This window comes from Bos indicus, chromosome 9, assembly GCF_029378745.1.
Source record: "Bos indicus isolate NIAB-ARS_2022 breed Sahiwal x Tharparkar chromosome 9, NIAB-ARS_B.indTharparkar_mat_pri_1.0, whole genome shotgun sequence".
Taxonomy (NCBI): Eukaryota; Metazoa; Chordata; class Mammalia; order Artiodactyla; family Bovidae; genus Bos; species Bos indicus.
The window spans coordinates 42,298,525-42,370,613 of NC_091768.1; the positions used below are offsets into that span (position 1 = coordinate 42,298,525).

The following is a 72,089-nucleotide window of genomic DNA, read 5'->3' on the forward strand; positions in this document are numbered from 1 at the left end:
AACATTGGAGTGTGCTGCCATTTCCCTCTCCAATGCATGAAAGTGAAAAGTGAAAGTGAAGTCGCTCAGTCGTGTCCGACCCTTAGCGACCCCATGGACTGCAGCCTTCCAGGCTCCTCTGTCCATGGGATTTTCCAGGCAAGAGTACTGGAGTAGGGTGCCATTGCCTTCTCCATCTATATGAGTTAGGATTCTCCAAAGGAATGGAACCAATAGGAGATACAATATAGATATGTAGATACAGATATACATGGGGAGGGAGGGGTATTTATTATGAGGAATTACCTCACATGATTTTGGAGGCTGAGAGTTTCTAAGATCTGCAGTGGGAAAGCAGGAGATCTAGAACTGATATATAGGTATAGTCTGAGTCTGAAGGCCTAAGAACCAGGAGAGCCAATGGTATAAGTTTCAGTTTAAAAGCTGACAGACTCAAGACCCAAAAAGTGCTAATGTTTCAGTTCAAGTCCAAAGACAGGGAAAAAAGTCAATGTCTTGGCTCAAAGCAGTCAGGTAGGATGAGTTCCCTCTTACTCAACCTTTTTATTCTATTTAGGTCTCTGCTTGATTGGATAAGGTTACTCACATTAGGCAGAGCAATCTGCTTTACTCAGGGTACTCATTCAAATGTTGGCTTACCTCAATACATCCTCACAGACCACCCTGAATAATTTGACTAAATGCTGAACACCCAATGGCCCAGTTAAGCTGACACATAAAATTAACCATCACAAATCCACCCCTTGTAAATTTGGCACCCATGTGCCTCTCCTTAAAACAAGTTTAATATCTAAATAAAGACAATAATGTCATAATTCTACCTATGATGATACAACTATCCTGTATATGGACAGAAACATACTAACCACATCTGCAGAAGAGAAGGTAATATCCTGGAATGGTGTTTATTCTGTTCTTTGATTTCACATAACTTAAACTGTATGATGTAAAATTAATAATACTTAAATTCTATGATATAAAACCAAATATTTTATATGATAAAGGAATAAGAGAGGGAAGAAAACAAAGATATTTAAGATACATAAACACATACTTGTAACAAAATAAGGAAGAATACTCATGACAATTACATCCTCATTTCTATAACTAGCTTTTTGATCATAGCTGGTATTTATAACTGCCTACTTCCACTGCCAATTCTGTATTCCTTTTGTCTTCAGCAAGCACTTCAGCTGATTATGGTTCTTTACCTGGTGGAGTGACCCAAATCTTTATTCCTGAAGGGCCTGGGGTATTAGTAGTCCTGAATGGATTGGGTTGTTTTAGTTTTCCACTGGCCTTAATCACAGGGTATGGTGATACTAAGGGACCTCCTGTATTTCAGACATACTCTTCCTTACCTTCATGTGAAGCAATAGTGCAGTTTTCCCCTGGTAGTCAGGATCAATCACCCCAGTCAACACAGAAATTTCCTTCTGTGCTTACTGATTAAGATGCATGCGGAGCCTAATTTGGCCAGGCAGCAGCCTTAACTTCCAGTTAAATGGAATTATTGTGCTGTCGCCTGTTGTGTCGCCTGGTGGAAACATTCCACCTTTTGGAACTAACACCTCTAGGCTAGCAAAGCACAGAGTTTCGTGGACAGGAAGGAAAAATTTTGCTAGTAAGTCACTACTGCACAGGTTTAGTTGCCCTGTAGCATGTGGAATCTTCCGAGACAAAGGATCTACCTGTGTCTTTTGCATTTGCAGGCAGACTGTTTACCACTGAACCCCAGGGAAGTCCCCCCATCACCCTTTTTTAAAGACACATAAAGACATAGAGAACAGGAGGGAAGAAAACAAAGTAAGAATCCTGGAAGCTGGAAAGCAGATGGACTAATGACAACTGACAGCAGAACCAGGAAAACTGAATCCTAAGCCTGCAGTAGGGGAGAAAAAGCAAGAATATTACATTTTAGAACTCTCAAACAACCCAAGAAATGGGGGACCTCAGGTACCTCTGAAAATGTAGGTGGAGGAGCTAAAAAGATGATTACCTGAAAGTTTGTTTACAATGCTGCTGTTGTTCAGTTGCTAAGTTGTGTCCAACTGTTTGTGACCCCATGCACTATATGTAGTACACCAGGCTCCTCTGTCCTTCACTATCTCCCGAAGTTTGCTCAAATTCATGTCCACTGAGTCAGTGATGCTATCTAATTATCTCATCCTCTGCTGCCCCTTTCTCTTTTTGCCTTCCATCTTTCCTAGGATCAGGTGTTTTCCAATGAGTCAGCTCTTTGCATCAGGTGGCCAAAGGACTGGAGCTTCACTTCGGCATCAGTCTTTCCAATGAATATTCAGGGTTGATTTCCTTTAGGATTGACTGGTTTGATCTTCCTGCTATCCAAGGGACTCTCAAGAGTCTTCTCCAGTACAGAATTTGAAAGCATCAATTCTTTGGTGCTCAGTCTTCGTTATTGTAACACTCACCTCTGGACAAGACTACTGGAAAAACCACAGCTTTGACTATTTGGACCTTTGTCAGCAAAGTGATGTCTCTGCTTTTTAATACGCTGTCTAGATTTGTTATGGTTTTCCTTCCAAGGAGTGAGTCTTTTTTTTAAATTTCATGGCTGCAGTCACTGGTCCACAGTGATCTTGGAGCCTAGGAAAATAAAATCTGTCATTGTTTCCACTTTTCCCTCATCTATTTTCTATGAAGTGATGGGACCAGATGCCATGAACTTAGTTTTTTGACCTTTGAGTTTCAAGCCAGCTTTTTCACTCTCCTCTTTCACCTTTATCAAGAGGCTCTTTAATTCCTCTTCACTTTCCACCATTAGAGTGGTACCATTTGCATATCTGAGGTTGTTGATATTTCTCCTGGCAATCTTGATTCCAGCTTGGGATTCATCCAGCCTAGCATTTCACATGATGTACTCTGCATAGAAGTTAAATAAGCAGGATGACAACATACAGCCTTGATGTACTGCTTTCCCAATTTTGAACCAATCTATTGTTCCATACCCGGTTTTAACTGTTGCTTCTTGACCTGCATATAAGTTTGTCAGGAGACAGGTAAGGTGGTCTGGTATTTCCATCTCTTCAGGAATTTTCCAGTTTGTTGTTATCCACACAGTCAAAGGTTTTAGCATTGTCAGTGAAGCAGAAATAGATGTTTTTCTGGAACTCCCTTGCTTTCTTCATGATCCAAAATAGGTTGGCAATTTGATCTCTGGTTCCTCTGCCTCTTTAAAATCCAGCTTGAATGTCTGGAAGTTTTTGGTTCACATACTGCTAAAGCTTAGCTTGAAGGATTTTGAGCATAACCCTGCTAGCACGTGAAATGAGTGCAAATGTATGGTAGTCTGAACATTCTTTGGCATTGCCTTTTTTGGGAATGAAATAAAAATTAACTGTTTCCAGTCCTATGGCCATAGCTGAGTTTTCCAAATTTGCTGACATATTGAGTGCAGCACTTTAACGGGATCATCTTTTAGAATTTTAAATAGCTCAGCTGGAATTCCATCACCTCTACTAGCTTTGTTTATAGTAATGCTTCCTAAGGCCCACTTGACCTCACACTTCAGTTGTCTGGCTCTAGCTGAGTGACCACACCATCGTGACTATCCCAGTCATTATGACCTTTTTTGTATAGTTCTGTATATTCTTGCCACCTCTTCTTAATCTCCTCTGCTTCTGTTAGGTCCTTACTTATGAACCTTTTTTGTGCACCTCCTTGCATGAAATGTTCCCTTGATATCTCCAGTTTTCTTGAAGAGATCTCTAGTCTTTCCCGTTATATTGTTTTCCTCTATTTCTTTGAACTGTTCAAAGAAGGGCTTCTCTTCTTGCTATTTTCTGGAACTTTGCATTCAGTTGGGATACCTTTCCTTTCTCCCTTGCCTTTCTCTTCTCTTCTTTCCACCCTCCCTACAACTCTGTCTCACCCTGATTTCAGCAGAATACCCCTGAAGTTCTGATCTCTGGAAAAAGTGAAACAGAGGAAGGCACAAGAAGCACAAGCATATTTGAGGGAAGGAGAATTTTGCTAAAAATAGGGTAATTAAATAAAGGTTTACTAACAGAATGCAAAGGCTGACAATCTTTTTCCACTGTTGGAATCTCAGAATACTGGCAGCCAGATAGTATATTGGCAGAGTCTTTTTGAATAGTATGATCTGCCCAAGATAAAAGATCTAAAATATTTATGTTTTCGGTTCTTTGTTTTGGGTGACCATTTGCACATTACGTTTAGTAGCATTCCTGGTCTCTACACACTAGAGACCAGCAGCATTTCTACCACTGTTGTGCAACTAAAAATGTCTCTAGACATTGCCAATTTCCCCAGTAGAGGAAGATAAACTGCCACTGGAGCTGTGATGACTGAGTGGTTAAGATGTTAGACTCAAAATCCAATGGGGTATCCCCATGCAGGTTCAAATCCTGCTCACAGCATCTCTGTTCATATAGTGATAGCCACAGTTACACAGCTCTATCCATGAACTTTCATTTAGCTTTGTAGTGCCTTTCTCTTACATATAAGCAGAGAGAGCCAGAGTTCACCAGAAATCCAAAGAAAAATGAAGAAACTAGCAGCTTGGAGGAAATAGGCTACGAGAAAGAAGAAAACTTTAAAAAGCGCATATAGCATCTACAAAAAAAGAACTACTGGAAATTAAAAATGTAGTAGCATAAATTAACGGAGAAGGCAATGGCACCCCACTCCAGTACTCTTGCCTGGAAAACCCCATGGATGGAGGAGCCTGGTAGGCTGCAGTCCATGGGATTGCTGAGGGTCGGACAAGACTGAGCGACTTCACTTTCACTTTTCACATTCATGCATTGGAGAAGGAAATGGCAACCCACTCTAGTGTTCTTGCCTGGAGAATCCCAGGGACGGGGGAGCCTTGTGGGCTGCCGTCTATGGGGTCACACAGAGTCGGACATGATTGAAGTGACTTAGCAGCAGCAGCATAAATTAAAAACTTAGTAGAAGCACTGGAAAACAAAGTTAATGAAATCTCTGGAAATAGGGTAAAAAGACACAGAAATTAAAAAATAGGAGAGGACATAGAAGATAAGAAAATGTAAGTAAAAGCCTAAGGGGACTATATTAGGAAGCAGCTTAAGTTGCTACAACAAAGAGACTCCAAAATTTAGTGGCTTAAATAGCAGTTTATTTCTCTGTAGCCTAGGGTAGGTAGATGTCTCTGCTTTATGAATCAGCTGGCTCTGTCATACTAAACATGTTGCATCCATATCCATCCTTATATCCAGGCCTGCTGTTTCAGTTAACATTCTCTAACCAGCAGGAAGGAGGTCAATGAAAGTCACAAATTAAATATATAACTCGTAATGTACATGTATCACTTTTGTTCACATCTAGTTATGAGATAGGCTGGGGGAATGTAGTTCTGCCTCTGCAGTCAGGAGAGAGTTATTAAGAGGAAGAAGAGAATGGATATTGAAGGAAGTTGAGCAATTTCCATGATAAGGTCTAACATCCAAACAAAAGGACATCCAAAGAGACAGAACCAAAGAAAATAGCAGGGAGGAAATCAGCAAAAAAATATGTATTAAAGTGACCAGGTTTTGCTGGGATAACAAACAATCCTTAAATCTTAGTAGCTTATAAAAAAGGTTTATTTCTTGTTTAAGTTGCATGTCCATCACAAGTCAGTCAGCTAGGGTTTCTGTTCCATGCTTTCTTACTTAGATCAACAGAATTTTCCATCATTTAGGAAAGTGTTAGTCATTGTGATGGCAGGTGGGTGGGGCCCCTGGTAAATCATATACTCATCTCTAAAGCTTCCACTTGTCATTCTTGCTCTCACTTTAATGGCTAAATTCAGTCAAATAGCTAACCTAACTTCAGGTCAGGGCAAACTTCAAGGGCACAGCAAAGTTCAATCTTATGTGCACAGGGAAAAAACTGAAAATATTTAGTGAAGGATATTAATGACTACCACAGTTCACGTAAATAACTGGTTGACTCTCCTTGCAGGCAAAACACACTCATTCCCCCCACAAGGGAAACAACTCAAGAGGCCCATCTTGTCATTGTATAAAGCTCAAAGTCTAGACTCTTTGTTTGAGTCTAGACTCATTTCTTTGGGTGATAATGTGGTAGTCTCTAAAGGAGGTTTAAATGTGGCTCTTCTGTGTCCAGGGATGTATGAACTAAAAAGCTAACTTATCTTCCTTCATCTACCAATACATGGTGGTGGAATAGGACAAGTATAAATTTAGAAAGAGGAAGGATGGAGAAACATAGCAGACAGTAGGCCACTGCAAAAAATGTAATAAAATAGTAGTTTCCAAACTATTTTTTCCTCTAGTAGAACATTTTTTAAAAATGTTATGTGGAATTCAGATGTATAAAGTAGATCAAAGTAAAATGCTCTGCTTGGAGATTGGAATGCTGCCTGACCTTCACTTATCCTCAACGTAGGGCTACTCTTGAGGAAGCATCATGAAACCTTTGAGGTCATGAAACATAGTGGAAATGAAGTCATCAAAGGATAGCCAGGATTTTTTAGGGCAAAGAGGAAGAAAAAATATCAAGGGAAAGGGAGATTATGCACAATAGACTGCAACTTCCAGATAACCCAGTGGAATGATCTGGGAAGGTGCAACTGGGAAAAGGTGCAACCAATGGGAAACTGGGTCAGGTGAGGGGATGTATAAGGTGGTATGTTCTCTCCTTTCATCATACTGGTTTAAGCAATGCTCCAGCATAAACTCAACCTTTATGCTACTCTATGCTTTCACCTGAACAGCTGACCATTGCTGAAGAGAACATATAATTAAGCCAACTGTTCAGACCTTAAAATTGTGTCCACACATCTCAAATTGGCATTCAATATTGCCTGGTAATTTTGTCACACTTACTTAATATGTTCACTTTCTCACTATCTAAAGCAATTATTTCACCTTCTTTTTAAGCCTTGAGCTTTTGATACTCCACCGTCTCCAAACAAAATCATCTTTCAATAAATATTTATTGAACATCTATTAACTGTCAAGCATTCTTCTAAGTACTAGAGAGAGAGTAGTGGAACAACAAAAATCCTGTGGATCAAGGAGCCCACCCAAGTGCTCTATGATGACTTAGTGGGGAGGGATGGGGGTGGGAGGGAGGCTCAAGAGGGAGGGAATATATATATATATACACACACACACATGCACACACATACATACATGCATACATATTTATGGCTTTCCAGGTGGCTCAGTGGGAAGAATCTACCTGCAGTGCAGGAGACTCAGGAGATGCAGGCTCAACTCCTGGGTCAGGAAGATCCCCTGGAGGAAGGCATGGCAATGCACTTCAGTATTCTTGCCTGGATAATCCCATGGACAGAGGAGCTTTGCAGGCTACGCTCATAGGTACAGCTGTACTACAGCTCAGCACATGGCTGATTTGCACTGTTGTACAGCAGAAACCAACCCAATTTTGTAAAGTAATTATTCTCCAATTAAAAAAATTGCAATGAAAGGAGATAGGAAATAAACAAATATATAGGATTTTTGTATAGTATTAAGTGCTATGGAAAAGAATAAAGCCAGTTGGGGAAAGAGCATGCTATTGGGAGTGGCAGATCATGTAGATTTTTCTGGGACACAGTAACGACTTTGCCTTTAACACTGAATGAAATGTGTAGCCACTGGTGGGATCAAAGTATAAAGGATGACATAACCCAACATAAACTTTCAAAGGATCACTTTGCCTGTTATGGTGAGAGGAGACCATAAGGAAGAAAGAGTGTTAGCAGGGAGACTGGTTATTTGAATATCTTCTTGGTTTATATCTTTAGTTCCTCGCCCCCGGCACTTCCCCCCATTCCACATGTTTTGAAGGAAAGAACTGTCAAAATACAATTTTCAAAAACAGAAAAACATCTCTCATGCAAATATAGAATAATGTGTCAAACCTTTATTAGCTCATTAATGTTTCTTAAAATGAATAAAGCCAATAATAAAAAGAAGGAATATTAGAATTATGTTGCCAGGTTAGATGCACAACATGCTAATGTCCCTCGGAGTAATCATATCATAATCTTTGGGATTATCTTTTCTAGCAGAGAGAAATCTACACATTAATGTGTAACTTAAGTGTCTGAGCTTTAATTAAATAGTAAAGAGTCAAAGATAGGTTCATTCTCCTAGACTTGAAAATTAAGTAATCCTTGCTTGGGCCTGTTGAACAGTGCCCCAGCATACTGACTATTTTGCTTTACTTCCAAATTTTGGGTAAATTTTCTTTAAAAATTTCCATGAAAACAATTTTTTGAAACGTCTCAGATAGTTTTGATTCACATTTTTAACTTACTAGAGGAAACTGGGATGGTGCTAAAGTCAATTTCTCTTCTTCTCTGGGTTTCTTGCCTTTTTTATTTGGTCTCTGTCCTTCGCCATTGCACTAATGTAGGTGAAAGATGCAAAGGGCCTATATTTAGGGCATAGCATTGCTTCAGTCTTTAGGTTTACACTCAGAACCAAGACCTTTTCTTGATATTATTCTGATATTCAAGTGCTACTATGTATATAATCTATGAAAATAATCTTCTTCAACAATCATTAATTAATCAGTGTCTCAATCTCTGATTGACTTATTTTATTCCCAGGGACTCAACTACCACAATGATTCCCAATTCTAAATCTCTAAACCTGGCCACTCTACTATACACCAGATCTGTTATTTAAAATGCTCCCCGGGTATTTCTAAGGGCTTCCCCAAAGGCTCAGTAGTAGGTAAAGAATCCACCTGCAATGCAGGAGACACAGGAGATACAGGTTCAATCCCTGGGTCAGGAAGATCTCCTGGAGAAGGAAATGACAACCCAGTCAAGTATTCTTGCCTGAAAATCCCATGGACTGAGGAGCCTGGCAGGCTACAGTCCAAAGGGTTACAAAGAGTCAGACACAACTAAGTCGCTAAGCACACACGCACACTGGGTATCTCTATCAGAGGCATCCTGAGCTGGCAATTCCAGTTGATTTCATTGTTTCTATTCCAGTCCAAATGTATTCCACTTGTCCAATATTTCTATTCCATTCCTGTCCACAGTACCACCATTTGCCCAATTAACTAAATTTGTAACCTGAGAGTCATCACTGTTTCACATGCCATATCTATCTACATAACCATCAATTCTTGTTCTTCTCTATCATAACTATCTCTTTAATCTAACCCCTCTTCTTTTCCACTTCCACCTCAACCTCCTTTAGGTCTTTACTGTAGTTACTTTATGCTTTAGACTTGGTACTGCAAAAAAAAAAAAAAAAAAATCCACTTCTGTGAGTGTTCTTTTCATAAAATGCCTATATGATTGTCTTGATTAAATCTTTTAAAGGTTCCCCATTGCCTACAAGGATAAAACTTGAGCTTTTTAGCAAGTAGGCAGATTGCTTTTAGCACTATCCTCATAATCTTCATCAGTAACCCTAATAAACATGAGTTCTAAATAAAAATAGTGTGCTTGCCATGCAAATACAACTTTAAGACAAATTCTCCAATTTTTCCTTCTGTCTAGATGGCTGCCACTCGCTCCTCCAACAGAGACATTCTAGAGCTGCCACTGGGTGAATTCCTACTCATTCTATAAAGCCCCACTCAAAAACTGCCTCCTCTTTGAAAAGGTTTCTGACTCTTCTCCAGATCCCTAGGCACAGTTAGTTCAGTACTTAATGCTCCTAAAACATCTCCACATTACCTCCTTTAATATTTAACTTTACTATACACAATTTGGTTTTATGTTCTATTTTTTGAGAGCACAGTAGTGTTCTAGTGATCTTTGTTTATTCTAGCACCTACCACAATAAACTACTTTTTTTGTTTTGCTTTATTGTCTGTGTCACATATTCTAAGATATGTGAGATAAAAGCAAAATTAATTTAATTCTTAAACTTGCAGGAAGGAATTTCATTTGCATTTATTTATTTATTTTTAAGACAAAGATTCTGTATTTAAATCAGCAAACTCAAGATTCTTCAAGCCCCAGCCCATGGAGAGCAGCGTTCCCTCCCAGGCCCCCTCATCCTCACCCCTTAGCCACAGAAAGGAATGGAAAATGAGAAGCCTGGGGGCCTCTGCCAGGGCAGGCTGCCTCCAAAGGGTGGTGAGTGCAGTCCATCTGGGGCTGGGGTAGTGGCTGCCACAGGCCCCTCCCTATAAATTAATTCCCTGCAGCCACAGCTGTGGGCAAGGCATACTTGGAGGAGAAGGCCATCAGGCAGCATCCTTGATTTCCAGCTAAGGAATGGATTAGGGCATAGGGCTCAGAGGGAAGAGGCCAGAGAAAAGAGAAGAGGTATGGTGTGGAGAGGGGGTGAGACCCCCCCCCCCAATTTTGGTCCCAGGGAAAAAGAGGCCAGTTGGTCCAGTTTTGTGGGTTTGGAGAAGGGAATGTATTAGTCAGCACAAAGGGGAGGCCACCATCGGGCACCCCTGGAGGAGACAAACCAGGCCCCCACCCTGGCAGAAGGGAGTGTGAGAGCTCCCAGGGGCTCTCAGGAAATGTCAGTGCTAAAAAACAAACTAACATATATATTAACCATTCATGGAAGGCAGGGGCAGGGCTGCAGAGCAGATCAGAGGATCTGGCATGGCATCACATAGTCAGTCAAGCCTGCCTGAGAAGCCCCGTGGTTGGTCCCCATCTGTAAGCCAATCAAATTCTTGCCCTCCTGCAGTTGGTTGTCCGGGAAGTACCGAGGGTTCTCCTTGGATTTCTTGGTAAACCAGTTAGGATCCCCAGAGAAGAGCCCATCGTCCCATGCTACCACTAGCCTGCCCAGATTCATCAGTGTCCGCTGCACACAGGCCATATTCTTTCCTTCCCAGAGGTCCACAGTCTGGGAGATGTCATTGGTGTTGATGCCGTAGCGCTCGGCTGCTTGCAGGAACTGGGAGATCTGCCCCATCTGCTTGAAGGCTGTGGTGGAGGCCTGGATCTTCTTCACTGGGGCCTGCCCCTCGGGGTACAGTCCATTAATGAGCTCACACAGCACCGTGCCATCCTTGAGCCAGTTCTGGAAGTTCGTGCACCCAGGCTGAGGCCGGCTCACATGCTTGCGGCACTGGGTGGTGATCCACTGGATCAGGATTTGCTCCAGGTCTGCATCGTATTGTTTATCAATCTTCTGCTGTACCTCCTGGCTCAGGCCATACGCAGGTCCCCTGTTGGCCATTCTGAAGGGTGGCAGCAGTGGTTGGAGGGGAGGTTCACGTGGGTTGGAGAGTTGCGCACTGGAGGCGGGGGCTGCAGCTCGAGTCTGAATTTATTTTCTTTTTAATATTTATTTTTGGCTGTGCTGGATCTTAGTTGTGGTGCACTGGCTCTTTGTTGTGGCATGTGAGCTTCTCTCTAGTTGTAGCACTTGGGCTCAGTAGTTGTGGGACGTGGACTTACTTACCCTGTGGCATTTGAGATCTTAGTTCCTCGACCAGGGGTTGAACCCACATCCCCTGCATTGGAAAGTGGATTTTTGACCACTGGATCACCAGGTAAGTCCCTTGGGTTTATTTCAAATCTATGGTTATTAATCTTTTGGATCACAGACCCCTATTCAAAAAAAACTATGATGAAAGTTGTAACATTCTACTCGGAAAGATATACACACATGGTAGGATTCACAAATGCCCTGAACCCACTGATACCCGACAAATTAAGAAACTATCTTTTCATTTTTATTAATTTTTTGAGTAAGAATATTTACATGGAACAAAAATTTTAAAGTAATAAACTTTACAATGAATAGCCTGTTCTAGCCTCTTCCCAAAATATTCAATTCAATTCCTATTCTATCAAAGTGACCACATTTTATGTATTCTTCTGGAGACAGTCTCTGTATATGAATACAGGAGCATTAAAAATTCTTTTTTCTGACATTTTTTTTCCATTTATATTGGCAATTATTCCACATTGGGTACCTAAGGTTTCAAATGCACAGAATTTTATTGCATTGCTGTACCCTAATTTTTTTACAATGTATTTTTAGATTTTGAAACAATTTCAAGCTTACAAAAATGTTGGAAGCACAGTACAAATCATTTCTTTCCAGAACCAACTGAAAGTAAGTTGCTGAATCAAAATGACATTGAGATATCACCTCACACCAGTCAGAATGGCTATCATAAAAAAAATCTACAAATGACAAATACTGGAGAGGGTGTAGAGAAAAGAGAATTCTCCTACACTGTTGGTGGGAATTTAAATTGGCACAGCCATTATGAAAAACAGTCTGGAAGTTCCTTATAAAAACTGAAAACAGAGCTACTATATGATCCAGCAATCTCACTCCTGGGCATATATCTGGAAAAGATGAAAAACTCTAATTTGAAAAGGTATACTCATCCCAGTGTTCACAGCAGCACTAATTACAATAGTGACTACTTACAACAGCCAAAGACATGGAAGCAACCTAAGTGTCCATTGACAGATGAATGGCTAAAGAAGATGTATACAATGGAATTCTACTCAGCCATAAAAAGAATGAAATATTGCCATCTGCAGCAATATGGATAGACCTAGAGAACATCATACTATGTGAAGTAAGTCAGAGAGAAGAAGACAAATATTATATGATATCACTTATATGTGAAATCTAAAAAATAATACAAATGAATGTATATACAAAGCATAAACAGATTCACAGGCATAGAAAACAAACTTATGGTTACCAATGCATAGAAAACAAACTTATGGTTACCAATGGGGAAAGGGAGGGGGGAGAGGGATAAATTAGAAGTATGGGATTAACAGATACACACTACTTTATATAAAATAGGTAAGCAACAAGGATTTACTATATAACACAGGAACAATATTTAATAGTTTATAATAACCTATAATGGAAAATAATCTGAAAATATAAATATATGACTGAATCACTTTGTTGTATATTTGAAACTAACACAGTATTTAAAATCAGCTATAACCTCAAAAAAAAAGTAAGTTGCTGACTTGATGTTCTATCACCCCTGAATGCTTTTCTGTGTATTTTATACAAACAAAAACATTTTCTTGCATAATCACAACTATCAAAATCAGGAAATTAACATTGTACATTACTACCATCTAATTTTCAGATCGCATTCAAATTTCACTAGTTGTCCAGACAATGTCTTTTATGTCAGGTGCAATTCCTCAATCTTTTCTTGACTCATAACACTAGAGATTACAGGCTAGATATTTTGCAGAATGGACCTTAACTTGATTCATATGGTATTTTCTCATGATTAGAATAAGTTTATGCATCTTTGGTAGGAGTATAATAGAACTGGTGCTATGTTCTGCTAACTGCATTCTATCAGGTGGCATTACAGTTTCTATTTGTTCCATTATGATGATGTTCATGTTGATCATTTGATTAATGTGGAAACTGACAGACTTCTCCACTGTAAAGTTACTCATATTTTCCCATTTATAATTAATATGTGTTAAGCAGGTGATTTTGAAAATATGTAAATACTTTAATCCCCATGAAACATTCACCTTATTCATTTATTTAAATATATCACTATAGGCTCATGGTTTCCTGTTTTATTCAATGGTTTACGACCCATTAACCATCATTATTTTGATCCTCAAATTGTCCCAGATATGGCCAGTGGGAAGCCTAAACTGGTTTCCATGTGTTCTTTTTTAAAAAAGTATTTATTTATTTGGTTGTGTTGGGTATTAGTTGTGGCACGTGGGGTTTTTGCTTTCGTACATGGATTCTCTCTAGTTGTAGCATGCAGGCTTGGTTGCCCTATGGCATGTGGGATCTTAGTTCCCTGACCAGGGATGGAACCCATGTCTCCTATATTGTAAGTCAGATCCTTAGCCACTGGACCACGAGGGGAGTCCTCTGTGTGTTCTTGACATGTTCCCATCATTCTTCCAGCACTTCCTTACTTTCTAGTACAAAAAGATGATCCAGGCTAAACTTATGCTCTTCCTGCCCCAGTGGTAGAATCAGCTATTTCTGTAAGAATTCTTGATTCCTTTTTGTAGAGAATGACATTTAGAAGCCACAATCTATTTCTATATCTCTATGAATTGCAACCACTGATATTGCTAATTCTATTCCAACACTGGAGAAGGAAATGGCAACCCATTCTAGTATTCTTGCTCGGAGAATCCCATGGGCCGTGGAGCCTCATGTGGAGTCCATGGGGTTGCAAAGAGTCAGACACGACTAAGCTACTGACCCATTCCAACAGTACAGAGTTCATTCTCCCTTCCTATTTGTTTTCTCCCTTTTCCTGTTTGTAACTCCCTTCTTGGACAATAAGAAACCAGACTCCCATTATCCTTAATATATTTACCTATTTGATCAATCCTTCTGAGGGTAAGCAAAATCCCAGTCACTGCTGTACCTTCCCTTACATGGAAGCCTTTCTTACCCAACTCAGGATCCAATACCCTGCATCAGGATTCCCCCACCCTCACCATGTCTTCCTCTTCTTACCTGTGCTCCAATATCCCTCTCTGGATTTCTGACATCCCCACCAGACAAACCATTGATGTCTACTTTACTCTACTTGATCTAATGGCTTTAGGATGACATTGTTCCAGGAATGGAAGTTTGAGATTGAATGGTTTGTCCAGGATTTTCCAGGGGTTTGCGTTGAATGCAGGTTTGTGCTGCATTCCCAGGAACCCCCTCAGCGCTAAGGAAGCCTGGACATTAGCCACCCCAGGAAAATAAGCTGTCCTAATGTTCTCAAAGGTCATCATATAACTTTTAGGTCTTTCTATATATTAGAATTACCACTCAAGAGCTCTTTAGGAATCCTTGTGAATAAATTATTAAACCTCCATGGAAAGAAATATAGCACAATCAACAACATTGTAAATGCACATACTCTCTGGCCCAGCAAGTCTACTGCTAGAAATTTATCTTAAATGTATATCAACCTTGTATAGATATGATTACCTGCAATATTGTTTTTATTAGTAAAAGGATAAATTAAAGGGGCATTAAAAAAATTATAGACCCTTTCCCATTAGGAACACAGAACAATAATCAGATTGGCTAAAAAGTTTAACAACTCTCAGAAACAGAAAATAACACCATAAAATGAAGGAGCTCCGCAATTCTCAAGGCAAAAACAAAAGCAGGATGACACAAAACAGCCAGGAAATAATTTTTCTACCACATTTATTAGATACTTGTCAGAAAACCGTTTCCTAGGTCATTAGCTAAATTCTTTACGCAGCCCAGTAGTGGTATCCGGACACTTTTCAGAGTGTCCCCAAAGATTGCCTCGGGCTTGCCAGAAACTGGAGAGGAACTTGAGCGGTTTGGTCAGGATTTTCCAACTTTTTGTACTGGATACAGGTTTGTGCTGCACCCCAGGGACCCCTTCAGTCGCAAGGAAACATGGACAGTAGCCATCCCAGGACCAGGCTACATAGTGAGAAAACGTAGACGGGCGCTGTCCAACATGGCACCGCTCGCCAGACAGGGCTATTCACATTCAAATTCAGTACGGTTAAAAATTCAGTTCCCGGGTCGCGGTCGCTACAGTACGAGTGCTCAACAGTCACAAGCAGGCTAGTGGCTACCGTATTAGCGCAGATGTAGAATCTTTCCATCACCTCGGGAAGTCTATCGGACAGAGCTGACACAGTTTAGAGTTAAAAACAAGAACAAGTTTGTAAGCCACTAGGCTCCACAATCAAAAACAACCAAGAGACGTTATTACTCTTTCCAAATATCTTGAGGGGAAAAATTATACTAAGAAACACCCAATTAAAAGAAACCTGCAAAGGCACCTGCCAGCAGGCTCCGTCAGCAACTCACTCGTTAATTCCCACGGCGGAGGCCGTCCGTCTTTCTGTGGTACATAATTCCTCAGACTTGTAGAACTCAGCAAACTCCCAAGACGGTGGGCAACTGAGGGCAAGACTCCTAAAATTTAACTGTTCAAAGCGGCCGACGCCTGTATTCACAGCGCGGGCGAGCCTCGGCTCGGTGTTCCACAGCTGGACGCCGCCCGGGTCTCGCGCGACCCTCAGTCAGGCGCTTGTCACCGGCTGGGAGCGCGACGCCGCCCGTGTGTGCGCGCTCCCGCACGCGCGCCAGCCTGCGGCGCGAGCGGCTCTCGGCGGCCAATGGGGCGGGGAGCCGCGCGCCGGGGGCGGGGCCGTGACGCGCGCACCTCGTGACCGTGGTAGCGGCCTGCGCCTGAGGAAGCCGGAAGCGGCTGCTATCCGCAGCCCCGACTGGAAGTGATCAGGAGGCAGTTTGCGCCTTGGGGGTTGTGGAACCCCGCGATGGACCCGAACCGGACCATCGAGCGGCGGAGGTCATCATTGCTGCTGCTGCGGCTGCTGTTGGTGGTGCTGCTGTGGTCGGGACTGGCTCTGGGCACCTTCTCCGTGGGCAGCAGCCCCCACAGGGTCCTCCACGACCTCCTGTCGGAGGAGCAGTTGCTGGAGGTGGAAGACTTGTCCCTGGCTCTGCTGCAGGGCGGAAGGATGGGGCCACTGTCACTCCCCCCAGATTTGCCGGATCTGGATCCAGAGTGCCGGGAGCTGCTGCTGGACTTCGCCAACAGCAGTGCTGAGCTGACCGGGTGTCTAGTGCGCGGCGCCCGACCGGTGCGCCTCTGTCAGACCTGCTACCCACTCTTCCAACAGGTCGCCAACAAGATGGACAACATCAGCCGAGCCGTGGGGGTGGGTAGAAGAGCACATCCGGGACCTCTGGTGTGGATTGTTGGGAAGTGAGGAGGATGTAATGATAGTTAACTCGGGGTGGGGCGGGGGTGGGGAGGGGCTCCTCAGTTTCCCCATCTGTGAGAAAACGAGGTTGGATTGGGGCAGTGGAGTTAGGGGCATCAGAAAAGTGGGTGGTGGTATAGGGAGGGCTTGAGGTTTGGATTTTTGCCTCCATGGCTGCTGTTGGGCCTCTTTCGGTACATACTTGCAGATAGGTATAACTAGTTTTCTTGGGGCTTCTGCACCCCAACCCTGCCTTTTCTTCCTTTCCTTCACCCCTTTGCCCCAACTCTGCCACAGCTTCTTCCTTTCCCCACTTGCAGTTCCCAGGAAGGACTCTTTCCTGAAACCCCAGCTGAAGTGGAGAAACTGCAGTGTGGTGGTGATGAGAAACTTGAACTTTGTAGCCAAACCGTTTCAGATTCACCACTTTCTAGAAGTTTGACCTCAGATTAATTATCTTGGAGTCTTAGTTTCCTCCTCTGTAAAATGGAGGAAAACTGCTGCCAGAGGTGACTGTTAAAATAATAAAAAAAGAGATAATGTATGAAAGGCCATTTTAGTCATTAATACAGTCTGGAGACATTTGGCTAGGACACCATTTCTTCTCTCTTATTAGAGGTGTACTCTGAGCAGGTTATATTCTCTGGGCCTGTTTTCTCATGTGTAAGATGGAGATAAAACGAACTCTTAGAAAACAGGCACAGGGACTTCCCTGGTGGTCCAGTGGCTAAGCCTTAAAGCTTCCAATGCAGAGGTCCCAAGTTTGATCACTGCTTAGGAAATAGGATCCCACATGCTGCAATTAAAAGATCCTGCATGCTACAACTAAGACCCGGCACAGCCTAGTAAGGAAATAAATATTTTATAAAAGAAAAAAAAACTGGCACATAGCAATAGTTTTCAGTAAATGGGAACTAAAATTTTACAAAATAGTAAAGCTGCTCTCGTGTCTTGGTACTCAGAGCTCTTCTGGTCATGTGGTACACGCTATGAGGCACTTAATTAAAAGAAAGACACAGAGACATGTCCCTGTTCCTAAGTACCTTATAGGGCTTGGCTTAGGAAAGGATTAGTGTCAAGGCTGGTGGGAGTCATGAGGTATGGGCTGGATATCCCTTTTAAAGGAACAACATGAGGAATGACATTGGGATTATGGAATGGAAAGTTCCTCTTGTACTGAGAAAAAAAGTCTCATGAAAATGTGATTGGAATTATTTCATAAATCATGGTTGAGTTGACAGAATTTAGACGTATTTAGACATTGCATCCCCTACTTTGTCAGCCTGATATTACTTGACATAAGTATGCATTTTTATATAAATAGGGAATTTATTTGCATTAAATAAATTCTGTGCTCAATCTTTCTGTAAAGAGTAAGTTTTCAAGGAAGTTTAGGCTTACATGCAATATTTTCGTGCATCCTTCTATTGGGTATGCTGCTGCTAAGTCGCTTCAGTCGTGTCCGACTCTGTGTAACCCCATGGACGGCAGCCCACCAGGCTCCCCTGTCCCTGGGATTCTCCAGGCAAGAACACTGCAGTGGGTTGCCATTTCGTTCTCCAATGCATGAAAGTGAAAAGTGAAAGTGAAGTTGCTCAGTCGTGTCTGACTCTTAGCGACCCCATGGACTATAGCCTACCAGGCTCTTCCATCCAAGGGATTTTCCAGGCAAGAGTACTGGAGTGGGGTGCCATTGCCTTCTCTATAGCCAGGGATATATATGTGTGTGTGTGTATACCCCATTATTTTAAAGCACCCAAGACTTGTCCCTTGCTGTCATACTATAGCAGGTATGTACGGCATCATAACTGATTTAAGCAGTAAGTGAGTTAGTTGTTCTGTGGTCAGAATGACTGAATTGTGTTGCACCGCTTGGCTCTTGAGGCAGCAAATACTTTTCTCATTTGTGTAGTTTCTGTGGAATTAAGATGAAGTTAAAAAATTACCCCAAACTCTGGTGGTACAGTGCTATGGGCTTCTGTGGGCCAATTAAGGGCCAATTTGTGTATGGATTTCCACATGAGTTCCCCACTGCCCATGGCAATGTAAGGGTGGCATGAACTGTGTCCTCTGCTTTGTGTCTCACATTCTACCAGTGACCTGCATACCTGGCTTGCCTCACTGTTGTGTGAAAGGATCAGAGGAGAGATAACAAGAGGCAGAAAGACCCTTTCCCCAATTTATATTTCCTCTCCCAACTCATCCACCCCTTTCCTCAGTAGAGCTGGATGCCATAGCTCAAAAGCATGATTTCTGAACTTCTGGGGGTATTTCATGGGTTTAATAGGCTTTTTCAGATAGGTGTGGGAATTGAGCCATTATGTGTAGTAATGAACATATGGAAAAATATGTATGAATTTCTTAGGAGTGAATTTAAATTATCAGTTGTCCTTTGTGTGTGTGCAGCAGGGAGTTGTTTGTGGAGAGTAATGTATTTTCTTTGACTCAAGTCTTTGATTTAAATCAGTTTAATTAGCAAGCACATGCTATTCTTAAATATTGAACAGGTAAAAGGGTACTGAAGGAAAAGGAGGGGATAGTCCAGGCTTCAAACTTAAAATTATCAGTGTAGTTAGGGAAATAAAATTAATCTATATTGAGAAAAATTTAAAAAGGAAAAAAAATCCATGTGAATGTTACAAATTGTACAATAGGATTTTAGAACAAAAGAGTGAAGATGCTGAATTAAAGGAGGGAAGAGAGCAAGAGGGGGGGTGCTTATTAGAGAAAACCTACAAGCAGAATTTTATCAAGACATTCTTTCTCAACTCTTTAGTGTGAATCCATGTCCATGGATTGACTGAGAGAGGAGGAGAGTGTAAAGAGAAAAAGAATTGATGGTAGAAATTAGCATGCTATTTCTGTGGTGCAGCAAACTGATTGATTTATCTGTAATAGTTATCTGAAAAGAATTCTATTTTCTAGTCACTTTCTCTTGGAATTAATGGGTCAAGGACTCCATATAGTTTTATTATCTCAAGATAAAGAATACAGTGATTTGTGAAACCTGAATAATGGAATTAATGGATTCCTTCTTACTTGAATCATACTTTCTTCTTTTAGTTTAAACTGATAGGAATATAGTTTCATTGAGCTGTTCACCATCATCAGAGTGGTTGCCAAGATGCTTTGCCTCTCCTCCCCCTATTCTGAATTGCTAATCTCTATCTTATTCTACTTGGTTCATTTAAAATTTATATAGGCAGATAGATAGACATATGTTTGCGTGCTAAGTCACTTCAGTTGTATCCGACTCTTTGCGACCCTATAGACTATAGTCTGTCAGGCTCCTCTGTCCATGGGGTTCTCCAGGCAAGAATACTGGAGTGGGTTGTCATTTCCTCTTCGAGGGAATCTACTTGACCCAGGGATCAAACCCACATCTCCTGTGTCAACTGCATTGGCAGGCAGGTTCTTTACCACTAGTGCCACCTGGGAAGCCCAGATAGACATATAGATATGTGTATATATTTATGAAGGTACTAGTAATTGAGGATATGTATCTGGAAGTGTTCAACATAATTTTAGTGTAGATTTACAAATTCTTAGGAATAGAAGGAGGAGATTGGAACACAACATGACATAATATGTCTGTCTTTCATTAGAGATTAGAATGCACTGTTTCTTTGTGGTTTAGTTGCTAAGTCATGTCTGACTGTTGGGACCCCATAGACTGTGGCCCACCAGGCTCCTCTGTCCATGGGATTTCCCAGGGAAGATTACTGGAGTGGGTTGCCATTTCCTTCTCCAGCACTGGTTCTTATTCATTCAGAAAAATTCTTCAATACTTATGATGTGCAGGGTAGTTGTACTTACTAGGGATGTATCTGTGAATGAGAAGAGCTTATAGTCTGATAGAGGAAACAGACATTAAACATCATTGTAAGTATTTAGTTCAAGTGTGATGTAAGTGTTGCAAAGAAAAAAATCCCAAATGCCACCAAAGCATGTAACAAGAGTGCTGATCAGGACTCAGGCTGGGAATAGATAGAAGTGGTGAATAGTTAAAGACACCTAAAATTTGAGAGGGTGGGAGAATGGGGAGAATATATACATTGTAAAGAAGTAGCAGGTGTGAAGACTCCAAGAGTCTGGTGTGTTTAAGGACTAGAAAGAACTCAAAGCACTGTGAGCCAGGAGGAGACTAGTTATTTGAGTCTGAGAAAGTGGGCAGGTGCCATGTCATGAGTCCCATGCAGTGAAAGTGGCTGGGTTTAATCCAGAAGGATGATCTGTCTATTTCATAGAGTTTTTACAAGGATTTAATGAGCTATACATTTAGGGCATTTAGAACCACTAGGTATTCAAAAGTACATCATCATCATTGGGGTTATTCATCATTTCCCTTCCATTCTCATGGTTGCCACCATCTTCTCATCCTGGATACTCCCTGAATACCACATAGTCATTCCTTCTTTCACCCCTTGATCATTTTATTTACTCCATTTAAAACCTTTTCCCCTTTCTTCCCTTTTCCCTGGGCTTCCCAGGTGCCACTAGTGGTAAAGAACCCGCCTGCCAGTGCAGGAACATAAGAGATGCGGGTTCGATTCCTGGGTTGGGAAGATCCCCAGGGAAGGGCATGGCAACCCACTCCAGTATTCTTGCCTGGAGAGTCCCACAGACAGAGTAGCCTGGTGAGCTACAGTCCATGGGTCGCACAGAGTCGGACACAGCAAGCGACTTAGCACACATGCGTCATGTGGGATGTTAGTTCCCCAACCGGGATTGAATCTGGGTTTGAGTGTGGATCCCTAACCACTATATTGCCCCTTTCTTAGTATTGGGCTTAGTTCAAATCCTGCTTCCTCCATGAACTCTCCTCATTTCTCCCAACTACATTGATGTCTTCCTCAACTGAACTTTCCACACACTGACCACTCATACAGGTTATTCTGTATTGACTTTTAAAATAGCCAATCATCCACTTACATCCAGTTCCTTCTTAAGTAACAGGTTACACTTAGCCAGCTACACCCACCTAGAGCACTTTTGTTGGCAACAGGTAGCTAGGTGAAATAGCAAATATCAGTTACTTACTGGGTGCCAGCCAGTGTGCTAAGTGATTCATCTATGCTATTTCATTTAATGACTCAATGATTATGAAACTGGGCCTCACAGAGTTTACCTCAGCTTTCCGAGATTGCCAGCTAGTAATTCAGGTTTGTCTGACTCTTTAGGCCACATTCCATTTTAATCTGATGGGTAAATTATCACAAAATATTGTTTCATTTTCTTTCCTGAAATTTTCTTCTATAGCTGATATTGCTCTGAAAGCAATTCCAGGAAAGGGGCTTTTAACATATTTTATTCGAGGTTGCATCTTTTAATGAGTTAACAAAACTAAGCCACAGAATGGGTAATCATCCCAAAATGATCTTCAGAGAGATTTTAAAGCAAGATTTCTGCTCTTAAGCCCAACTTCCCTCTTTTCTAACCCCACATGGCTGATCAGTTCTTTTCTAGAGCTAGCACACTCTCTCATTTATTGCTCATCACACTAATTCCTTATCTGTATGTCTCTGGGGAGGTTCTTGAAGGCCCAGTGTTGATGGCATGCCTTGTCACTCTTTGTACCCTCAATACACCAGGATTCTCTTTTTAAGAAAATATTTTATTTATTTATTTGGCTATATTGTGTCTTAGTTGCAGCATGTAAGATCTTTTGTTGCAGTAAATGGAATCTCTAGTTGTATCTTGTAGGCTCCAGAGCATACAGGCTTCAGTAGCAGCCCACAGGCATGTAGGGTCTAGTTCCCCGATTAGGGATTGAACTGCATTGCAAAGCAGATTCTTAACCTCTGCACCATCAGGGAAAACTTACCCCAAAATTCCAGGATACTTATAATGCCTGGTAAATAATAGAAGTTAAATAACTTTGAAAGGGTGAAGGGTCAGCAAGACTTAACTTTGCTTGTGGCAAAAAGGAAAGGAAATAGATAAGGATCCAGTAATTCAGGAACTTGAATTTATCATTTACATAGTGTAAATCCATTCTTGTGGATTTTAAGATTTTGAGCCAAAACTGTCCAGAAGATGAAACAATGTTTTGTCATCATTTACCCACCAGATTTTTAAAAATGCATAAATAATATATGTTCATTGTAGAAAAGTTTGGACAGTGTAAAAGAGGCAAAAAAGAAAATGAAAACCCCTCTATTTCCATTATTTAGAGATAGCTACTGATACATTTTGGTGAACAGCTTTCCAGAATATTTTCCTGTTCATAAGAAGTATATTAATATTATATGTGGGCCTAAGTATTTGAAATGGTACCATAGAAGCAAATACTTATTTAAGAAGCAAAGATTTTCTTCCTTTGTAAGTGAACCTGGTACCAATAAATGTTAGCTGCTATTGTTTTATTACAGTTATTATTAATGATGTCATTATTTGATTATAACAAAATATTAAATGCTTATAATGCATATGTGCTCCATTGCTCAGTTGTGTCAGACTCTTTGTGACTCCATGGACTATAGCCTGCCAGGCTCCTCTGTCCATGGAATTTTCCAAGCAAGAATACTGGAGTGGGTTGCCATTTCCTCCTCCAGGATATCTTCCTGACCCAGGGATCAAACCTGCGTCTCCTGCTTTGACAGGGAGATTCTTTATCACTGAGCCACCTGGGAAGCCCCCAAAAGCTTATAATAAATATGAATTATTTTTATAAGGTTTTTTGGGCCTCAGGTTGTTGTTTGGGAAGTCTAAGAATACTCAGATTGTATTTTTTTCTTTTGTTTGGTTACAGAATTCTTCAGAGAGTCATAGTTGTGCCAGAAGCCTTTTAATGGCAGATAGAATGCAAATAGTTGTGATTCTGTCTGAGTTTTTTAATTCCACATGGCAGAAGGCAAATTGTGCAAGTAAGTAACTCTTTCACTTTCATTTTTGAAGTTGTATTTCAATAGTATAGATGTCAGATTTTACTTTAGTGAATTTTGAACTCTGAAAATTTTAAATACTCTTTATTACTAAATTTAAATGAATTTTGATTAGCATCATGGTTTATTAGTGAGAACATCTTGGGCAAATACTGAAAGCCAGCAAAGAGTAGCAGTTAACAGTGAGCTTTGCAATCAGATCTGAATCTTGTTCTAAGCTCTGTGACTTATTCTATCTTAACCTACTACTGTCAGACCTTGGGCATATAATTTTGCCTCTTGGAGCTTCAGTTTCCTCACCTGTAAATTCATGGTAATATTGGAACCTACTTTACCTGATAGTTTTGAAGATTAAATGAAATAAATTGCGTACAGCTCTTAGCTCAGTACCGGGCATATAGTTACTGTTCACGGAATGTTAACTGCTTAATAATTATGATGTTTATAATAATCTGTCAAATGGTGGTAGGGGGAGGTGGTAACATCAGTTCCAGCAGGTTTGTGGGCTTGTATGTATTTGTATAATGAAATGAGATTTATTTTCAGGCATTCTTTGGAAAAATTAAAGGTATTATTTCAATTCATAAGTGTTTTTAAAACCAACTATGTATTAGGAAATTCTTGTTTTCCATATCTTATAATTTAGTGAAGAAGAAAGTTAGAGTTACAGTATAACCTAAGGTGACAATAAATGCTACGAAAACATCATAGAGTTCTTGGGAAAATCGAAAAAAATCAGATTGACAAGAATTTGAAGTGACTTCCAGGAGGAGGTACCTTTTGATCCTACACCTTTATGACTGGACATGATTTCAGTAAGTAGAGACAAGAGGAAGGACACTGCAGATAGAGAGGCATCCTGAACAAAGGCACAGAGATATAAAACAGTAATAGACATTACAGGATGCTGGAAGCACAGTGGGAGGTGAACTTGGAAAGGGAAAGTAGGACTTTGACCTATATAGTAGTTTATCACTTATGCCAACATTTTTCATACTGCTTAGAGCATCAGCATAGTACTATGAAGTGGTTATATACTGTAGTATCTTGGGAACTTACAATACACATGGAATATTAAAGTCAGTGAGGACTATAGGTTAAAATTTTTCAAATATCACTTAACCTAGCACTTTCTGAATGTTTTTAAACTGTAAAAATCCTTTTTTTTCCTGTGGAACCCCAATGGAAGGGAGAGACCAGTGAGGAAATTTTTACAATGGTTTAGGCAAGAGGCAAAGAAAATGTGAAGTAGGGCATGGGCTGTAAAAATAAAAAGGACAGAATGAATTAAAAATCTGTGTACCTGTAAGTCATTAAGGAGTTTAACTTTTCTAAGGACTTTGTCTTTTTGTTTATTCATATGACGATGGAAAAAAGACTCCCTGCTAAGTTTCTTTCCTTTGTAGTATACCATGGATATTGGATATTAACTCTTTTCATTTTGTTTCTATTAATTCAGAGGCTTGGCTGACAGCTAACTTTTTTTTTTTAAGGCAAAATCTTTCCTTTTTGGAGTAAAACTTTTTAGTATAAATATGATTGAACAGTTTGTTTAACATAAACAGAAGAGCTGTTTTTAAGTATTATTAAGCCCTTCACAAAAATCCATTGATAGATGAAGTGAGTGAAGTGAAAGTCTCTCAGTCATGTCCAGCTCTTTGCAACCCCATGGACTATATTGTCCATGGAATTCTCTAGGCCAGAATACTGGAATGGGTAGGCTTTTAATTCTTCAGGGAATCTTCCCAACCCAGGGATCAAATCCAGGTCTCCTGCATTGCAGGTAGATTCTTTACCAGCTGAGCCACAAGGGAAGCTCAAGAACACTGGAGTGGGTAGCCTATCCCTTCTCCAACAGATCTTCCTGACACAGGAATCAAATTGGGGTCTCCTGCATTGCAGGTAGATTCTTTACCAACTGAACTGAAAAATATGTTAATTGCAAATCATTTAAAATCAGTTCATTAGAATAAATGGGGTATATGTTGGGGTTCACTTCTTTTGACTGATGTTGTTGTTCAGTTGCTAAGTCATCTCTGACTCTTTGTGACCCTATGAACTGCAGCATGCCAGACTTCCCTGTTCTTTACCATTTCCTGGAGTTTGCTCAACTCATGTTCATTGAGTCAGTGATGCCATCCAACCATCTCATCCTCTGTCACCCTCTTCTCCTCTTGCCCTCAATCTTTCCCAGCATCAAGGTCTTTTCCAATGAGTTGGCTCTTTGTGTCAGGTGGCCAAAGTATTGGAACTTCAGCATCAGTCCTTCCAATGAATATTCAGAGTTGATTTCCTTTAAGATTAACTGGTTTGATCTCCTTGCTGTCCAAGACACTCACAAGAGTCTTCTCCAGCACCACAGTTCAAAAGTATCAATTTTTTGGCACTCAGCCTTCTTTCTGGTCCAGCTCTCACATTTGTACATGAGTACTAGAAAAACCAATGCTTTGACTATACGGACCTTTGTCGGCAGTGATGTCTCTGCTTTTTAATAATGCTGTCTAGGTTTGTCATAGCTCTCGTTCCAAGGAGCAAGTGTCTTTTAATCTCATAGCTGCAGCCACTGTCCGTAATGATTTTGGAGCCCAGGAAAATAAAATCTGTTACTGTTTCCACTTTTTCCCTATCTATTTGTTATGAAGTGGTAGGACTGGATGCCATGATCTTAGTTTTTTGAATGTTGAGTTTTAAGCCAACTTTTTCACTCTTTTCTTTCACCTTCATCAAGAGACTCTTTAGTTCCTTTTCACTTTCTGCAATTAAAGTGGTATCATCTGCATATCTAAGATTGCTAATATTTCTCCCAGACATCTTGATTCCAGCTTGTGAGTCATCCCAGCATTTTGCATGATGTACTCTGCATACAAGTTAAATAAGCAGTGTAACAATATACAGCCTTGATGCACTCCTTTCCCAATTTTGAAGCCATCCATTGTTCCATGTCCAGTTCTAACTGTTGCTTCTTGTCCTGCATACAGGCTTCTCAGGAGACAGGTAAGGTGGTCTAATATTCCCATTTCTTTAAGAATTTGACCTGATGTTACTTTATATATGTGAGAGGTAAAGCATCTTTTCTTTAAAAGGTATTTTGTAATGAATTTACCAATTGAAAGAAGCTTTCTTCTCTAGTTATTTTCTAAAAAAGGAAAAAAACATTTTGCTGCATACTTACTCAGTATGGCAGGTATAAAACTCTTTAGAATAAATTCTTAGGGTGCTTTGTTTGCCTTTGTTTTTCTATGAGGCGTCCTATCTTGAAAATATTCCTTGATTGGACTTCTGAAGAAAAAATGAAATGTTTACTCCCTAATTAAAATTAATTTGCCCAAAATGTATGGCCAAGCAGGGTGCAGAGAAGTATGACATCTTTTGGAGAATTATATAGCTAGGTGGGCAGAAAAGAAAGAAAGACTTAATTTTCATTCTACTTACATTTGTATCCTTTGGATTATATACCATGTGCATTTAATACCTAGTCAAAAATACATAAAATTTAAAAATACTTGACAAATGGTCCAAATCTGCTGTGATTATTTGTATGTTAGATGTAATTAGAAAGATTGGCTATTTTCTTTTCCCATATTATGCATCCATAAAAATTGTCTTCCATTCATTGTTTCACATTTTAAAATTTATCACAGTTTATATTCTGTATTTTATATGGAAATAAAATAGTTTTATAAATTTGTACTCCTCAGCAGTTCTCCCTTGGGCATTCATTCTAAAATAATTATCTTACCTAGAAATGAATAATCTATACCAAATTACCTGGAAACACTTCTAATTATGTTCTCTGAAATCTGCTCAATAAAGATATTATGAACATTTTCTGAAAATTTTAAAGAATTGTTCAAAAAACTTTGAATTTTCACCAAAATTTAACAAGACATTGTTACTTGAGCAACATAGTGTTTTCTTACAAAGTAGTGAGAAAAGAAATTTGAAGAAAGGGAAAAATGAGCTAAAGAAGGTGAGTAATAAGTCAGCAGTTAAATAATATTTCTCAATTTCATAACACTTGGCTCATTTGAACTTCACAATAAGCCCTGTGAAGTAGAATGAAGGCTCAGAAAGTGTAAAGGAATTACAGATCAAGAGTGTGGAACTAAAATCAAAAGGCTTTAAAGAAAAGACTGTATTCATGAGTTAAGGCCTAATTTTGTTTTTTAAGTTCTATTTGATAAATTAATTGCACAGTCTCCATTTTAAGAAATATAGATACATTTTAGCCCTACAAAGTTTAATGTTTATGCTATGTACATGTTTGATATTATAGAAAACCTAGTCTTTTACTAAAAATAGAAATGTAAAATATTCTTTTTTTTCTATCATGCTACATAAAATTAAAAGTAGATAATGTGAAAAAAATGTCTTTAGTAAAGCCGCACATTTTCTAATGTTAATCCTCAGCAATGATCAGGAATCCGGCATCGGGTTCTGAGACAATCACATCTTTAGCAACCAGATCTATTAAACCACTGATTTCGTGAGATCCTCACTCTATTTTCTTTATAAATGATGCTCTAGGCTTCTCTGTGTTTGTGTGTGTGTGTGCGTGTGTATGTGTGTGCACGCGCACACGCGCATACTAAGTCACTCAGTCATATCTGACTCTTTGTGACCCCATGGACTATAGCCCACCAGGCTCCTCTCTCTGTCCATGGGATTCTCCAGGCAAGAATACCGGATCAGGGTGCCATTCCCTTCTCCAGGCGATCTTGTGGACTTAGGGATCAAATCTGTGTTTCTTGTGTCTCCTGTATTGGCAGGCAGATTCTTACCACTAGTGCCACCTGGGAAGCCCCAGGCTTCGGTTTACCTTGTACTTAGCAATCTGTTTGTTATCTATTCAGTCATTGTTTGTTTTAAATATTTGGCCTTTATGCTATGCTATGCTAAGTCACTTCAGCCATGTCCGACTCTGTGTGACCCCATAGACGGCAGCCTACCAGGCTCCCCTGTCCCTGGGATTCTCCAGGCAAGAACACTGGAGGGGGTTGCCATTTCCTTCTCCAATGCATGAAAGTGAAAAGTGAAAGTGAAGTTGCTCAGTCGTGTCTAACTCTTAGCGACCCCATGGACTGCAGCCCACCAGGCTCCTCCGTCCATGGGATTTTCCAGGCAAGAGTACTGGAGTGGGGTGCCATTGCCTTCTCCAATTTGGCCTTTAGAAACAGGTAAAAGAATGAATACAAAGAATATTTACTCTTTTAATAAAATGGAAGAAAGCAATCATGTCACACTATAATTTTAAATGAATTTGTGTCTGATCAGACAGAAGTTTGCCTAGGATGTTGTCATTTTGTACTGTAGGAGACCAAATGTGCTATCCCAAAATATGCCTCTTTGGCGTGAGGGTTATTTCAAGCTCATTATTTTGAGAAACAGTAGACACTGTTTCTCAGGAGAAGCTCTGAAAACAGAGTAGAAATAACCATTTTGTTTAGAAATTTATATTTATAAAGGAAATCTCTGTTTATAAGAGTGTCTCCGTCTCTACACCAGGAAGAAAACGATGACTTTAAATCACAAGAAAATCTTGTAAATGGAGAAAGCAGGGACATAAACCTGCATAGCCTTGTACTTGCTTATGTTACTTTTCCTAGTCACTTCACCACTGACCTCCTCTACACCCATCTTTCTTTGTTTTTACCTGAACATTATATTCAAGCCTAAATTCTAAACTACCTCTTTGAGTTACTCAATTTCCTTTTGTATCTTCCATGTATATGTGACATATACAAGTTAACAAACTTCTGTTTGTTTTTCTCCTACTGATCTGACTTTTGTCACAGGGGTCCCAGCTGAGAACTTAGAAGGGTAGAGGGAAAATTACTTTTCCTCCCCTATAGTATATACATAAAAACTGCAATATAAATATTCAAAAATATAGATTATTTGCCTTTTTATTTAAACACAGAACACTGGTCAGTTTTCTCAGAGTTTGTATAAAATTGTTAAATACAAGCCATGATCCCTTTTATCTCAGTTAACTTTATGTGGTGATCTAGTTATTAAATTTACAAATATAGAGCTGATAAGGGATGCCAGCAATAGAGACCTTTCAGTTCAGTTCAGTTCAGTTACTCAGTCGTGTCCAACTCTTTGCGACCCCGTGAATCGCAGCACACCAGGCCTCCCTGTCCATCAACAACTCCTGGAGTTCACTCAGACTCACGTCCATCGAGTCAGTGATGCCATCTAGCCATCTCATCCTCTGTCGTCCCCTTCTCCTCCTGCCCCCAATCCCTCCCAGCATCAGAGTCTTTTCCAATGAGTCAACTCTTCGCATGAGGTGGCCAAAGTACTGGAGTTTCAGCTTTAGCATCATTCCTTCCAAAGAAATCCCAGGGCTGATCTCCTTCAGAATGGACTGGTTGGATCTCCTTGCAGTCCAAGGGACTCTCAAGAGTCTTCTCCAACACCACAGTTCAAAAGCATCAACCTTTAGTGGTAACTAATCTGGAGTCTATTCCATCTGGCATCTAAAAGATAAAATGGGAAGGAAAAAAATTACAAAGGAAGAACAAAACTTACTGATGTGTTTTTCAAACTTGCTTTTAACTGAAACTTAAACCAATATGTGATCCATTTTGTAGGCATGTATCTTCTGATATAAAATGACTATTCCTTTTTCATCTTCTATGCTAAGAAAATGTAAAACTATAATTACATAGTTTAAAACCTTTTAAAGTTAATTTAAGGGGATGTTAGGGTTTTTAAAAATAACTATTAAAAATATAAACATTTAAAAGTGTAAAAGCTAAAATATTGTTTAAAAAATCACCTTTCCTTCTATTAGACCTAGCTGTGGGTTAGTACCTAGTCTTTGCCATTATTACTTGATGAAAGGACGGCTAGAAACTCAATAAAAGAGAGTGCCATTCTAAAACAACATTGTTAATCTACCATTGTTGTCGTTGTTCAGTCATTAAGTCATGTCCGTCTCTTTGCGACCCCATGAACCCCAAAGCAGCATGCTTTGCTTCCCTGGCCTTCACTGTCTCCCAGAGTTTGCTCAAACTCATGTCTGTTGAGTCAGTGACGCTATCTAACCATCTCTATTCTCCAATATAAAATAAAAAAATTTTTAAAAGAGTGCCATGCATTACCACTACCGTCTATTTTATATTTAGAATTTCTGTGTCTTTGAATGATATTGGTCTTTGTTAGAAATGAGTTTTGGGAAATTAAAATTCAAAAGAAATGTTAATACAACTCTTCCAATTCACATTACAAATAACATGAAAATTAATTTTTGTAGAGAGTGACTGCTAAGAGGTAAAGAAAATATATCAAGGATTTCTCTTCACAATTTTAAAGCTGTGTATTGTTGACATAAGGATAGCCTGGTTATTGAGATCCTTCTTAGTTATCTTATGCATATGACAGTTGGATAATTAGTAGAGTGACCAGATTTGATGGGACCATAACTTGCTTTAAGGTAGTGTTTTGGTACTTTGTTTTTTATTTTTTTCTTTTTCAACTTTTTTGAGATGTAATTGACATGTAACATTGTTTACATTTAAGTTGTACAATGTGTTGATTTGATACAATTATATACAGAATGATTACCACCATAGTGTTGGATAACAAACATCTCCATCATGTCACACGATTACCATTGTGTGTGTGTGTGTGTGTGTGTGTGATAAGAACACTTAAAATTTATTCTCTTAGCAGCTTTCAAGTATACAATACAGTATTGCTAACTAAATCACCATTCTGTACATTAGATCCCCAGAACTTGTCTCATCGTACAACTGGAGGTTTGCGCCCTTTGACCAACCACCCCCTTTACCCCCACCCACCACCCTTTGATAATCACCATTCCACTGTTTCTATGCTATCAGCTTATGCAAGAATACTGGAGTGGGATGCCACTTCCTTCTCCAGGGGATCTTCTCAACCCAGGATCAAACCCCAGTCTCTGCACTGCAGGGGTCTCCCACATTGCAGACAGATTCTTTACTGCTGAGGCACCTTCAACTCTGAGCTACCAGGGAAGCCCATAGTTGACTATATATGCAGGAATTTATTTCTGGACTCGCCATTCTGTTCAATTGGTCACCTTTCCCCTGATAGGAGAAAATCTTCCCTAGTTGATGAAACTCCTGGAGAAGAGATTTATGACAATTGAGTTTCTTTTGGAAGCTCTGTCTTTAGGCAGGTAAGGGGGAATTCATAGAAAGTTATCACTACATTGGCTGTTTTCCAGGTGCCTGCAGCTCAAAATAATCCTTATGGCAGATAAGCCTATGTTAGAAAGGCATATTCTGCCACTCTTCACTTTTTGTCTTGATTCTTTAAAAATCAATAATAAAACTTAATAGTTAACCAGGGTTCCATGCCTGGTCCAGGAAGATGCCACATGCCTCGGAGCAACTAAGCCTGAGCACCACAACTCCTGAAGCCTGCGTGCCCTAGAGGCCATGCTCCAAAATGAAGACTGAGCAGAGCCAAAAATAAATAAATTAATCTTAAAAAAAAAAGTGAACAAGAAAGTCAATTAATTGGAACCCATCTTTCCCATGTTTTAGCCAAATGGTAGCATACTAAGCATTAGACACACATTTATATCTTATAACTTTAGATATCCTATGTTCATACTTACTAAGCTTAATTATGTTGTTTAGGTAAAAAGTTGCCATACTTTAATGCTATATTTTCTGAAGCTTACCCTATTTTTCAGAAATTGGTGATTGTCCCTGTTTTTCTCTATAAAACTAGTTATGAAAAACAGCAGAGATTCTTATACAAACTCCTAACAGATGTCAAATTCTTTTATCTAAAGATGGATACATAATTCCTGTTATGATATTTAGTAGGTTTCTATGTAAGGTCTTAACTTGAACCCTTAACACCTTTAAGAATGCCTCTTGAGCTGATGCCTGAGCCCTTACTGAGCTAGAAACTGTGCTAATCTGTCCTTGATGAGGCTTCATTGGTTATCTGAGATGAGGAAAATTCATAATGACCACTTCACTTATAGTGCTTATAGGAAGCTTTATTATTACTAATATTTCTTATTAATTTCTAAACTATATAGCTTCTCACTGCTTGTAACCATATGTTCCCAATTCTTACAAAAGGATAAAAGGAATTTCACTGGAGTTCCTTTGTTTTAGATCAGAAAGTCAGAGCTCTTTAATAATGAAGACATTTTTAATCTCATTATGTAAGTAAACTCCTTTGTGCTTTATAATATCACTAATGATCACTGAAAGATTTTTGATAGTGCTGCATTAATGCAGTACTTAATAAGATGACCGGTCTATATTAGCTTTTAGTTTAATTTTCAAATTATTTCAAATGAAAAGGAATGGCTGTTAGTAAAATAAGAGGAATTAAGTTCTTTGTTGTTCAGAGAAGCTTCTTTTTTTTTAATTATTTTTTCTTTTGTTTTTATTTTTCATTATTCTATAAATTACCTTTTTATAAAGAAATTACTTCAGTTACATATTTTGTATAGAAGAAATTGCCATTGCTCTCTCTTTTATACGGCAATACAGGGGTATACACCCACCCCCTGTGCCATGACATGGCTCATTATATACAGATGTATAATTGTTGTAGGTGAAATTTTATTCCCTCTACCTCCCTACAAAATGTCAACTACAAAACCTGTAAACCACTTCAATCTTTTTTTTTTTTTTTTTTTACGAACGAGGCAATTTATTAACCCAGCATCATTTGTTCTAATGCTTCTTGTTGGCAGCTGCCACCTGTCCAGCGATTCTGTCCAGATCTCTCTGTCCCTGAGGCGTCAGTTTGCGGCCCCCATCTTGGTCCTTTTCCACCATTTTCAGCCCCTCCAGGGCTTGGAGGACCCGCCGGGCCACGCTCTTGGAGCCTCTGCTGAAGTGGCTGGGCATGACGCCGTTCCTCTGGCGCCCCCCATAGATCTTGGTCATGGAGCCAACCCCAGCGCCACCCCGGAGGTACAGGTGCCGTGCCGTGGAAGCAGCTGGTGTGTAGAACCAGTTCTCATCATAGGGAGCAAGTTCTTTATGCTTGGCCAGCTTGACGGTGTCCACCCATTCAGGGACTTTCAGCTTCCTGGACTTTTTGAGGAAGGCTGCCAGAGCTCTGACGAACTCCTGCTGGTTGACATCTTTTACAGTAACTCCAGGCATCGTTCGGCCTCCGCGCTGCCAGCCAGGGGAAAGGCCACTTCAATCTTATTAGCCCATATACTAATATTATGCACGTTTGTAACTGTTTTTATTTATATATACTCTACCTCATGTGTAAAAAGATTCAAGGCTACTTTGTGATGATGTTAAACCAAGATTAAGAGAGGCTTATGTTGTTATTTTTTTTAAAGAATTTAGTGTATAAACTTTTTGAAAGCCAATAGAATAACATTTTTAAATAGTAAAGAAAAAATGGTATAATTGAGATAAACTTAATTAAGAACCTGACAAGTATATTTTATATTTTAATAACTTACTAACTTGATGTATGATCCTCAGTATATCATCTTATTTCTCTGGCTGTTTCCTAATTTGTGAAGTGATCCTCAGATTTTCAAATGATAAGGTGAACGATCAGAACAGGACTTACATGTTTGAGAAGATAAAGCTGCAGAGAATGTAGAGTGCATCAGCAGGGCCCCAGGTACAGACCAGGTCCTACACTATTGGCCTATGTGAGCAGGTGAATGGAGCGGGATTCCAACTCAGCTTCTGGAGGCAGAAGCACTCTTGTAAACTACCCAAAGGCAATGTCTTTTTCCAGCTTGCATAAAGGAGTCGTAATGTACTAGTTGCCCTGTTCACCAGTTTTAGGCTTCGTCTCAGTTGCCAGCACTGAGCAGTTGATAGCAACTACCTGAATCCCTGCATGGTGTAAAATCTATGGGGAAATCTATGGGTGGTGGATGGAGGAGTGGAGGTGTGTATTTATTAATTACCCGTATTAAACTTTAATTTTTTAGAGGGTAGATGTGAATATTTTGTGTTTGTGGTATTTGAAAGTGCAGGCTTAGGAATCAGACTGAGTAACAATTCCTGGTTTTTACTTATCGGTCGTGACCTTGGCAACTTCCTTAATTCCTGTCAGCCTCTGTTCCTTATTTAAAAAGTGTTCCTTATATTAAAAAGTTCTTGCCTCATGGCTTCCCTGGTGGCTCAATGATAAAGAATCCACCTGAAATGCAGGAGACTGCCTGCAACGATGTGAGTTTGATCCCTGGCTTGGGAACATTCCCTGAAAAAGGAAATGGCAACCCACTGCGGTATTCTCGCCTGAGAAATCCCATGGACAGAGGAGCCTGGCAGGCTATAGTCTATGGAGTTGAAAGAGTTGGACATGACTTGGCAACCAAACCACCACCACCACCTTTCCTTATAAGATTGTTGTAAGAATTGAGTGAATGTGTTTAAAGTACAGGCATGGCACTTGGAACATAGCAACTACTCAGTTAATGTTAGCTTTCATTGTAGTGATTGTTGTTTGTAATAGTGAATACATTGTATAGTGTGTCTTATCCTAATGTTTGCTCAAGGGGAGGGAAAAAAATTTTTTTTCCTTCACCCATTTTAGGTTCTTTGATTGGAACTCTTTAATTAGACTGGCCAAAGATGGAGTAACAAGAAAAAGCAAGCAGAAGCTTATTAACATGTGCATTGCACATGCACATGTGGGAGCACCCAATGATGAGGAACTCAAAGAAATGGTTAGAATTTGGGTTTATATAACATCTTAGGCTAATCAGAGGAAAGGGATTTTGGCCTTCTGGATGTAGGAGGCAAGTTATGGGGAAGTGACCAGTAAAGTATGGTAAACAGGATTGCTTAGTAAGATTTGTTATGTAGATTTAAGTTAGAGCCCTCTCCATTGGGAAGAGTTAGTTGTTATGAGTTCTTCTTTCTCTGGAGAGGAAGACATCTTTACAAATGGAAATTTCTTTTACAAGTGTAAATTTTATTTACAAAATAAAAACTTGAACCCTGTTTTTAGTTTTTCCTGAATCTATTGGTTCTGAAAGTCCTTTAGCTCAGAATAATCCATATCCCAAAAAGGCATATTTTGAGTTGGCATATTCTGGTACTCTTCACTACTTATTCAATCTGTCTCTTATCCATTGATTTCTTTTTGTTTGCATTACCTCTTTTCTCCTGGATAGTTGCAACAGCCTTCTATCTGCTCCCAGTTGAAAGATAGTAATAGATGGCCCTGAGTGGGTATAATGTACAGCTGTCAGTTGAACTGAAGAGGAACAAGAGTATGGTTGAGTACTAGAGAATAGAAAATATTTTAATATCTCTTGTGGAATAATTGGCAGGGCATCTACAAGGATTGTTTTGTGAATCTGACATTAGTTTGAATTGAGTCCCCTCATTATAACTTCAGAATTTTCTGTAGTAGCGTTCTATAACTACAGTTGGGAATAGAGAAAAGTTGTGTGCGTGCTCAGTCACTCAGTTGTGTCTGACTCTTTGTGACCCCATGGACTGTAGCCCACTGGCTCCTCTGTCCATGGAATTTTCCAGGGAAGAATACTGCGGTGGGTTGTCATTGCCTACTCTGGGGGATCTTCCCAACCCAGGCTTCTGTATTGGCAGGCAGATTCTTTACCACTGCGCCACCTGGGAAGATAATGAAGGCTTAAAATATTAATATTTGTGATTACGTGGAATGTAAAGAGGACAAGGATTCTAGGAGCGTGAGATTGAAATGGCTGACCGTGAGTTTTAGGATGTGATGTCAGGCACTTGAACCTAGATCCCAGAGAGTAATCTGAGGGAGTACAGGGAGAGGATAAGGAATAAGAGCACAAACTGAGGATAAGGAATAGGTTCATCCAAGGAGGGGCAATAGATAGATACATTGTGCTATGTTCATGCATATAAAATAATTCAAAGGATTTAATTTGAGCTAATACTAAGTGAGAGTAGCAAGTTGCAGAGGAATATCACTTATGTGAGATTTTTAGAAAGATATGAAACAATTGTATGTATTTCCAGATGTTACTTGTAAGTCCCTGTATGAGTATTTTATGCAAAATTATCACCAGCTTGTTTCTCTGGTCTCCCAACTCACAATAGACTAGAAAGAGCAGATTTTTTAAAATTACCCTCTTTGATGCAATAACTGACCTACTATTCGAGATGGAAGAGACCCAGAACTACTAAATTTAACACAGAAAAGGATCAAAAAGCATATACATTTAGCTGAAATCAATGCAGATAAATGGTCTTACGCCTGAAATACTCCTTTTAAGGCAGCGTTTGATAACTGATATTCATGATTAAGACTTTGCACTGTCAAAAAATCAGTTTCAATTTTATTTGATATATTGTTTTTACAAAGAGAGGAGAGTATGTGATTAAGATTTTCATGAAAATGGTTATGATGTTACCAAAATATTTCGGAAACTGAAAGGGGTTAAGTTTCATGTATTTGGAAAATTCTCTTAACGTGTGAAGAAACTTCATGCTTATTTGAACAGAGGTTTACAATAGTGCAAAACGGAAGGTAACAGCTTAAAAGATAAATGACTATATAATTACTGCTTGAGTTATATCAATATGCTTTTTTGGTTTCTTGACAGATTGTTTAACGAACAAAAGTGAAGAATTATCAAATAGCACAGTATACTTCCTCAACCAATTTAATCACACCTTGACCTGCTTTGAGAATAACCTTCAGGTATTTTTATATATGATACTTGAAATTAAAATGCTGTTTTGTCCAAATGAGTAATAAATAATTCCGGTTTTTATAGCACTACTTGTTGATATTCATATACACATAGAGTGTAGAGGTAGACCTGGATTTCTACTAAATCTATTACTAGCTCTTGGGCAAATCAACAAAACTTCAGTTTTTTAATTTGTAAGGTGGGAATAGTAAGATCTACCCTGACTACCTACCTTCCACTATTTTGTAGTCAGGATCCAATGAGTTAATGAGTATGAACATATTAACTGAAGCATGTGATTGTTTAATTGAAACACAATGTTGTTCTGTCTGACAGTAATTTACTTTGACTTTGTTTATGCAATAATGTATTTTGCAGTTCAGTATGATTGTCTATAAGAAGCTTATTCTCTGCCTCAGTGTTTGCTTAAATATATTTTACCTACTTTAAAAGACTCTGTTTAGTAACGTAACTTTGAGTTTTGAATTATAATATAAAAGGTAGCCTTTAAGAAACCAAGTTATTGGGTTTTGTTTTCTCCACCTCTGACCTTTGAATGTTAGTATTAGAGCTTTCCTGGTGGTGGTGAAGGGTGAAACTGGAGTTCTGGTAAAGTCCTAGTTTTGAAACTTGCTTTTAATCAAGTAAGTAATCCACAAAAATAGTTATAAACATGTTTAAGATATAGGTATGTATGATTTTCTCTTTAATAAATGTGATAACAGAATTATGGATTTCCCTGAGTATAGTAAAAAACATTTATTAGATGAACATATAGTAGATAAATATTTCCCAAAATATGTTCTGCAAGCATTTAATAGATAGTCCAGAAAAAAAGGTTTAGTGTTAATAAAGGTGAGAAATGCTTTACTACAGGACTGCAGAACTTCAGTGGACAAATGTACGTTATGTAAAACTTCAAATAGTAATTACTGTACACAGCATTTACCAAACCTATCTGGGAGCTCTTTGGTTTTAGAAACCAAACAACACTAGTTCTGATACATATACTTGAGGGAAGCTAGCATTTTTCCTGGGATGTTGGTTGCAAATATTTTTATCCTGGTTTGTTGTTTGTCTTTTTATCATGCTTCTTTGTTGTGAAGAAAATTTAAATTTTCATGTCATTTTTTTTTTTTTTTGCTAAGTCACTTCAGTCGTGTCCGACTCTGTGTGACCCCATAGACGGCAGCCTACCAGGCTTCCCCATCCCTGGGATTCTCCAGGCAAGAACACTAGAGTGGGTTGCCATTTCCTGCTCCAATGCATGAAAGTGAAAAGTGAAAGTGAAGTCGCTCAGTCGTGTCCGACTCTAGCGACCCCATGGACTGCAGCCTACCAGGCTCCTCCGTCCATGGGACTTTCTAGGCGAAAGTACTGGAGTGGGGTGCCATTGCCTTCTCCGTTCATGTCATTAGATTTATCAAAATTAATGAGTTAAGGATTTTGCATCACACTAGAAGGCCTTTTCCCACTTTGAGGTTATTTAAAAATTTTCTCCTATGATTTCTTCTAGGACCTTCAGGATTTTGTTTTATATATTTAAGCGTCATTTATCTATTTGAAATTTATTTTGGTGTAAGATGTGAGGCTTAGAGGCTTCCCTGGTGGCTCAAAGGTAGAGAATCCACCTGCCAATGCAGGAGATGAGGGTTTGATCCCTGGATCGGGAAGATGCCCTGGAGAAGGAAATGGCAACCCACTAAAGTATTCTTGCCTAGGAAATTCCATGGACAGAGGAGCCTAGTGGGCTACATCCATGAGGTCATACAGAGCTGGACACAACATAGTGATTGAGCACACACACATGTGAGCCTTAGCTCCAACTTTTTATTCTGATGGCTTCTTGACTGTCAAAACAGGATTTACTAAATAAATCCGAGAAATGAATTTTAGAACCAGGTTTTAAAAAATCAATCATTTTGATATTTTATTATAATTGCATTACATTTTATATTTATCATTTGGGAAAAATTGACATGATATTGAGCTCTTCTATCTAGGAGTACAGTATATTCACTATTTTTTTGTTGAAATAAAATAGGCAATACCGAATTTACCACATTACAGTTTTTAAGTGTAAAGTTAATTGGCATTAAAGTACACTCACATTGTTGTACAACTCCACCACCATCCATCTCAAGAATGTTTCATCTTCTCAAACTGAAACTCGGTACATATTAAGCAATAACTCCCCATCTCCTCCTTCTCTAGCCCCTGGCAGCCACCACTATTCTTTATTTTTTAATGTTCTCTAGCACAGTTTTATTTATTTATTTAAATTTCATATAGGCCTTATAATGGTTCTTAACTTTATTTCAAGGTTGTTTTTAAGAAATACTTACTTGGCTGTGGCGTGTCTTAGTTGTGTCATGCCGATCTTTTGTTGTGGCACACGGACTCTCTAGTTGTGGCATACAAGCTCCAGAGCACGCAGACTCAGTGGTTGTGGTGCACAGGCTTAGTTGTTCTGTGGCATGTGGCATCCTGGTTCCCTGATCAGGGGTCAAACCCACATCCCCAACATTGCAAGGCAGACTCCCAACCACTGGACCACTGGAAAAGTCCCTATTTCAAGGTATTATTATGTAGTGTTTGGTGCCTTTGGGAGTTGTATCTTTTCTTCCCCCACTACAGATTTTAACTGGCTATTTTAAAATGTTTTATTTTGGAATGATTTTAGATTTTTATAAAAGTTACAAAGGTAATACAGAGAATTCCTGTATACCTTGACCCAGTTTCTTCTCATGTTCACCTTATATTACCACAGTACATTAGTCATAAATAAGAAATGAACATTGGTACATAACTCTTAACTAAATGCCAGACTTCATTCTGATTTCACCAGTTTTCCTACTAATATCCTTTTTCTGTGTCAGGATTCATTCCAGGATAATGCATTGCATTTAGTAATTGGTTACTCCTTAAAATTTCTATTATATATGTAGCTACATTTCCTTTCTTACTTTAAATGCTGTACTTATGAGACCTTTTTTCCCTTGAATTTTATTTAGGCTTGTTGAAGGTATGTTTGTATTTGTCTTTTTGAAAATCCGCAATTGTCTTTATCAGTTTCTATTTTATTTTTCTTAATGTGTTAATTTATGCTTTTGCACTGATTATCCTCCTATATTCCTTTGGTTTTGTCATTTTTCTTGTTCCTTGAATTGAATGGTTGATCGGTTTATTTATTATCGGGAAGAGGTATGAGCTGGAGCTGTAGATTTAAGTCATCAGGTACAGATAGTATCAAGCCTGGAGACTTGGATGTGAGTGTAGGTAGAAGTGATAAAGAGGCCTGAGTTCTGGGCAATGCTAGTGTTTTATAGGATGTGTGGGGGAGGGCAACGCCAGTGTTACATGGGTGTGTCTGCGTGTGCGTGTGCGTGTGTGTGTGTGTGTTACAGAAGGGAGGGGAACTAGCTAAAGAGATAGGTGGTAGCAGTGAAATTGATGGTATTGGCTGTGGCAGTGGCTTCTGGCTCAACGATGAGGCAGGGATGTGGGTTTAAGTTCCAGACCAAATCCATCTTATGTCAGTGTGTATTTACCGGTAGCTTTTCTGGAGGCTGGACTGTCTTGGTGGGTGTGGAGACTGCTTTTTGTGGATGGCCTTGCAGGCAGGGTGGAGCTATTTTGCCAGCCCCTCGCATCTCTAGAGGACAGTGGGTGGTTGCAGGGGCTAGAGGGTCACAAGAGACTGTGTTGCCAGCTAGTTTCCCTGGGAATGGTGTGATAGCTGTCGTAGAGCCTTCCCATGAGATGTGCGTGGCATGCCTTTGTAATTTGCAGTGCTCTTCAGGGGCCTGGGTTTATGGTCTATTCTTGAGTCTCTTCAGAAAAGAAATCAGGAGACAGGCACATGCTGATGTCATCATCTTCCGAGAATCCTACTTCCTCATTTGTTTCAAACATCACAGGGCTTTTTTATTGTTTGACTATGCCACCATTTGGGTTGGGAAGATCCCCTGAAAGAGGGCATGCAACCCACTCCAGTATTCTTGGCTGGAGAATCCCATAGACGGAGAAGCCTGGCAGACAACAGTCCATGGGGTCACAAAGAATTAGACATGACTGAGCGACTAAACACAGCAGCACACACATGCCACCAATTAGTCAGTCAGTCTTTATATTGATGGAGATTTTTGTTTGGTTCAGTATTTTACTGTTACAAACAAGGACAGTCCTTTTGGGGTATCAGTTCAGTTCAGTTCAGGCTCTCAGTCATGTCTGACTCTTTGTGACCCCATGGACTGCAGCATGCCAGGCTTCCCTGTCCATCACCAACTCCTGGAGTTTGCTCAGACTCATGTCCATTGAGACAGTGATGCCATCCATCTCATCCTCTGTTGTCCCCTTCTCCTCCTGCCCTCAGTCTTTCCCAGCATCAGGTCTTTTCCAATGAATTGCTTCTTCCCATCAGGTGGCCAGAGTATTGGAGTTTCAGCTTCAGCATCAGTCCTTCCAATGAATATTCAGGACTGATTTCCTTTAGGATGGACTGGTTGGATCTCCTTGCAGTCCAAGGGACTCTCAAGAGTCTTCTCCAACACCACAGTTCAAAAGCATTAATTCTTTGGTGCTCAGCTTTCTTTATAGTCCAACTGTCACATCCATACATGACTACTGGAAAAAACATAGCTTTGATCAGGCAGACCTTTGTCAGCAAAATAATGTCTCTGCTTTTTAATATGCTGTCTAGGTTTGTCATAGCTTTCCTTCCAAGGAGTAAGCGTCTTTTAATTTCATGGCTGCAGTCACTATCTGCAGTGATTTTGGAGCCCCCAAAAATAAAGTCTCTTACTGTTTCCACTGTTTCCCCATCTATTTGCCATGAAATAATGGGACTAGATGCCATGGTCTTCGTTTTTTGAATGTTGAGTTTTAAGCCAGGTTTTTCACTTTCATCAAGAGGCTCTTTAGTTCCTAGTCACTTTCTGCCATAAGGTCATCTGTGTATTGAGGTTCTTGATATTTCTCCTGGCAGTCTTGATTCCAGCTTTGTGCTTCATCCAGCCCGGCATTTCGCATGATGTATTCTGCATATAGGTTAAGTAAGCAGGTGACAATATACAGCCTTGACGTACTCCTTTCTCAATTTGGAACCAGTGTGTTGTTCCATGTCCAGTTTTAACTGTTGCTTCTTGACCTGCATTCAGATTTCGCCCTTGACCCCCAGACTGGCTGGAGCCAGAGGTCTCCAACTGTCTGCTCTCCTGGCCCCATGTGTTCTTCCGAGGTTCAAGCTATCCTCTTCCCTCGCTTCTTTGGAGGACTGCCTGTCTGGTTTGTGGTCAGCTGCCTCTGCCCAGCACTCGAGCTCAGATAAACTGCAGCTCCCTTTTGGAGTTACTCAGAGCAAAGAAAGACCCATGGACAGATGGACATGATAGCCACAAGGTCCTCAGAGGAGGGCATGCTGGCTTTGGGGTCAGTCATGGTTCTACTTGCCCTTGGCAGGGCTGGTGGTATTATCCATGTTTATCTGTCTGGTAAATTCCTAGAAGTGAAATTGCAATGTCAAAAGATATGTACATTTTAAGTTTTAATATAAATGACAAAATTATACTCCTCTATCAAGGCATTAGGCTCAATTTTTGATTGAACATATTTAGGTAAGTGTACATTTGTTCTATGAAAAACAGGCAATGGGCTATTTCTTGTGGTAGAACTGAACAGAGACTGAGTTTCTCTGTCGGATAGTGAGGGTAATGTTGTAGAGGCTCCATCAGCTTGATTTCTGTAACTTTTTTCTTTTTTCTTTCATTCCAGCAGTCAGTTAATGTTATTTCTTCAGGCTCCAAGGTAAAGAATAAATGGAATAGAAAACAAAAGTGTGAACTGTTTAGCAAACTTGTTCTTGAAATAATAAGTGTTAGTACTAGAAGTGGAAAAGGTTAATATCCACTAACATTATGTCTTATACCCATTACCTTCATTTCAGGTTATACAGTTCATTGGTATTAGTTCCTTTTTGTTGACCAGAAAGGCCTGGATTGTAAGCCTTGGGGTAAAGAGGGTTGAGGAAGGAATGTAGTTTAGGTGCCTTTTCCTTATTCATCAATAAAGTCCTCTGTCTCAATAAGGTAGACTTCAGTGTTCACGTTCAGTACAGGCAGGAGCATACTTTAGGCAATGGCACCCCACTCCAGTACTTTCGCCTAGAAAATCCCATGGACGGAGGAGCCTGGTGGGCTGCAGTCCATGGAGTCGCTAGAGTCAGACACGACTGAGCGACTTCACTTTCACTTTTCACTTTCACGTATTGGAGAAGGAAATGGCAACCCACTCCAGTGTTCTTGCCTGGAGAATCCCGGGGACGGGGAAGCCTAGTGGGCTGTCTATGGGGTCGCACAGAGTCGGACACGACTGAAGCGCTGCAGCAGCAGCAGCAGCAGCAGCAGGATAGATAAGGGCAGATATATAAATGACAAGATAACTTAGGAAATTTTTGGTGTGTAGGTATCATTAATTTGGTGTATGAGCTAGTTTTGTTCTCAGTTAACAGTGGTTAGTGCTGTCGTTCTCAAAATTCAGGGGCAACTAGAAAGTGCCAAACATTTTGCTATGTGTTATACATCAGTCTTTATTCCTTGGGACCTGTAATACAGGTAAGGGTATCCCTACTTTATAGGTGATAAAACCAAGACTCACAGTGGTTTAGCAACCTTCCCCACATCACAGCTCAGCACTTTAATGCACTCTATTATTTCTTCTAGGAAATTTAATTAAAATTCAATGTTTAGTGTGTGTATTACAGGCGTAACGTGTATCACATGTGCCTTTGATGTTTTAGGGGAGCACACACAGTCTTCAGTTAAGAAATTATTCGGAAGTATGCAAAAACTGTCGTGAAGCATATACAACTCTGAGTAGTCTGTACGGTGAAATGCAAAAAATAAATGAACGTGAAAGCAAGGCTGAATTTGGAACACATTTATGCATTGACGTGGAGGATGCAGTAAGTACTTTGCTTGTGAAACAATATATGTTTTGCAGTGTTGAATATGCCTTCTGTTATTATTAGAATCTGCATATGCTGTCTTCAACCAGAAATAACTAGTTGCTAAGTAGTATGTTTTAGAATATCCTGATATGTAAGGCTAAAATGGAAATTAATCAGATACTTCATCAACAAGTTGATAATTTAGTATATTTGGTACTTTTTATTAAAGTATAGTTGACTTACAATATTATATTAGTTTCAAGTATACAACATAGTGATTTAATATTTTTATTGATTATACTCCATTTATACATCCTGTTTTTTAAATTTGATGATGAGTGTCATTTTCAGAGGTATGGGTATTGTTAGATGTTTGCATTTTAGTTTCTTGTGCACTTGTTACTAATTCAGGAAGTCTCTAGGTTTTGTTATTACGTGTTTCTGAAGCCATTCCTCAATTACTTCCTATCCTCTTGCTTTATTTCTTTGTATCTATTACCATCTGAAAAAGTTTTGTTTCCTTATTTGCAGTCTTTCTCTCCTTACTAAAAAATATAAGCCTCAGGAGGACAAGGACTTCATGTCCTTTTTTGTTCACTGTTTAGTTTTCTAGGATAGCACCTGGCAAATAGCAGGCCCTTAGTAACATGTATATAGGTTGAATGCTGCTGCTGCTAAGTCACTTCAGTCGTGTCCGACTCTATGCGACCCCATAGACGGCAGCCCACCAGGCTCCCCCGTCCCTGGGACTCTCCAGGCAAGAACACTGGAGTGGGTTGCCATTTCCTTCTCCAATGCATGAAAGTGAAAAGTGAAAGTGAAGTCTCACAGTCGTGTCCTACCCTCAGCGACCCCATGGACTGCAGCCTTCCAGGCTCCTCCATCCATGGGATTTTCCAGGCAGGAGTACTGGAGTGGGGTGCCATTGCTTTCTCCATAGGGTGAATGAATGGTCAGCAAAAACTCTTCTCCATTGAATAGCCTGCCTTTACATGGGGTACCACTAGATGGCGATCATGCCTCTTTATGGGAATGTGATACCTGATTATTGAAGTGTTAAAAGAAATTGAAAAATTATTGGCAAAAAGCAGATAATTTGTGGTCAACATTGGTAAACCTAATGTTTGAGAATGATGAGTGTGAATTACAGCAGCTTGAGATGAACATAGTGTATCAGTAATATTTAGAATGGTAAAAAGCACTTAATATGGATGTACCGGAGATTTTTGTTTGTTACTGCTGTTCCTTGGAGAAGGCATTGGCACCCCACTCCAGTACTCCTGCCTGGCAAATCCCATGGATGGAGGAGCCTGGTGGGCTGCAGTCCATGGGGTCGCCAAGAGTCAGACACGACTGAGCGACTTCCCTTTCACTTTTCGCTTTCATGCATTGGAGAAGGAAATGGCAAGCCACTCCAGTGTTCTTGCCTGGAGAATCCTAGGGACAGGGGAGCCTGGTGGGCTGCTGTCTATGGGGTCACACAGAGTCAGACACGACTGAAGCGACTTAGCAGCAGCAGCAGCTGTTCCTGATGTTTAGAATAGTCAATACTTGGCTTTCTAGTAGGTTCCAAGTAAATAATAAATATCTTTTAAAAAGAATATAAAAGAATTTGTATATTTTTAAAAGAATTTTTATATTCTCTTTAAAAGAATTTAAAAGAAAACTTATCCTCCAATAAAAGAGAATAATAGTCTTTAATTATTTTAATAAAGAAGAAAAATGAATATTGGCTCCATGACATAAGTTGAATTACAGAAGAAATCAACATGACCAACCTATTCTAGAACATTCATCTTGCAATAAGCAAAAATTACAACAAACTTACAAGGCACCATTTGTAAATTCAATTAAAATTGAGGCAGGAACAGTTTTCTACATTAAATTTGGCAGTTTCCTTGTATCATTTAGCCTGTTTGACAGAAATCATGAGCTCAACAAATGCGAGGTACAGCAGCCCCTAAGTGTATTTAAAGCATGCTGCTTGTTAACAGTGTCTAATAAGGACTTGGCAGGTGGCACTAGTGGTAGAGAACCCAGCTCCCAGTGAAGGGGATAGATACCGGTTCAATCCTGGGTTGAGAAGATCCCTGGAGGAGGGCCTGGCAACCCACTCCAGTGTTCTTGCCTGGAGAATCCCCATGGACAAGAGGAGCCCGGCGGGCTACAGTTCATAGGGTCACAAAGAGTCCGACATGACTGAAGGGACTTAGCGCACATGCACACATTGTCTTAATAAAGGGTCTGTGACTCATTAGATACTACCTACTTAAAAAATTACTTGCCGTGAGTATGAATCTTTCGTAATATATTAAATAAGAGATTAAGCATTGCATAGATATCATGTCTTGAAGAGAAGCCTTACGAAAAAAGAGACGCCTTATAAAGTTGATATTTTTATTTCCATTCTAACAATATTGCAACAAGCTCAGTGAAATTACATAGATAACATATGAAAAAAAATTTTTGTTTTTGTGACACTTCCCCCCCAGTTTTATTGAGGTATATTTGACAAATAATATTGTTATATATTTAAAGTATACAACATGATGATTTGATCTACACTGTGAAAGAATTCCCAGAGTCAAGTTAACATTTATCACCTCACATAGCTACCCTTTTAAATATTTTTTAATGAACGAAGCACAGTCTAACTATATTTCTATTGATGCAAGTTCTGTGTTTGAAGTCTGTGAAAGGTTGAAATTCTTTGGACAGTATTATGAATTTTGAATATGAGATTTTTGTATGGGTATAAATGTATACAGTGACTAATTGTGAACCAGCTTATTTCCCTACAAAAAGAAATTGTCCTCAACTGTTAGTAATTTTTTAGGGATGTATATTTAGTCTAAATTCTGGGGTCTTGTTATTAACAAAATAATTATATGAATTTGAAGACAAATTAAATGAAAAACAGAGTAACAGTATTTGTTATTGTTTCAGATGAATATTACTCGGAAACTTTGGAGTCGAACTTTCAACTGTTCAGTCCTTTGCAGGGACACAGTGCCTGTAATCGCTGTTTCTGTGTTCATTCTCTTTCTACCTGTTGTCTTCTACCTTAGTAGTTTTCTTCACTCAGAGCAAAAGAAACGCAAACTCATCCTACGTAAGTTTCTTTTTACGATTATTCTTTTATTTAGATAAAAACCTATATTTAAAAAAAAATCTAAGCCTCCTTTAGAAATAGTATATACTCTGAGAGCTCAAGGTATATTAGCTTGAAACAGCTGTCTTCTTCAAATTTTACGACTCTGTTCACTAATGGAAGAGATGTGTAAGTTTATAAGTGAGTTTATAATCAAACTTTAGTATACAGTATCTTTCAGAAGCTTTAGTTGAGAAAGCTAGATTCCCCGGAATAAAGTTGACAACAACAGAGCAATAGCAACAAAGGCTTTGCAAACCTGAGACAGCCGTAATAGGTAAATAAATAGTAGACCACTTTTAGGCCCGTTTGCAGAACTACCCATGGCAGAACCACCAGACAAGCAGCAGGTGGTAGGGAGAAACTGTAGCTTGCACAGAGACTGTTTATGAACAAATTGGAATTGTAGTTGCAAGAAAGTTATTTGACATATGGCATATACTCGGTATGTATTAATTCCTTTCCTTTCTCCCTATCAAATAGGGCAGAGCAGAAAAAGCACTAACTAGAAGGTTTCAACTAGCCAAGAAAAGTGACTTCCAAGTCTCATATGTTTCTTCTGTATTATCAGAGTGAAAATATGGGCTTATCCCTGAGTAGTTTTAGTATTTCTAAAAGAGGGTATTTTCTAGAGAAAAACATCAGGCTTTTTTTCTTTGAAATATTATTCCTAGTCTAGGAACCTAGGATATAAAATTTTTTTCCCTGTAAATCTTTTTCTGGCATTTCTTCATGATTTATCTAACTTCACTTCTAATATATCTGACTTAAAAAAAGATTACTTGTAGATCAGTTTGCACAATGCAGAGAGTCTTTATCATGGGTGTATTTAGTAAAGTATTTTGAAGATGTCAGAATTCTGTAAATATGTCATAAGTCAGTCTTAAAAGCATTTATTTAGAATAATAACAAAACATTGCAGAGACCTCACTGTTGAGAAACTATTTTTCAGGGCTTCGTGTACCTTTAAAGTTTAGCATTGTATTTGCTTTGCAAATCTATTTAACGCTGCAGGAGACACATACTACTTCTGACCAGTGTCTTTGTTTGATTGGATTAAAGATTTACTGAGCATGGCCCCTATGAGAACAAGACACAGTTTCCCTCTCTGTCAGTCTTTCCCATCAGGAAGCTTCCATAAGCCTCTTACCCTTATCCATCAGAGGGTAGACAGAATGAAAATCACAATCAGAGAACTCTAATCAAACTGATCACAGGGACTACAGCCTTGTCTAACTCAGTGAAACTGAGCCATGCCGTGTAGGGCCACACAAGATGGACGGGTCATGGTGGAGAGTTCTGACAAAACATGGTCCACTGGAGAAGAGAATGGCAAACCACTTCAGTATTCTTGCCTTGAGAACCCCATGAACAGAATGAAAAGGCAAAAAGATAGTACACTGAAGGATGAACTCCCCAGGTCAGTAGGTGCCCAGTATGCTACTGGAGAACAATGGAAAAATAACTCCAGAAAGAGTGAAGAGACAGAGCCAAAGCAAAAACAATACCCAGTTGTAGATGTGACTGGTGATAGAAGTAAAGTCCAGTGCCATAAAGAACAATATTGCATAGGAACCTGAATGTTAGGCCCATGAATCAAGGCAAATTGGAAGTGGTCATACAGGAGATGGCAAGAATGAACATCTACATTTTAGGAATCAGTGAACCAAAATGGATTGGAATAGGTGAATTTAACTCAGATGACCATTACATTTACTACTGTGGGCAAGAATACCTTAGAAGAAATGGAGTAGCCCTCATTGTCAACAAAAGAGTCCAAAATACAGTACTTGGATGCACTCTCAAAAACGACAGAATGATCTCTGTTCATTTCCAAGGGAAGCCATTCAGTATCACAGTAATCCAAACCTATGCCCCAACTAGTAATGCTGAAGAAGCTTAACTTGAACAATTCTATGAAGACCTTCAAGACCTTCTAGAACTAACACCCAAAGAAGATGTCCTTTTCATTATAGGGGACTGGAATGCAAAAGTAGGAAGTCAAGAGATACTTGGAGTAACAGGCAAATTTGGCCTTGGAGTACGGAATGAAGCAGGGCAAAGGCTAACAGAGTTTTGCCAAGAGAACTCACTGGTCGTGGCAAACATCCTCTTCCAACAACAAAAGAGAAGACTGTACACATGGACATCACTAGATGATCAAAACCAAAATCAGATTGATTATATTCTTTGCAGCCAAAGATGGAGAAGCTCTATACAGTCAGCAAAAACAAGACAGGGAGCTGACTGTGGCTCACATCATGAACTCCTTATTACCAAATTCAGACTGAAATTGAAGAAAGTAGGGAAAACCACTAGACCATTCAGGTATGACCTAAATCAAATCCCTTACAATTATGCAGTGGAAGTGATAAATAGACTCAAGCGATTAGATCTGATAGACAGAATGCCTGAAGAACTATGGTCGGAGTTTCATGACATTGTACAGGAGGCAGTGATTAAGACCATCCCTAAGAAAAAGAAATGCAAAAAGGCAAAATGGCTGTCTGAGGAGGGCTTACAAATAACTGAGGAAAGAAGAGAAGCTAAAGGCAAAGGAGAAAAGGAAAGATATATCCATTTGAATGCAGAGTTCCAAAGAATAGCAAGGAGAGATAAGAAAGCTTTGCTCAGTGGTCAGTGCAAATAAATAGAGGAAAAGAATAGAATGAGAAAGACTAGAGATCTCTTCAAGAAAATTAGAGATACCACGAGAACATTTCATGTAAAGATGGGCTCAATAAAGGACAGAAATGGTATAGACCTAACAGAAGCAGAAGATATTATGAAGAGGTGGCAAGAATATACAGAAGAACTATACAAAAAAGATCTTCATGACTCAGATAACCACAATGGTGTGATCACTGACCTAGAGCCAGACATCCTGGAATGTGAAGTCAAGTGGGCCTTAGGAAACATCACTATGAACAAAGCTAGTGGAAGTGATGGAATTCCAGTTGAGCTATTTCAAATCCTGGGAGATGATGCTGTGAAAGTGTTGCACTCAATATGCCACCAAATTTGGAAAACTCAGCAGTGGCCACAGGACTGGAGAAGGTCAGTTTTCATTCCAATTCCGAAGAAAGGCAATGCCAAAGAATGCTCAAACTACCGCACAATTGCACTCATCTCACATGCTAGCAAAGTAATGCTCAAAATTCTTCAAGCCAGGTCAACAGTACGTGAACCTTGAACTTCCAGGTGTTCAATCTAGATTTAGAAAAGGCAGAGGAACCAGAGATCAGTCAAATTGCCAACATCCGCTGGATCATCGAAAAATCAAGAGTTCCAGAAAAACATCTATTTCTGCTTTATTGACTATGCCAATGCCTTTGACTGTGTGGATCACAACAAACTGGAAAATTCTGAAAGAGATGGGGATACCTGACCACCTTACCTGGCTCCTGAGAAATTGTAGGCAGGTCAAGAAACAACAGTTAGAACTGGACGTGGAACAACAGACTGGTTCCAAATTGGGAAAGAAGTATATCCAGGCTGTCTATTGTCATCCTGCTTATTTAACTTACATGCATAGTACATCATAAGAAATGCCAGGCTAAATGAAGCACTGGAATCAGGATTGCTGGGAGAAATATCAGTAACCTCAGATACGCAGATGACACCACCCTTATGGCAGAAAGTGAAGAGGAACTAAAGAGCCTCTTGGTGACAGTGAAAGAGAAGAGTGGAAAAGTTGGCTTAAAACTCAACATTTAGAAAACAAAGATCGTGGCCTCTGGTCCCATCACTTCATGGCAGATAGATGGGGATACAACGGAAACAGTGAGAGACTTTATTTTGGGGGGCTCCAAAATCACTACAGATGGTGACTGTAGCCATGAAATTAAAAGACGCTTGCTCCTTTGAAGAAAAGCTATGACCAACCTAGACAGCATATTAAAAAGCAGAGACATTACTTTGCCAACAAAGGTCCGTCTGATCAAAGCTATGGTTTTTCCAATAGTCTGTATGGATGTGAGAGTTAGACTATAAAGAAAATTGAGCACCGAAGAATTAATGCTTTTCAACTGTGGTCTTAGAGAAGACTCTTGAGAGTCCCTTGGACTGCAAGGAGATCCAACCAGTCCATCCTAAAGGAAATCAGTCCTGACTATTCATTGGAAGGCCTGATGCTGAAGCTGATACTCCAATACTTTGGCCACCTGATGTGAAGAACTAACTCATTGGAAAAGACCCTGATGCTGGGAAATATTGAAAAAGGCGGGAGGAGAAAGGGATGACAGTGTCTGAGATGGTTGGGTGGCATCACCAACTCAATGGACGTGAGTTTGAGTAGGCACCAGGAGTTGGGGATGGACAGGGAAGCCTGGCATGCTGCAGTCCATGGCATCACAAAGATTTGGACATGACTGAGCTACTGAACTGAACTGAACAGTAAGAGTTCACCTGGTTGTACAAGTCACAAATCTTGTCTCTTAATTTCTTTTCATGTCTTTCTATTTTCTTAATTCTTTTTCTTTTATTTCCCCATTCCCATATTCACTTCCCCACTCCTTTAAATTCATCAGCAAATACTGCCAGCCCTATTTCCAAAAATACATCTTAAATATATTGTCCCTTGTCAGCACTAATTCAGGAGTCCCTTGACTGATATCTGTACATTAATTTCTTGACCCCCTACAATCCATTTTCCATATACCAGCTAGAGTGAATTTTTAAACATAAATTTTACCATGCTCCTCTCCCATTTGAAACCCTTCCTATGTACCTGTTGCACCTAGAATAAAATACAAACTTATTCTAGGGTCTGCTCTCCAAGCTGCATGTGATCTGACTCCCATCTGCCTTCCTAAACTACTTGCATCCACCCTTCTCCGTACTCATGATGCTGTGTGTAGGTTTCTTCTCCTCTCAGACACCAATTCATTCACACTGCCCTCCTTCCAAGGCTCTTACATTTGCCCTCCCCACTTGCCTTGACTGGCTTCTTGTCATCCAGGTCTGAAGTCAAAGACCTAAGAGACCTTTTATGACCAAAAAAGACCTTCTATGACCATCTCCCCAACCTAAGAATACACCTTTTGTTTAGTTCTTATATATCATCTTTCTTTAATAGCATTTAATTGCTGTTTAAATTAACTTTTCCACTTATTTTCTACCTTATTTGTTTGTCTACCCTGACTCAACTGTAAGTTCCATCAGAAAATGGATTTAGTTTATCTTGCTCACCACTATATCACCAGCATCTAGAAAGTACATCAGTTCAGTTCAGTTTAGTTCAGTCGGTCAGCTGTGTTGGACTCTTTGCGACCCCATGAATCGCAGCACACCAGGCCTCCCTTCTACTGCTGCTGCTAAGTCACTTCAGTCGTGTCCGACTCTGTGTGACCCCATAGACGGCAGCCCACCAGGCTCCCTTGTCCCTGGGATTCTCCAGGCAAAAACACTGGAGTGGGTTGCCATTTCCCTCTCCAATGCATGAAAGTGAAAAGTGAAAGCGAAGCCACTCAGTCATGTCAGTCTCTTAGCAACCACATGGACTGCAGCCTACCAGGCTCCTCCGTCTATGGGGTTCTCCAGGCAAGAGTACTGGAGTGGGGTGCCATTGCCTTCTCCCCAGGCTTCCCTGTCCATCACCAACTCCCGGAGTTCACTCACACTCAAGTCCATAGAGTCAGTGATGCCATCCAGCCATCTCATCCTCTGTCGTCCCCTTCTCCTCCTGCCCCCAATCCCTCCCAGCATCAGAGTCTTTTCCAGTGAGTCAACTCTTCGCATGAGGTGGCCAAAGTACTGGAGTTTCAGCTTTAGCATCATTCCCTCCAAAGAACACCCAGGGCTGATCTCCTTCAGAATGGACTGGTTGGATCTCCTTGCAGTCCAAGGGACTCTCAAGAGTCTTCTCCAACACCACAGTTCAAAAGCATCAATTCTTCGGCGCTCAGCTTTCTTCACAATCCAACTCTCACATCCATACATGACCACTGGAAAAACCATAGCCTTGACTAGACGGACCTTTGTTGGCAAAGTAATGTCTCTGTTTTTGAATATGCTATCTAGGTGGGTCATAACTTTTCTTCCAAGGAGTAAGCGTCTTTTAATTTCATGGCTGCAGTCACCATCTGCAGTGATTTTGGAGCTCAAAAAAATAAAGTCTGACACTGTTTCCACTGTTTCTCCATCTATTTCCCATGAAGTGATGGGACCGGATGCCACGATCTTCGTTTTCTGAATGTTGAGCTTTAAGCCAACTTTTTCACTCTCCTCTTTCACCTTCATCAAGAGGCTTTTTAGTTCCTCTTCACTTTCTGCCATAAGGGTGGTGTCATCTGCCTATCTGAGGTTATTGATATTTCTCCCGGAAATCTTGATTCCAGCTTGTGCTTCTTCCAGCCCAGCATTTCTCATGATGTACTCTGCATATAAGTTAAATAAGCAGGGTGACAATATATAGCCTTGATGTACTCCTTTTCCTATTTGGAACGAGTCTGTTGTTCAATGTCCAGTTCTAACTGTTGCTTCCTGACCTGCATACAAATTTCTCAAGAGGCAGGTCAGGTGGTCTGGTATTCCCATCTCTTTCAGAATTTTCCACAGTTTATTGTGTTCCACACAGTCAAAGGCTTTGGCATAGTCAAGAAATCAGAAATAGATGTTTTTCTGGAACTCTCTTGCTTTTTCCATGATCCAGCGGATGTTTGCAATTTAATCTCTGGTTCCTCTGCCTTTTCTAAAACCAGCTTGAACAACTGGAAGTTCACAGTTCACGTAATCCTGAAGCCTGGCTTGGAGAATTTTGAGCATTACTTTGCTAGCGTGTGAGATGAGTGCAATTGTACGGTAGTTTGAGCATTCTTTGGCATTGCCTTTCTTTGAGATTGGAATGAAAACTGACCTTTTCCAGTCCTGTGGTCACTGCTGAGTTTTCCAAATTTGCTGGCATATTGAGTGCAACACTTTCACAGCATCATCTTTCAGGATTTGAAATAGCTCAACTGGAATTCTATCACCTCCACTAGCTTTGTTTGTGGTGATGCTTTCTAAGGCCCACTTGACTTCACATTCCAGGATGTCTGGCTCTAGGTTAGTGATCACACCATCGTGATTATCTGGGTCATGAAGATCTTTTTTGTACAGTTCTTCTGTGTATTCTTGCTACCTCTTCTTAATATCTTCTGCTTCTGTTAGGTCCATACCATTTCTGTCCTTTATCGAGCCCATCTTTGCATGAAATGTTCCCTTGGTATCTCTAATTTTCTTGAAGAATCTCTAGTCTTTCCCATTCTGTTGTTTTCCTCTATTTCTTTGCACTGATCGCTGAGGAAGGCTTTCTTATCTCTCCTTGCTATTCTTTGGAACTCTGCATTCAGATGATTGTATCTTTCCTTTTCTCCTTTGCTTTTCACTTCTCTTCTTTTCACAGCTATTTGTAAGGCCTCCCCAGACAGCCATTTTGCTTTTTTGCATTTCTTTTCCATGGGGATGGTCTTGATCCCCGTCTCCTGTACAATGTCACAAACCTCCGTCCATAGTTCATCAGGCACTCTGTCTATCAGATCTAGTCCCTTAAATCTATTTCTCACTTCCACTGTATAATCATAAGGGATTTGATTTAGGTCATATCTGAATGGTCTAGTGGTTTTCCCTACTTTCTTCAATTTCAGTCTGAATTTGGCAATAAGGAGTTCATGATCTGAGCCACAGTCAGCTCCTGGTCTTGTTTTTGTTGACTGTATAGAGCTTCTCTACATGGCCCATAGTAAATGCTCAAAAATATTTGTGTAATAAAAGAACATTATACTTAAAGTTAGCAGTTCCTAGAGTGTGTTCCTCATAATACTAGTCCTGTAATATTCCTTTACATGACCTTCATAAGGTACCTGAACGTTAATTATATCCCCCAAACTTGACAATAGGACCTTTGCATAATACCTATTAATGTTTTTCAGAGGCATTGTTTATGAATTAAATGATGAATTTAAGGAAATGTTAGCATAAGCAAATAATTCTTGTGCTATTACTTCATGGAAATTTTAATTTGCTTTTCTTTATGCTACCATTTTATACATTCCCATTCATCAAGTCCTATGGGAATTAGGGATTTAAAAAGGAGCAAGGCACAATAGATGCCCTCAAAAAATATACTGACCATAATCCAATCATCACAACAAATGTAGTAGAAGTGCATAAAGTGTGGTTGGACTGCAGAGAAAGAGAAGATGCACTTGGCATTAGGGATATTGGAATTTACCATTAAATGATCCCTGGGGTAGAATTTTGGATGATGTGGAGATTTATCAGATAGAGAATAAGGAAGCAAAGAAGTTACAGTTATATGTGGGTGTGTGCCTGCTAAATCGATTCAGTCCTGTCCTACTCTGCACCGCTATGGACTGTAGCCTGCCATGCTCCTGTCCATGGCATTCTCTGGGCAAGAATACTGGAGTGGGTTGCCTTGCTCTCCTCCAGGGGATCTTCCCAACCCAGGGATCAAATGTGCATCTCCTGTGGCTCCTGCATTGTAGGCAGATTCTTTATCACTGAGCCACAGGGTAATGGTTATATGTACTCACTGGTATTGCTACCTGATTGGTTTAATGAATTTGATAATTAGAAACTATATTATATTTAATAATTTAAATTTTTAATTTCAAATTAAAATAATTTTAAAATTATCAAACAACATAATTTAAAAAAATTTTTTTATTTAGTTTGCTCCCCAAATCCACTGAAGGCTTAAGAAGGCTTTATCTTAGGTTGTTTTTTAGTTTAAGTTCCTTTTAAGTTTACTCTGAAGCCATACACTGGTCTGAGGAAGTCATGTAGTCATCTTGCACTTTAGAGTGGTCGGGGGAGACCCTGATAGAAACTAGAATAGTCATTCTCATCCATGGCCATACATCAAAGTTGTCTGCAAAGCTTTCAAAAAACAAAAAGAAAAAGCACAACCAGATGCCTGAATACCACTGGAAACCTAAATCATAACCTCTGTTCTAGTGTTGAGAACCTCTGAAGTAGAGAGATTCCTTAGTTATCCAGCGTAAGTTACCTTCACTATGGCATGGTTGTTTTTAATTTCTGGAACATGAGAAACATGTTTAAGAACAAAACATATTACCTAGCCAGTAACCATGATTTTGTCTATTAACTCTAATGACTCAGTCCTATCAACACCATAATCAAAATTGGTTGCATATATTTTACTAGCAGCCATTTATGTTTGTGCAGTGTGTGTAATGTCCAACTCACTTTGCTTTGTAAACTGTTTAAAATTTTTTTAAACATTGCAGAATTCTTTCATTGAATTCTTTCAAGGAAACTTAGATTTGGATTTCTAGATTAGACTTCCAAATATATAATTTTATTATTATACTTTATAGCACTTCCATTTTTTAACTAGAGTATTTTCACTTATATAACATATTTAAGATTGTAAGGTTCAGAATGACATAAGTTGTCTGTTTTATTTGGTACTGCTTCCAACAAAGTCATGAGCTTCTAGCAAAGTTATGTTTTTGAGTTTAGTAGAAAAAAATAGATGTAGATTTAATTCTTATAAGATTGAATAGATTCAGATTCAAACATAGAATTAATAGATGAACACTATAGTTTACATAAAATAATGAACTATCATGTTTGGAGAATGAAATTTAAGTTAAAATATAATACTTTTGATTTATGTAGCGAAACGTCTCAAGTCCAGTACAAGCTTTGCAAACATTCAAGAAAATTCCAATTGAAACCTACAGAATGGAGAATCAGCATCTTATCCCATGGATGAATGGTGGAAGACACAGCTTGGTCCAAAAGAAGATAAACTGTGATTTGACAAGTCAAGTTCTTAAGAAATGCAAGGACTTCAGATTTATTTTTAAATAAGAATTTTCAGTTTTTCTTTCCTTTTCCACCCCATTTTTAACGGTTTGGGTATTTTTAATTTCCAGGCATAGCAATGTTGTCTATTTTAAAGTGTATTTGTTAAAATAACGAAAGATACAAGAACAATCTTTGTTTTGTTTTGTAGACATATTGTTAATGAGACTTCCTGTATTTCCTTGGTTAACATAGTATCTCAAATAGCAAAGTTTTTGAAAACTAACAATTTAAAAATTAATCAGTTATAGCAAAGACTTTGAAAAAAATGTACTTGCCGAAAAGTAGCAGGTCCAAAGATTAAATTTCTCATCATTGCAGTGTTATTATCACATATATTTAATATGTCATATATTACAATTAATATGTAATTCCATCTCTAGTTTCCTTAAAGTCATTTTTGAAACCACTAATTATAAACCTCCCAAACAATTTTTAGAATTGGGAAGGCACATTACATTTATCTTTGTAAAAAGATTTATGATAACTGGTTTCTTACTTGACTTTTATAAATAGTATTTTACACCTTATTTTTGCCTTTATTTCATAAGTAATTTGAAATCACTGGACTGCTTTATTATATTCAGGGCAAGATGGATTCTTTTTTATACCAGGGATTTGCATTGTGAAATATTAAATTATTTGGCAATTTATAATTTATTACTATTTTAAATCAAATGTAGCATTGTCACACTGTATTTAAATTGTGATTTTTTTTTTAATAGGGATTTTTCTCTTGGAAGATATGGGGAGTTTTGGAAGAGAGGAAAAGGAGGTGTAAAAAAACCCTTTAAGATTCAGAAAATAGGGACCTGAGGGGATGCTCACTCTAAGACTATTGAATGGTTTATACTGCAGGCATGAGTCAGTAGAGTCTGATACAGAATGCAGTTCAGCTAAGATGATGCTTATTTTTTTTCTAAATTATTAATATCAAATGAAGGTGATATATGATTAAAATGAAGTCAGATATTTCACAGTTGAAAATGAATTCCTTTTTGGAATGTTTATATAAACCTTTAAAAAAAAATTCAAAATTGTTCATGTTTTCTTCCCTCAGGTGTTTTAGTGTTTGGTGTTTCATTTGTTAATTCCTTCTTGCCATCTTGGTGGAAATAGGTTTTCTTTCTTTCCTCTTTTCTTTTTTTTAGGCTTTGTTTTAAATTTTGAAAAAATAAAGGCTGCTCTATATAGAAACGAGAATTTGCCTAATTGGTACAAGAATCTGAATTCCTTCATATACTGTAAAATGTTCTGATAGAGAGACAAGATAATGTTTTTTATTATTTTTTTAAATGTTTACCATGTATACAGAGTGAAAGAGAAGGCCCACTCTTGGATGTGTAACATATCCAAAAGCTGTTACAGTTTTTCTAGTCTGCTGTGATCTATTTAAAATGTGCTGCTGTTTGTTCTGCTGTTACTGTTCACGCTGCTAATGCTAATAGCACTATCTTGATTTGAAGTATATAGTTGAGGGCCATTGAAAGCAATCCTTCATTAATGCAGATAAAATCAGTTTACATGTGCAAAGTTACAAAATGGCATTTTCGATTCTGTAAGAAGTGACTCTTTGAGCACCTTTTAATATTATGTATTTCTGAAAACCCTGGCTTTTGGATATGGCTGCTAATAAGCACTTTACAAAAGAAAAGGCATCCCTTTAATATTTTTCTAAAGAGTCATTGCTCTTTAGAAGTAGCATCAGCAATAGAATTCAAAAATAAGTATTAAGCACTATGCTAAAGTATGTAAATATTTCATTTGTAAAGTCATATTGAAAAATTCTTTGCATAGTTCTGAATTCTTAGATTCATAGTATATGTGTGTGTACCGGAATATCTTTAGTTTTTTGACACTTTGAAATAAAGGAAATAGCTTAAAGAAATTGAAGTGCTGTGTTTGATTTTTAAATACTTTTTTTTTTTAACTTCAGATGTAATTGAACATCACATTTCAATTTTCAGGTACTGAGTTTCAATATGTACTTTTGAAAGTACATATTGGGACTTCCCTGGTGGTCCAGTGGTTAAGACTCTGTGCTTCCAGTGCAGGGGACACAGTTCAATCCCTGGTCAGGAAACTAAGATTGAACATACTCTATGGCCAAATTAATTAATTTAAAAAGTACTATCTATCTTATAACTTTGCTGCAAATAAAAATGTACTTTTGGATGAAGACAATGATTTAGATTTGATAGGTAGAAATAACATCAGCTCTCCCACAGTGTAACTCTAAATCAATGAATAACAGAGTTTAGTTGGTAAATGTTACTTCTGTGGGACACTATTTTCTAATGTTTCACAGATGGGATCTATTTTCTAGTGCAGTGTACTCCCTATAAAGTGAAATGTTTTCCCAGAACGTAGGGGTTAGGGGAGCTGGCTTTCCTCATACAGTTGAAAATCCACATATAATTCCCCAAACCCAACTTCTAATAGCTCACTGTTGACCAGAAACCTTACTAATAACATAGTCAATTAACACATACTTTGTATGTTATATGCATTATATACTGTATTCCTACAATAAAGTAAGCTGCAGAAAAGAAAATGTTATTAAGAAAATCATAAGGAAGGAAAATACATATATAGTACTGTCAATATAAGTTTATGTCACCTGTTTACAAGATGAATTGTCTGTCAATAATTACATCAATATTGTCTCATATGGTACAAGACACTATAGATGTTATTTGTATTAGTAAAGATCCTGCATGCTACAACTAAAGATCCCACGTGCCATAACTAAAGACCCATATAGCCAAGAGAGTAAATAATGATAAAGAATAAATTATAGTGTTTCCAGAAGAAAACATGGAGATAAAAAATTTTGAAACTACAAATGGGAAGATAGGAGATACAGAGGAAACGGTGAGAAGATTTAATTTAATTAAAGTTCCTGAAGCAAAGGAGAGAGAAAAATGGAACAGAAACAATTTTTGAAAAGATAATAGCTGAGAATATTCCAAAACTGGTGAAAAACATTGTCACACATTAAGAAGTCCAAATAGAATTTAAAACAAACCCCCAAACCTAGTCACATTCATAGTAAATGAAAACTAAGGAGAAAATCATACAAACAGCTAGAGAAAAAAAGGCTTACCTTCAAGAGAGCAGTAATTAAACTCATTGTTGGTTTCTCATGAGAAATAATGAAAGCCAGAAGGCAAACTGAATATTTTCAAAGTGCTAAAAGAAAGTAACTGACAATCTAGAATTCTATGCCCAGCAAAAAGTGCTCTTCAAAATTAAAAGGGGAATAAGGCATATCTGGGCATAAAGGCTGAGAGAATTATTACAAGCAGGCCTGCATTAAAGGAAGTACTAAAGCTAGGTCTTCAGACAGAAGCAAAATGAACTTAGATGGAAACCCAGTGATGTAAGAAAAAAAGATTGATGAAAAGGATAAAATAGGTAAGTCTAAATAATAATTGACTGTATACAACAGTAATGCCCTGTGGGATTAAAATATACATAATGAAAACATAACAATGGTATAAAAGTCAAGGTCAGATTCTTGGAGTTAAATGTTTTAAGGTAATTGTATTATCTGGAAATTTTCAAGTGGGTACTGGTAAATAATTTTGTTTTCTTTAAATTGGACTTAAGGTACATTCTGACTCAGATCCAATTTCACTCCTTTCATGACATCTTTTATGATTTTCTTCTGCTCTTGACTCTTCATATTTAAGAAAGCAGCTTGTCATAAAGGAAAAAATAAGGACTTTAGAATCAGATCAGATCAGATCAGTCGCTCAGTCATGTCTGACTCTGCGACCCCATGAATCACAGCATGCCAGCCTCCCTGTCCATCACCAACTCCCGGAGTTCACTCAGACTCACGTCCATCGAGTCAGTGATGCCATCCAGCCATCTCATCCTCTGTCGTCCCCTTCTCCTCTTGCCCCCAATCCCTACCAGCATCAGAGTCTTTTCCAGTGAGTCAACTCTTTGCATGAGGTGGCCAAAGTACTGGAGTTTCAGCTTTAGCATCATTCCTTCCAAAGAACACCCAGGGCTGATCTCCTTCAGAATGGACTGGTTGGATCTCCTTGCAGTCCAAGGGACTCTCAAGAGTCTTCTCCAACACCACAGTTCAAAAGCATCAATTCTTCGGCGCTCAGCTTTCTTCACAGTCCAACTCTCACATCCATACATGACCACTGGAAAAACCATAGCCTTGACTAGACGGACCTTTGTTGGCAAAGTAATGTCTCTGCTTTTGAATATGCTATCTAGGTTGGTCATAACTTTCCTTCCAAGGAATAAACATCTTTTAATTTCATGGCTGCAGTCACCATCTGTAGTGATTTTGGAGCCCAGAAAAATAAAGTCTGACACTGTTTCCACTGTTTCCCCATCTATTTCCCATGAAGTGATGGGACCGGATGCCATAATCTTCATTTTCTGAATGTTAGAATCAGACCTGGGATTAAACTCCTGCTTTTCCCCTTTCTTGGACAATTTACTTCCCTGTCCTTGAACAAGTGGGGGGTACTGATGATACTGGCCCCACAAGATTATTGTGCAAATCACATGAGATTAAGTATATGAATAGCCTACAGTGCAGTGTGCAATACCCCACTGTGGTATTAAGTACTAAGTAGTACTTCATACTGCTTAGTAAGTACTAGTCTTTTTGACAGTAGTACTCACAAATTGTGGTACACAATTTGGCACTTGATTAGACATCTTCTCACATTGTTTCCTAGGTTTCTTATGTTTGGGATTATTATCCCTCCTCTCCTGACTAGACTAATCTTTTCCAGTTCAAGGACTATATCTCAATTTCCTCTTGTACCCGGTCAGTGAATGATTTTTGGAGTCAGGGTAACACTTTTTTGAAGAAAGTAAGTGGAAAAACACTGTGTTTCCCTGAACTACACACTGTTTTGTAGCAGATCCACTCAGAAGGATGTTTGAGACCTTGAAGAAAAGTCCTTCAGCTGCCCTTGAAAAATATAAATGGTGAAAACACAACTAAATTAATGGAAAGAGAAAAGTGCTATCTTGCCATTCAGGAACCCTCCAGTTTAAGCACTGAAGATTCCAGGCTGGAACCAGTGCCAAGGATCACGGATTGCTGCCCTTAAATCTAGCATCTTAAGTTCCATACAATACCTTTTCTGGGCAAGAGTTCCATCTGCTTAATCTCTACTAAATGCGTGTATATTAGATCTGACTCTTGAAAAATACCAAGTTAAATCGGACAGTTAAAATAAAACCAACATCATGCCCATAACTGGTTTAATTTATCTTTCCTTTCAGTAATCCCACACATTACCTACTTATTTGCTGTAATGAACATGCCATTCAGCTAAAATAAGATTAACTGCTTAAACCGCAGCATTACAGGCAGAGAACATTAATGCCGCTTTGTGTTTCATTGTAAGGTTCAGCAGTTAAACGATATGGTGTTGTCGTTTCTTCCTTTGTAATCAAGATGGTTTCACTTAGGATTAGTGCTCCCCAGCCAATTCTCCTGATGGAACATTTGAAGCAGCACATTTCTATATCTAGGTTACAGCCTGGCAGCAATAGCAACCTTCAGAATCAAACCTGTTGGCCTCATCAGCACTCAAATTGCATCGCTCTTTGTGAAGCCCCCCTCTGCTCTCACAGTGATGAAAATCTTGCCTGCCATGCAGACTGTGGAAGGAAAATTGGAAGGGGGCTTGACCATGCTTCTGGAAAATAGCACTGTGATGACTCAGGTGTGATCAGAGTTGAGAAAATTAACCCAAGCGTCCCACAAGTAAATGTACATTTGGCTGTTCTCTGCATCAAGGTCAAATCCCATTTCAACAGATTTTTCTAGACAATTCCAGCCCCACTTATCTCTCTTTTCTTTGAACTCTAATTGTAATCATAGTTCTCCCTACATAACTTAAGGCTGATTATTTACTGATTTATATAATTCTTATCATTGTTCTATAGGGGCTAAGATTATCACTTCAGTTAGACTGCAGGCTCTCAGAAGTCAGGGACTAACATTTGTATGGTCCTGACCCCCAAAGAAGGGCCCAGTAATTGCTCCTTGACTGAAGGAAATAACCTGTGTGATGTGACTCATTATGACTCTACCTGGATAGTTGAGAGTGGGGACCATCAGCCTCAACTGAGCCTGCAGGGCACCTCATTCTCATCATGCCTTCTCCTCTAGGGAGCATGTTCCGTTTTCATGGTTCATCAAAAACAAAGGGAGGCAACATGGTGACCAACAGATTTGCCCATTCATTCATTGATTTATTCCTTCAGTAAAAGTTTATTAAGCACCTATTGTGTGCTAGTGGGTTTCCCTGATATAAAGCATAAAGTGTAGTTGGTAAAGAATCTATCCACAAGGCAGGAGATGCAGGTTTGATCCCTGGTAGGGAAGATCCCCTGGAGAAGGAAATAGCAACCCACTCTAGTATTCTTGCCTGGGAAATCCCATGGACAGAGAAGTCTGGCAGGCTACAGTCCGTGGAATCACAAGAGTTGGACACGACTGTGCGATGAAACCACTATCACCATCGTGTGCTAAGTCTCACTTCTCAGCACTCTAAGAACTGAGAAACTTCTTGCTAACTATTTTGAATGAAATGGGGGAAAACAGTTTAAAAGAACTAGAAGAAAACTTCTTTCTTCTCAGACACTTCCCTTCAACCCCAACTTTTGAGCAGGAGCTCACTTCAGTAGAGCTTCCTTTCCCCATGTTTATTCACCACTGCTTCCCATTCTTGTCTCTCCTCCTACTTAAATTGCTGTGGTGGTTGGGAGGGTTCCTACGCTGCCTCCCTGGCTGTGACAATAGCCAGCTATTGAATTTTCTTGTGTGAAACTGGTTTGCTCAGGTCTCTGTTGTGCAGGCTGCACTTGCTATGTTGGATGGGTTCCAGCATGCTCCTCTGGCTAGGATTTAACATGAATCAGGATTCCTCAGTGGGCAGGAAGAAGGTGGGGAGGGAAGAGGAAGATTAGGTGGCTTATGCCCTCTCTGCATCTGATGAAGTCTTAATCTGTCTTGGATATACCTCCACCCTCAGCCTAATAATTGTTGACCAGGTTTTGACCCTTCCAGGGAAAAACCAGAGCCTCAGTTGCCTGGGAATCATCTGAAGCTGGTTGGGGAGTATCAACAGCCGCCATCTGAGCTGGACTTCTCAGGAAACCTGAGGTCATGCCCTTGACAGTTGTGAGACCAATAGTGATCCACCCTACTTCCTTGCTTCCTTCATTTTCCTACTAGAAATATGGTTATACTAGAAGGATTGATTTAGAATCAGGAGGGATCTTAATCACCTCTATTCCTTATTTCTCAGGTGTAGAAATTACAACTAGTCAAAATGGTTCACACAGGCAGACAGAGCCATAGTGGCAGGGCCAGAGCAGTGACCCAGGTCCCCTGACTCCTGGGGAGGAGCTCTGATAAGCCGTACCATATCTCACCATTCCCTTCTCCATCACTCTGTTCCCACACCTCCTTTAAGTGTCACTCATCTATTCCTTCTCTTGACTGACTCACTGTTTTTCTTCTTACAATTTCAAAAGCAAAAACTACCAGTATAAGAAGAAAAACAAAAATAAGCAAAATTGGCTCCCTCAACATCCTCCTAAACACCTTTGATTTGTCCATAGTTTGCTAACAAATATTTCTTAGATACCAACCTGCTTAAGCACTCATTTCTTTGAATTTACAGTGGACTCATAGAAGTTAAGTGTATTTCTAATAGAAAGAGCATGTTGTTAACTTTTTTTCCTTTTTTTTTTCAGTTCAGGCTTGTACAAGTGACAGAAATCCAACTCAGACTAGTTTAAGCATTAAAGGAGATTTATTGGATTACATAACTGGGAAGTTCAGGAATTGATCTAGCTTCTGGTTTGATTGGACTGAGGAACTCAAGGGAGATTGCCACCTTCACCCTCTACTCATTGGTCTATATTGTCTTCATTTTTTCCTACTGCGGACAGGTGTTCTTCATGTACACCTTCATGAAAAAAGTATGGCTGCAGGCAGTCCCCATTCACATAGTACTTCCAAAAAGAAAGACCCCATTCTCCTCTGCTGCTGCTGCTGCTAAGTTGCTTCAGCCGTATCTGACTCTGTGCGACCCCAGAGACGGCAGCCCACCAGGTTCCCCTGTCCCTGGGATTCTCCAGGCAAGAACACTGGAGTGGGTTGCCATTTCCTTCTCCAGTGCATGAAAGTGAAAAGTGAAAGTGAAGTCGCTCAGTCCAACTCATAGCGACCTCATGGACTTCAGCCTACCAGGCTCCTCTGTCCATGGGATTTTCCAGGCAAGAGTACTGGAGTGGGGAGCCATTGCCTTCTCCACCTTCTCCTCTAGCTCCGAATTAATCTCAGAAAAGGGCTCTAATTGGCCCAGGCTGGGGCATATTCCTTTCCCTGGACCAATCACTGTGCCCAGAATGAGGTGGGGTGACTGGCTGGGCCTAAGGGTCTATGACTGGCTGCTTCTCCCACTACTTCCCCGCCCTCTTCCATCTGCCTCCCCACCAGTGTATTCAAAGGGCAGAGTCCTACAATTTGGCAGCTTAGCCAGTATCACATGGAACGATAGGGGAGCAACACCCTACAAAAAGAAACTCTTTTGAGAAGACAAAATTGGTAGCTTCCTATTTTAAACACCTTCTCCCTGTAAACAATCTACTTCTGAGTCCTTCAGAGCAGATCTCTCTCTGTAACCTTTCCGGTCCCATTGGATACCTCACTTTTCAGTACCACTGACAAGGTCCATTGCAGTATCTGCTTACTGAGGTTCAATTCCATTTTCTCTCTTTCCTGACCACTTAACACCTCACCAGGGTTAATATCTTCCTATTGCAATTCTGATCTTACCTCCTCATCTACTCAAAAATCTTTGACACTCCAGTCCTATGAATTATGGATGGCCACAGGGTAACAGAATAAACTTGTCAGGCAATTTTCGTGGCTGTTAGCTGAATCCATACCTCAGTAGTCAAAGATAAACCTCAGACCATTATACCAGCCTGTCTCCATCTCCCAGATATGACATGTATTCTGTAATTCTAGTTACAGTCAATGTTATTTTAATCTGGATCTGTGCTCTGAATGTTGGGTGTGTTTGGGCAAGGGCAACAGTCTAAGACAAGGTCTACTGATGGCTCGTGTTTGGAAACCACACTCTGAGCAGAGTTTAAGGTGGGGCAAAATGAGACAGTACAGTTTTCTTTTTAAAGAAAAGAAACACTACCTGGAGATAGCCTCAGATGACAACCTCACTTTTGAAGTCAATCACAAGTTCCAGGTTATTTGTGCTTCTGATTGACTGGCTATAATTGAGTCCCCATGACTCTCATAAATGGCCCAAAAAACTCAGAGAAACACATTGACCAGTTTATTATATAATTAATGATATGGTGGAGGATGTGAATGAATAGCCAGATGAAGAGATACCTAGGAGAGGTCCAGAAGCGCCTGAGTGCAGGAGCGTCTGTCCCTGTGGAGTTGGGGTATGTCACCGTCTGAACTTGGAAATTCTTCAACACTCCCACCCCCCACATTCTGGGGATTTTAAGGAAGGCTTAGTTACATCAATTATTAACTTGATCTCCAGACCCTTTCCAGACTTTCCCAGAGGATGCGGTTGGGGTTGAAGCTCCAATCTTCTAATTATAGATCGGTCTTTATGGTTACCAGGCCAATTCCAAAGCTATTCAAGGGCCTACCAAGAGTTTCCTCATTAGAACAACAAAATTCCTATCACTCAAAATTCCAAGGGCCTTAGGAGCTCTGTGTCAGGAAGTGGGGTCACTGACCAAATATTAGAACAAAAGATGCTCCTAGTGCTCTTATCTGGAGAAGGCACAGCACCCCACTCCAGTACTCTTGCCTGGAAAATCCCATGGGCGGAGGAGCCTGGTGGGCTGCAGTCCATGGGGTTGCGAAGAGTCAGACACAACTGATCGACTTCACGTTCACTTTTCACTTTCATGCATTGGAGAAGGAAAGGGCAACCCACTCCAGCGTTCTTGCCTGGAGAATCCCAGGGATGGGGGAGCCTGGTAGGCTGCCGTCTCTGGGGTCGCACAGAGTCAGACACGACTGAAACGACTTAGCAGCAGCAGCAGTGCTCTTATCACTTAGGAAATTCCAAGGCTTTTAGGAGCTCTGTGCCAGGAACTGGGAGGCAGAGACTCAAACATATTTTCTATTATTTTACAAGGCCGTTTATCTTTCTCCCCTTCCTCCATCCTGCTGCTTGGAATATGGCTGTGATGGCTAGGATTCCATTTTGAAAGAAAAGGCAAGGGCCATACACAGCAGAGCCACAAGCCTGAGTCCTTGACACCATGGAACCCCCTACCAACTCAGGCCTGACCACTCAGATTTTATGTGAAGAAGGAACAAACTTCCATGCTGCTTAAGCTACTCTTGTCTTGAGGTTTTGGTCATTCACAATTAAGCCAATACCAATTGATTTAGTATATTTCAGGTGGAGCAGATGAGCAGAAGAATTCTATTTTGTACTAAAGGACAAAGGAATGTGTCATGTCACTCAGGAAGGGGTGAGTGTGTGATAGCTGGGGTGAAAAGGTTGAAAAGTAGACAATCTTTTTGATGGGGTTTGTAGGAGCAATGCTACTTCCTAAAAGAAACAGAGGCCAAGGATTTTGAACTCTCTTTTTTCTCTAATAGTCCTTAATCTTAAGCCAGTGCAAATCCTGTGAGCAATCAATGTCCATATTAAAGTAATAATAGTGTTTTATAACATGTTTGACTATTAGTTTCACAAATATGAAACACTGAACAATTACTAGAGAGAGAAACATGCATTATCACATAGTTTGAAAATTGAAATATAAAGATAGATGATAATAAAAAAAGAAGTGCTCCAACTTATTGAGAGTCTTCTCTTTTAAGCACTGTGCTATGCTATTTTACAAACATTATCTTGCTTAATCCTAATAATAATTTTATTTGTTAAGTGAATTAAATACTCTTTAACTCCATTTTCTGGATGAGATACTTAGAGATACTTAACTGATACTTGGAGAGAAAGGTTAAACATACCCAGAATCCTACAATCAAAAAGAACAGATTCCAACACCCATACTCCTAAGCAATACTCTGACTGAAGTTGTGAAGAAATGTATTCTACCAAATCGAGATCTCTTTTAATAGTTTCATGTTGAAAATGAGTTTCAGTTGGTGTTTCAGTCAGGTTCCCCACAGATAGTTCAATGGAGAGACTGTAATAACGGGGCTACCTCCAGGGGAGTGGGCGAGGTTAAAGAAATGAATGAAGGATATTGAGGCACTCAGAGTCCGGCACCAGCAGGAAGCCATTATTTCTCTTATGGCTAAAGGGGAAGAAAAAGTGGCCTTGGAGTCTGGCCAGATTTGGAGCTCCCTGAGGGGAGCCATAGGTGTGCAACATCACAGCGATCAAGAGAGACACAGCTACTCAGGAGGGAGGGCAGAGAATAAAGCCTGATACCTCTCTGCTCCCGCTCTCTCATTGGAAAGGGTCATCTCCTTGAGCACAGAGCAGAGCTGGGAAGGACTTTGAATAGGTCTAGAAGGCAAGCAGAGGAATTAAAGCCAGCACAGTCCATTTATGAGCTACAAGAGTTCTGTAATCAAGCCATCGTTCAGACTTTTCTAGAAAACGGACTCTTTGGGCAGTTCATTGAGGGAAAATTTCCTTAAGACTGAGAGCAGCTCTCAGAGCTCAATATCCACTCACTTCCCTACTCTGCTTTCAAAAATGACCCTGCTTCAGAAGTCTACAGGGCAGTGCAAGCAGTTCAGTCCTGCAGTCCCTGGGTTCTTTTCCTCCCCGTGGCCTCTCTAATGATTCTTTAGAACAGTGTCAACCTGTACTGCTGTATTCCTTCATGCCACAGGAGGAGAAGCAGGTGGCAGAGTAAAGAGGTGAGTAGATGATGGCCAGACAAAAAGCTGTTTCAATGATTAAGATGTTTCTTAGTTGGGCCCAATCTAGTTACTTATTTTCTGAAAATCCATGGGAACCAAAAACTTGTTTTAAACTGCAGTAGGAGAAGGCAATGGCAACCCACTCCAGTACTCTTGCCTGGGAACTCCCATGGGTGGAGGAGCCAGGTAGGCAGCAGTCTGTGCGGTCACTAACAGTTGGACATGACTGAGCGACTTCACTTTCACTTTTCACTTTTATGCATTGGAGAAGGAAATGGCAACCCACTCCAGCATTCTTGCCTGGAGAATCCCAGGGACAGGGGAGCCTGGTGGGCTGCCATCTATGGGGTCACACAGAGTCGGACACGACTGAAGCGACTTAGCAGCAGCAGTAGCAGACACCTCTTAAATGATAAGCAATGATGGGCTAAGGCCCATACCACTATCAGTTGTGTGTATCTCATATTATTCACAAATTTTTTGTTAAAAGAAAGTAAGAGAGGTGCAGGGAATCTGTGAGAAAATATTTTGTGTGAAATGCAGGATTCATGAATCTTTTGACTTCTGAAGAAGGAAAAATTCTAAACTTTGTAGCTTCTTAGAGGATATTTTGCAGGCATTACCCAGGAAGAAAAAGTGGTGTATAAAGAAAAGGAAGAGGCAAATTCTTGTCACTTAAGTCTCTGGAAAGCATGAGTGAGTGAGTGACACTGCCAGCCTACCATGCAATCTTGTTTTAATGAGGAACGGTTTGAAAAAACTTCAGCAGCCCACAAAGTCCAAACCAGGGCTTTTACAAGCAGATATTGCCACTTTCCCCTGGAGAAGGGAATGGCAACGCACTCTAGTATTCTTTCCTGGTGAATTCCATCGACAGAGGAGCCTGGCAGGCTACAGTCCATGGGGTCACAAAAGTCAGACACGACTGAGAAACTTCACTTTCACTTTCATTGCCACTTTGGGGCCACTAGGGAAAAAAACCTTTAGGCGAATTATAAAATGGTACCCTTAGGAATTGTGAAAATTATGTCATTCTACTTTTCAAATACATGGTGATAAATCCACATTGTATATCTGTTTTTGTGGTTAAGTTTAATTTTTAAAGTATTTTTAAAATTATATTTTGATAAATTGTTTTTCTAACGTTGTGTCCTTTCACAAAGCAATTTTGTCCTATTTTTCTGTTTGTGATGATCACTTAAGGACTTTTATATTTATATAAAGTAATAATTCCAGTTCTGGCTTCAGTAGGCAAAAACCCCAAATTAAGGAGAGAATATTTCTTTCTTGCTGAAAAAACATGTATTTCTGGTCCTTATATTTTCACTTGGGCTTTTGCCATGCCACCAAAAAAAAGAAAATGAAGCCCTCTGAAAAATGGTGATGTAGATGGGGAATTTCTTATAGTAAAGAGTGCTTAAGAGGAAAGTAGAATTACTCATCCCCCTAAAAAAGGGTCTGCAGAATTATAGTCTTCAGAGATGCTATTCCTTCTCTTTCTGGGATTTAATTTAATATGTACTTTAACATATTAAATGCTCTGAGAATTTCTGCAAGAAAGTTACTGCTTAACATTTGTTTTACTCCTCATTATTTTTCCTTCTACAAAGCTCTATAATTTCTATAACCATTGAAGTTATTAAGAAAAACCAAAAAGGATACTTTGGGGAATGCTATCTTGAGCTGAGGTTTCCCTAACCAGAGTGTCTGTGTGTATGAGTGTTAATCACTTAATCATGTCTGACTCTTTGCAACCCCATGGAGGGTAACTCACCAGACTCCTCTGTCCATGGAATTTTCCAGGCAAGGATACTGGAGTGGGTTGCCATTCTCTTCTCCAGGGGATCTGCCCGACCCAGGGATTGAACCCCAGTCGCCTGAGTTGTAGGCAGACTCTTTACTGCCAGGGAAGCCCCTAACTACAGTATAGCTCACTGTAAAGATTTTTTTGTCAAATTGTTTTGAAATTTTTAAGCTATGGCAGCAAGAGTCTGGTTTCAAAAAAGTTTCTATGGGGACCAAATCTCGACTTTAAGCGGAAGAACTGGCCTGTGTAGCGTGTGCCCAGCACCATCAAGAACAACAACATCTGAGACCCTTGCTCTGTTATTTACCCTCTTCACCTGATTTCCTGAGAAGTTCCTGATGTCCTCTGCCTGAACTTTCCTCTTATCTCTTATTTTTGGCCTATTAAAAATCCCCCGGGAAGGGGTAGGGGTGGTGAGATGACATGAAACAAAAAAACACTTGATACGCCTCTGGTGTTGGCTCCCGTCCCCCACTCTCATTCACATCTACCCCTTAAATTCTATCTGCTTCCAGTCACTCCAGAAATAATCCAGCCAGATTCAGTTTATCCTCAAGCCCTGGCACTGGATTGTGTCCATTCACTCAGTCATTGAAGACATATTTCTGTCCCCCTAAGTAAGGTGAGGCAGGTGGTGTGCCAGGCCCTGGGGCTCCTGCAGGGACCCAGACAGACAGGGGCCTGAGCTCACAGAGCTCTTGATCTAATGACAAAGCTAATGAGGTGGGCTAGTGTCCAGGTCGGAGAAGGCAATGGCACCCCACTCCAGCACTCTTGCCTGGAAAATCCCATGGACGGAGGAGCCTGATGGGCTGAAGTCCATGGGGTCCCTAAGAGTCGGACATGACTGAGCGACTTCACGTTCACTTTTCACTTTCATGCATTGGAGAAGGAAATGGCAACCCACTCCAGTGTTCTTGCCTGGAGAATCCCAGGGATGGGGGAGCCTGGTGGGCTGCTGTCTATGGGGTCACACAGAGTCGGACACAACTGAAGCGACTTTGCAGCAGCAGCAGTGCCCAGGTCAGGAACCAGGCAGGTCCTGGGTGAGAAAACCAGGTGTTATGAACTGTTAAACAGCAGGGGGACTGGAACTTAGTCTTAGCAATTATATTTTATTTAAAATTGTAAATCTTTTTAAAATAAAATGGTTTTTGTCTCTTTGGCTGTTTTAATTTTACATGAAAAACTAAGTTGGCTAAAAAAGCATGGTGATTTCTCTCTAAATTAAGCTGTCTTATAGGT

At 39.7% G+C, this 72,089-nt stretch overlaps 1 protein-coding gene, 1 non-coding gene and 2 pseudogenes across 3 annotated transcripts; 2 read left to right on the forward strand and 2 right to left on the reverse strand.

Annotated features, from left to right (window-relative positions):
• The first annotated feature begins 4,318 nt into the window (after nucleotides 1-4,318).
• TRNAL-CAA (transfer RNA leucine (anticodon CAA)) lies at nucleotides 4,319-4,400 on the forward strand. Its single transcript has one exon. It is a non-coding gene; the product is annotated as a tRNA-Leu (tRNA).
• Nucleotides 4,401-7,832: 3,432 nt separating this feature from the next.
• LOC109563854 (transgelin-2 pseudogene) lies at nucleotides 7,833-16,024 on the reverse strand (annotated as a pseudogene).
• An 89-nt stretch (nucleotides 16,025-16,113) lies between these two features.
• Nucleotides 16,114-59,022, forward strand: OSTM1 (osteoclastogenesis associated transmembrane protein 1). 2 transcript variants are annotated; one of them, XM_019967264.2, is made up of 6 exons: nucleotides 16,117-16,621; nucleotides 23,418-23,532; nucleotides 37,109-37,206; nucleotides 43,995-44,159; nucleotides 47,091-47,256; nucleotides 56,941-59,022. In XM_019967264.2, exons 1-6 carry the CDS (start codon nucleotides 16,217-16,219, stop codon nucleotides 56,994-56,996), a joined length of 1,005 nt encoding a protein of 334 aa, XP_019822823.2. In that variant the 5' UTR covers nucleotides 16,117-16,216; the 3' UTR covers nucleotides 56,997-59,022. The 2 variants fall into 2 exon arrangements, with proteins under 2 accessions (XP_070652094.1, XP_019822823.2); XM_070795993.1 differs by lacking the exon at nucleotides 47,091-47,256 and having other exon boundaries at nucleotides 16,114-16,621.
• LOC109563853 (small ribosomal subunit protein eS19 pseudogene) lies at nucleotides 33,193-33,715 on the reverse strand (annotated as a pseudogene).
• Nucleotides 59,023-72,089: the final 13,067 nt, after the last annotated feature.

Excerpts from the sequence above, each read along its gene's own strand:
- OSTM1 (XM_019967264.2), top strand. The coding sequence starts at position 16,217 with ATGGACCCGAACCGGACCATCGAGCGGCGGAGGTCATCATTGCTGCTG. Across the intron at positions 23,533-37,108 it reads GCAGAAGGCAAATTGTGCAA|ATTGTTTAACGAACAAAAGT; the intron begins GTAAGTAACTCT and ends GTTTCTTGACAG. Across the intron at positions 37,207-43,994 it reads GCTTTGAGAATAACCTTCAG|GGGAGCACACACAGTCTTCA; the intron begins GTATTTTTATAT and ends TTGATGTTTTAG.